This window comes from Bufo gargarizans, chromosome 5 (genome assembly GCF_014858855.1).
Source record: "Bufo gargarizans isolate SCDJY-AF-19 chromosome 5, ASM1485885v1, whole genome shotgun sequence".
Classification (NCBI taxonomy): Eukaryota; Metazoa; Chordata; class Amphibia; order Anura; family Bufonidae; genus Bufo; species Bufo gargarizans.
The window spans coordinates 62,066,468-62,138,556 of record NC_058084.1 but is presented as its reverse complement, the minus strand read 5'-3'; the positions used below and the strand labels follow the sequence as shown (position 1 = coordinate 62,138,556).

The following is a 72,089-nucleotide window of genomic DNA, read 5'->3' as shown; positions in this document are numbered from 1 at the left end:
GAACATTAGAGGGGTCCAACTACTGTACATTATTTCACCCCACACCAAAATCCTGGGAGAAAGACCTGTGTGATGTTCCCGTTAAGAAGGACTTTTCATGCTGTTGCCTACTTGGCCTCCAGACTGATATCCAGCCATCATTGCATCTAAGGTAAAAGTAGGACTCACTGCTGAAGAGGATGGATCTTCACTCCAGCCTTTATTGCCGTCTTGATGTGCACCATGATAATCTTTGAGAGCTGTGGCATAAGGTTAATGGAACACCTTTAGCTGGACGTCTGGCTTGAAGCCCAATGTCATGCAAATGCCTTCTCATAGCTTGTGTGGACACTGTTTGCCGCCCTGGGCTTGGGATCTAATGTCCAATTCAACTTGCAGTACAGAATAGAATTATGTGCCATTATTCTAATCAGGCAATTTGTCCGTGTAGAGGTTCACCTTTGTGCACCTCTTACTGTCATTCCAGCTTGTTGTTGTTCTCCCAATCATCTCAATAGCCCTGATATCTCAAACTAGGAGCGTAGTGATCTGCCACAGTGATAAACCAAGGTCTTTTAGTTCAAGGGTTCAGGCCCTCACTGTTTTTGATAAGTGGTGATAACTGGCACTTAACTGAGCAAGAGATATAACACAATCATCCCACATGATTTGATCCTATTTTTGAGGTTTCATGTGGCTAAAAAAAACTATGCTTTCAATCTGGCTTTCATGCCCCTCCCACATGGCACAGATTGGAGCTAGGTGCTTGAAAAATTGATCATACATTTCTTAGCGACACCTTCCTTGATATGCATAACCTTATGGCTTTACCATCTTGGTGTTGCTATTTCGATAATGAGGAATATATATCATTAGTCAAACATTATTGTTTCTCACTGTAAACCACAGAAACACCTAAGGACTTGTCCCTGCACACTGCTGCTCCACACATGAGCTTGTGTAGGCACTATAACAACTTATCAAACTTATAGTGAAACCTCTCTGAGGCGACCATTCTGAATTGCATCAAAAAGTGGTTTTCTAGTGTTGTGGTCTTCTCAGGTTATCATATACTAAAGTTTCACTCTAGTACATAATAACCTGAGTTGTGTATGCTATTTTATCCTGATTAAAGGTGCCCTTGCCTGGCCTTTTTTATTTATTTTGCTGCTGCCTAAGATAATAGCTGCATACATAATGATTGCATGATGCTCATCTTCACAACCTCTACCTTACCTAGATCCATGCTTCACGCATACCAAGTTTGGATTATGATTTTGTTTTTGCAGCTGTGGATTCCACTCTCTGTCATGGCAGCAGTCAGATGCCCAGAAATCTTCAGCCCAAACAAGTTATACACACCAGCTGTACTTTCTTACGAATCCTGGCTCTTCCTAATCCTCAGTAGTATGCACAGTGCTTCTAACTGAAGAAGCCGTCTTCTGATAGCTATCTATGTGTTTTTACCATAAATGGTTTACAGTTGTATTCTTGCTAGCATATAGGGTTTGTCTGATGCAGAAAATTAATTTTTAAATATCTTATTATTGAATTCTGAGTTAATATAGGTAGTCCCTTATTCAGAACTAGCCAGATTGGAGGATGTCTGTCTGCAAAGAGCATCTTTCTCTGTGGAGGACCCAACAGATTTATGCATAACATCGGCAGCCCTTTGAATTGAATGGGCCTAATGTAAAAAAAAAAAAAACACTCACTTATTGAACGTGAGCGTCCCATCCCTGTTCCTTCTGATCCTCGGCAGACCAGAAGAGTGAAATGCCATCCATAGCCACTACTGCAGCCATTCACTGGCCTCAGCAGGGATGTGCTTCAAAGCCGTACATGACCATTGAGCTTTTGCTTTCACATGCTTCTTGGGGACATATTCCACATTGCTATTCTTTCCAGTCAAATCTGCAGCCACTTCCTATGAAGGTTCTGATATTTTTTTTTATGATATTCTGCCTAGACCAAAGATGAATGAAAATAGCTCAATGCTGGACATGTGGCTTTTTGACCTTAAAGAGGGCCTGTTGGCATATCCGTTTCAGTAAATAATTGTATTTCAAATGAAATGACTAATCTGGAGCATCTATTCTTATCAGTCAATGTGGTGCAGTTTGTCTATTTATTGTTCCTGCAAGAAGTTTATAAATGAAGGTGTAAGTGGATGTTGAGGGTGTGCACCTTCACAGTCTGACACTCTGTCCAATACATTGTACAGTAAAATTGTGCATGGGGCACAGGGAGATTGTGGCGAAAGCCACTTCGCCACGGTGTTTTGGAGGGGGCTGTTTGCCCGCCTCCTGCCCCTGGATTACAGGCCCTCTCATCAGCCAGGCCTCCTTTGTTCACGAAGGGCTTGTACTAACTTGAACCCCTGGTCTAATTCGTGCCATTTTGGGATGTTAAATGTCTATGTGTATTGTAAAGGGTGGGACATTGTATACGTTGATTAGTGAGGTCTGTTCCTGTTTTACATTCAACATAGAGCCTCGTCTCATGTGTGTGGGGATTGCTATACGCTGAAGATTTGCTATACTCCCCTGGCTATAACTACTCCCTTTTGTAAGAGCTGTTCCTGGCTCCTGTGCAGTGGCGTCGCCAGGGGGGGGGCCAGAGGGGGCCACGGCCCCCCCTACATCATGCTCGGCCCCCCCATGTGCCCCCCCAACTAAAATGCGCCCCCCCCCCAAAGTGAGCCGCCGCCGCCGGGCACAGGGAGATGAGCGCTTCCATTGCGCTCATCTCCTTACTACTGCCTGTGACAGCGGCGGTGCAGGGGAGGGAGAGGTGTGTCCCTTCCCCTTGCTCTGATAGGCTGCCGGCACTAGGCCGGCAGCCTATCAGAGGCCGGCGCAGGCGGCGCGATGATGTCATCGCGCTGCCTGAGCCATACAGCGTGGGACACAGACCAGAAGAGGCCTGCATCGCATCGCTGCCACTGAGGTAAGTATAAGTGTTCTTTTTTTTTTCTTTTTTTTTTTTTTCTTACAATAGTGATACTGAAGGGGTGGGGGACTTAATAATGCCACATGATGGGGGGGACTTAATAATGCCACATGATGGGGGGGACTTAATAATGCCACATGATGGGGGGGACTTAATAATGCCACATGATGGGGGGGACTTAATAATGCCACATGATGGGGGGGACTTAATAATGCCACGTGATGGGGGGGACATAATAATGGCACATGATGGGGGGGACTTAATAATGGCACATGATGGGGGGGGACTTAATAATGGCACATGATGGGGGGGACTTAATAATGGCACATGATCGGGGGGACTTAATAATGGCACATGACGGAGGGGGGACTTAATAATGGCACATGACGGGGGGGGGACTTAATAATGGCACATGATGGGGGGGACTTAATAATGGCACATGATGGGGGGGGACTTAATAATGGCACATGATGGGGGGGAACTTAATAATGGCACATGATGGGGGGACTTAATAATGGCACATGATGGGGGGGGACTTAATAATGGCACATGATGGGGGGACTTAATAATGGCACATGATTACTGGCACGTAATGGGGGGCTTATTACTGACACGTAATGGGGGGCGACTTAATAATGGCACATGATTACTGGCACGTAATGGGGGGCTTATTACTGACACGTAATGGGGGGCGACTTAATAATGGCACATGATTACTGGCATGTAATGGGGGGCTTATTACTGGCACATGATGGGGGGGCTTATTACTGGCACATGATGGGGGGCTTATTACTGGCACATGATGGGGGGCTTATTACTGGCACATAATGGGGGGCTTATTACTGGCACGTAATGGGGGGCTTATTACTGGCACGTAATAAGGGGCTTATTACTGGCACATTATTGGTGGGCACTATAGGGGCATCTACTGAGGCAACACAAAGAAGGGGTGTTTTATATGGGGGGCTCTGTACAGTAGCATTTTATACTGGGACACATTATGGTGGGTACTATGGGGAAGGGGGGAGAGGAGTACTATGGAGTCATCTACGGGGGCACTAAGAAGGGGTAATTTATACTTGCAAAATTATGGGGGACACTGAGGGCATCTACTGGGGCATTTTATACTGGTACATTATGAGGGGCACTAGGAGGAAGGGGGAGAGGAGCACTATGGGGGCATTTACTGGGGGCACTATATAGGGGGTATTTTATACTGGCACATTATGGGGGACATTAGCTCAACTGGGGGCATAAGGGGGTATTTTTTGCATTGTCACATTATAAGGAGAATTATTTCTACTGGGGGGCATAATGGTGGGCTTTATTACTCCCCCATGGTATGACCCCCTAGTAGCAGCACCGGCCTCTCCCTGCTCTGCTGTCCCTCTGCCCCTTCTCCAAATCCTTATTATGAAATCTTTCTCATTAGGATAAAACACATCAGCTCCGCCAAGCCCCCGGCCAAAGTGTGGAAGTGGCGTCTGAGATCCCCAAGGGCCAAGCCAAGTAACTGTAAGTGTTCATGTGAAATATGTTTATGTTATACACATATAGCCTACACTGTGCCACACAATATACAGTATACCTCTACACTGTGCCACACAGTATACCTCTACACTGTGCCACACATTATACCTCTACACTGTGCCACACAGTATACCTCTACACTGTGCCACACAGTATACCTCTACACTGTGCCACACAGTATACCTCTACACTGTGCCACACAGTATACCTCTACACTGTGCCCCACGATATACAGTATACCTCTACACTGTGCCCCACGATATACAGTATACCGCTACACTGTGCCACACAGTATACAGCTACACTGTGCCCCACAATATACAGTATACCTCTACACTGTGCCACACAATATACAGTATACCTCTACACTGTGCCCCACAATATACAGTATACCTCTACACTGTGCCCCACGATATACAATATACCGCTACACTGTGCCACACAATATACAGTATACTGCTACACTGTGGAGTCTGTTCTATAAGCACCCTTGTTCTGTGGCGGCGGACAGAAAATAATCTGGAAGTCCCTCTCCCGAGACCAGGCTCTGGATCCGCCACTGGTCTGGACCGCTCACAGGAGTGTACATTTCTTCTAAACTGTAATCCGTATCCTCTGACCTGCAGAAATGAGCGCTCGCTCGATAACAACTAACAGGCAGTACCTGTAGGCTGTAGCCTGGCCCTGTTACCGAAGCTAGCCGAGAGGTGTAAGGTTAAGGTACTAGTAGAGATGTGCGGCTGCTGAATCCTGATTTAAAGTTAAAGTTACTGCAGGATATGGATTACGGTTTAGAAATGTCAAATGTACACTCCTGTGAGAGGCGGGGAGGGGGATCTGTGGATGACACTGTTATGGAGGGGGAAATGGGGATGACACTGTTATGGAGGCGGAAATGGGGATGACACTGTCATGGGGTGGATCTGTGGATGACACATATAGCATAAGATGCTATACCCGGTATGTGGCATCCACAGATCCCCCCCATAGCAGTGTCATCCACAGATCCCCCTCTCTATAAAAGTGTCATCCACAGACAGCTGGACTTTTCTTCCCTGTTGCGGTTTTAGGTATCGCAGCATTTCGAAGCGTACTTGTGTAAATGTATCGTTGTTATAGCTGCCCCCCCTACTTTTGTCCTGGCCCCCAGTGTGCCCCCCCAAATTTTGAAAGCTAGAGACGCCACTGCTCCTGTGGGGGTTTTGGTGCAGAGTGGAGTGCTTGGAGTCCTCGGTAAGCACTGGGAGCATCCATCAACAGAGGTACCCGGTCGGGGTGCTAGGAGATCCGTTACAGAGATGAACGCTTCCATTGTGGAAGCGTTCATCTCCATAGTCATCTGTATCGCCGTCCTCAGGACAGCGATACAGATGACTGTGCTGAGGCAGGGGAGGGAGAGGAGTGTCCCTTTCCCTTCCTCTGATAGGCTGCAGGCAGTAGGCCTGAGCCGTACAGCGCGGGACACAGGCCGGAAGAGGCCTGCATCGCATCGCTGCCAAAGAGGTAAGTATAAGTGTTTATTTTTTTTGGTGTACAAAACTGGTGGCTACTGGCACATAATTGGGGTCTCTGGATACTGGCACATAATGGTGGTCTCTGGCTACTGGCACATAATAGGGGTCTCTGGTTATTGGCACATAATGGGGGTCTCTGGCTCCTGGCACATAATGAGGGGCTCTGGCTACTGGCACATAATGGGGGTCTCTGGCTACTGGCACATAATGGGGGCCTGTCATTACTGGCACATAATGGGGGGGCTGTCATTACTGCAAAAACCAGCAAACTAAGCTGCAAAAACCAGTGTCAGGCAGCTGCTGCCAAGGCCAATAAGATAATGGGTTGCATCAGAAGGGGCATAGATGTCCGTCATAAGAACCTACCACTTTAAAAATCGCTAGTCAGACCACATATGGAGTACTGTGTACAGTTCTGGGCTCCTGTAAACAAGGCAGACATAGCAGAGCTGGAGAGGGTCCAGAGGAGGGCAACTAAAGTAATAACTGGAATGGGGCAACTACAGTACCCTGAAAGATTATAAAAATTAGGGTTATTCACTTTAGAAAAAAGACGACTGAGGGGAGATCTAATTAATATGTATACATATATCAGGGATCTCTCCCATCGTCTATTTATCCCCAGGACTGTGACTGTGATGAGGGGACATCCTCTGCGTCTGGAGGAAAGAAGGTTTGTACACAAACATAGAAAATAATTATTTATGGTAAGAGCAGTGAGACTATGGAACTCTCTGCCTGAGGAGGTGGTGATGGTGAGTACAATAAAGGAATTCAAGAGGGGCCTGGATGAATTTCTAGAGCGTAATAATATTACAGGCTATAGTTACTAGAGAGGGGTCGTTGATCCAGGGAGTTATTCTGATTGCCTGATTGGAGTCGGGAAGGAATTTTTTATTCCCTTAAAGTGGGGAAAATTGGCTTCTACCTCACCGTTTTTTTTTGCCTTCCTCTGGATCAATTTGCAGGGTAACAGGCCGAACTGGATGGACAAATGTCTTTTTTCGGCCTTATGTACTATGTTACTATGTTACATAATGGGGGGCTGTCATTACTGGCACATAATGGGGGGCTGTCATTACTGGCACATAATGGGGGGCTGTCATTACTGGCACATAATGGGGGGGCTATCATTACTGGCACATAATGGTGGGGGGCCTGTCATTACTGGCACATAATGGGGGTGCTGTCATTACTGGCACATAATGGGGGTCTGTCATTACTGGCACATAATGGGGGCGGTCATTACTGGCACAAGGGGGGGTTGTTATTACTGGCACATGATGTGGGGGCTATTATTACTGGCACATTATTGGGGGCACTATAGGGGCATCTACTGAGGCCACAAAGAAGGGATGTTTTATATGGGGGGCTCTGTACAGTAGAATTTTATATTGGGACACATTATGGTGGGTACTATGGGGAAGGGGGGAGAGGAGTACTATGGGGTCATCTACGGGGGGCACTAAGAAGGGGTATTTTATACTTGCAAATTATGGGGGACACTGAGGGCATCTACTGGGGCATTTTATACTGGTACATTATACTGGTACATAGAGGGCATTAGGAGGAGAGGGGAAAGGAGCACTATGGAGGCATTCACTGGGGGCACTATATAGGGGTATTTTATACTGGCACATTATGGGGGCACTATGGGGACATTAGCTCAACTGAGGGCATTACAAGGGGGTATTTTTTGCACTGTCACATTATAAGGAGAATTATTTCTACTGGGGGGGGGGGGGCATTATGGTGGGCTTTATTACTCCCCAATGGTATGACCCCCTAGTAGCAGCACTAGCCTCTCCCTGCTCTGCTATCCCTCTGCCCCTTCTCCAAATCCTTATGAAATCTTTCTCGTTAGGATAAAACACAACATCAGCTCCGCCGAGCCCCCCAGCCAAGTGTTGAAGTGGTGTCTGAGATCCCCAAGGGGCAAGCCAAGTAATTGTAAGTTATCATGTGAAATATGTTTGTTGTACACATATAGCCTACACTGTGCCACACAATATACAGTATACCGCTCACTGTGTAGTCTGTTCTATAAGCACCATTGTTTTGTGGCGGTGGACAGAAAATAATCTGGAAGTGCCCCTCCTGAGACCAGGCTCTGGATCCGCCACTGCACAGCTCATGCGTTATTATACTTTGTGATAATGAATATGCCCCTCCCCTTCATTACATTCTCAGAAACAAGCAGAGCATGGATGTCAATAAAATTATGCCCCCCCCCTGAAAAAATTTCTGCGGACGCCCATGAAATTCTGTGTGCTGCACAGGTTTCTAGTGTAAAATATGCATTTTGCATTATTGTTTGCTTCCTTGTGTCCCCCATGGTGCTAATCTTTGATGCTGGTGGCAGGCTCTGGCCAGAATCGTTCTCCTTTCCCTTTTGGCAATTTACATTATTGTCCATGTTCACTTCCATGGAGAAGGACTCTTACTTTCCTGAGAAACAGGCAGAGAGGAGAATATTTTAAGTCAGTTTTGCTTGAGTACTTTATGCCACATTTATCAATTATCGGATGTCGTTTGATAAATTTGTCACATTTTTGTCTAGGAAAGCTGCATCAGTTTTCTTGCTCCACCCTTCTACTGGAGTGAGATTGCAAATTTTTAGCAACTTTTTTAAAAAAAGTCTCAGTGATATGGAGGGAAACTCATTAACATAGCTAATCACTCCCACTTTCCCACCCAAACTTGAGTGAGTGAAAAAAATGCAAAAAGCCAGAATTCTGGAGTGAAGGTATAATAAGGTATGATAAATCAGGGCCTATTTCTATTAGCTGCTCTGCATTTAACAGAGGATCACTATGGAGAGACCTGGCTGTGGGGAGAGTGACTGAGCATGCGTGTCCAATGGGTGCGCACATTGATATACACTTCCAGCATTAGGTTGCCTCCATACTATATAACTAAATGTCATAATTCTTGTTAGCAGCAGAATATTCATTGAACTTTCCAGGGGAGCACCAGGTTATTAAAGAGGACCTCTCCTGACATGCCTATCTTTGTAACTACTTGCATTACCCACGTAATAACAATTCCGGAACCTATTTTCTTATTGCTCTATGTCGTGCCATGCCCCTTTTATTTCTACTAAAAGTTTATGAATTCATTGTCAGTAGCTTGCAGTAAAGGTACATATGGGTGTTACCATTTGGAGTGAAGTGTCTGCAGTCTGACACTGATTGGAATCAGACACACCTGCTACTGGTAACACCCAGCAGTGCCTTTGCTGCAGACCGCTGACAATTCATTTGTAAACTTCTAGCAGGAATAATACAGGACTGGCATAGCACAGAATCAGAAGAATAGAATAGACCTAGTGACCACAGTGACCATTACATGATTATATACATTTTTTAAAAGCCCTAAATAATCCAGATAAAATAAAAACATTATGAACACAATAGCTCCTTTTCTAATGACACATTCCCTTTAAGAGGTATTCTTTTTTCTAGAACTGTGGACATTGACATTTAGGGGATATGGGGTATTTTAGTGACATGATAAGGTAGGGTTTGGGGAATAATGAAAAAATAAGCCAATATGCATAGGATATAAGCAAATTTTAAGGAAATCTATCGCCTCTACAATCAGTTTCAGAGTAAGCATACCGCCATGTAGGGTCGGTACCCCGAAGAATAACCATGCTGTTCTTTCGAAAATCTGTGGGTGGGTGAAGCCAGTCTATTTGGTGCACCTGGCTTCCTCCATTTCATCGCTATCAGCTCTGAGGTCTCTGGGTATGTAAATCAAACCAATGGGGCAGGGCTAGGTGCTGTTATTGATTAATCAATAGTATGGTTATGTTTTGGGGCACCTACCCTACATGGCAGAATGCTTACTCAGAAAGCAATTTTAGAGGTGACAGAATCCCATTAACATACATGACAGAAAAATCTGGTCCAGATTGTATTTGGTCTTCACAAAGAGTTGGTCTTATGGATGAAAAAAACTAGGTTTCACAAGGTTCCAGTAATGTGTGCTTCCATCCGGTTTTCTTCAGGATGATTTAGCACCATCAGTTAAGTACATAAATACAATTTAAGACGTCATCATTTCCAAGCGCAGGAACTGCTTGTACTTGCTCAGTATAGTGATAACACTATATTCTTTTGTTTTAACAAATACCTTTCTATCAGATGACACTTCAACTGAGGCTAAAATAAAAACTAATTAAGAATCAAATTAAAATCAACTGATAACATTTGGTGTTTTCTCATAAATTTTAAATGTAACTGTTTGCATTTACAAGGGAAAAAATAATCCACCAAACAGATAGTAACATCTGCAATCAACTAAGACGATGGCCCCGTTCTGATGCCGCATCTCATCATCCTGACTCTATTCAGAAAGCCTGCCTTTAAATTACATAATGTACAATTCTAGTTCCAACTTTAGTGATCCATCTGCTTAACCCCTGGCTATTGTTCCATTCTCCTCTTAGAATACCAAAGTGCTGTGGGTCACAGCTGATAAGACACAGCATGTCATTCATCAATAGTGTCATGTGTAAAATATGCTTTTGGTTTCCAATTTGCTGAATGTGTAACATATTTAGGGCTCATGTCCCTAGTCACACTATGGATCCATAATGTATCGATCAATAGTAGAATGTACAATGGCCCGGCTTCACACGGGTATATTTTGACTGTTTCATTTAATGTTTATATTTCCCCCATTGCAGTGACCTCCAGAGTACCCCCCCCCCCCTTAAAAGTGACCTCCACAGTGCTCTGCCCCCTAACAGTGACCTCCACAGCGGCTTGCCCCCTTAATAGTGACTCACACAGCACCCACCTCCTTAACTGAACTCCATATTACCCCGCCCAGTTAAAATGTGACCTCTATAACACCCCTTAATGGTGACCTCCTTAGCGTCCCGTCACCTTAAAGGTGATGTATAGCAGTGAAGGAAAATGGCAGGGTTGCTATGGAAACCTAGGGTAATACTGTGTGTATGTCAAGACTGAAGAACCTGCAAGCCACCAATAAGGGCCATGTGACTGTGCGAATGGCAGTTAGGATATGAGTGAAAGACCTGTGAGCTTCTATTGGCTAATACAGATCATGTGATGTGTCATATTTGCATTTTTGGGGGAATATCTCAAGAACTGTATGTCCTAGAGAGCTGAGACCCAGTCTAAAACCTTTCCAGACACCCGATGTACCTATGTGCCAAATTTGGTGCAGATTTCATTTGTTTGGCCATGCATAAATAACAGACGGACTGACAGACAGACAGAACCTTTCTCAAGCAATCGACTTATACTTTTGCAATCGACTTTAAATACATACAGAGCGTGATGATTATTCATAAACACAAAGATTTGAAAGTTATCCCAACATTTTAAAAGGCAATCACGAGGCATATACAGTGTATGGTGTTTTTCAATGTCTATAAAATATTATGTGATCAATTAAGCAACATAGTGTAAGTCTCATAGACTTCAATGCTAATGCACTGGGGTCTATGAGAGAAGCAATCTGATAGTGTGAACTATAAAAAAGTGTCAAAAAAGTTTTTTAAAATATAAAAAATATAAAAATTAAAATCACCCACCTCCCTTTCCCCAAAATCAAAATAATTAAACAATAAAAAAATAAACATAGTGGGCATTGCTGCGTGCAAAAAAGCCTGTGCTATTAAAATATAAAAATATTTATCCCATATGGCAAACGACGAAAGTCAAAATGGCAGACACACCCTAAAAGTACAGATCATGGTGTCAGAATATGGTGATAAAAAGAAAAAAAATAATTCATCATGGTTTTGATTTATTTATTTTTCAATATTACGATTGTTGCCATAATCATACTGAGCTGGAAAATGAAAGTAAGAGGTCAGTTTTACTGCATAGCAAATTGATAAAACTGTGGTGGAATTGTGTTTTTTTTTCCTTTTTCACCCCATCTGGAATTTTTTCGTGCTCCCCACTATATATGCAGATTTAAGTGCAGAAATGAAAATAAATCTACTTGAAAATCTGCACAAAAAATCTTTTTGTAAACCTGCACCTGTGTGCAGGTAGCTTAAAGGTGTTATCCCATCTGCTCTCTTCACTAACCTTCCACCGCAAAAGTTCCTCTCTTCCAGTATCTACCGGGGATGGTACCATCAAGTTTGAATGGCAGTACAGGCAAGCCGCGCTCTGGTGACTTAATCGCGCCGCTTTTCTGTAGGGATGGAAGGCGAAGAAATTGATAATTAGATGAATAGGGTAAGGATTATTGTGGTATAAGGATTGAATGGAATGAAGGCAACTTCACAAGATGAGTTAGCCCCTCTAAGGGTACGGCCATTAGAGATGTTGAGAACATAAAATTTTCCGTTCGCGAACAGCGAACGCAAATTTACGTAAATGTTCGCGAATAGGTGAACCGGGCAAACCGCCATAGACTTCAATAGGCAGGCGAATTTTAAAACCCACAGGGACTCTTCGTCAATAGTTGACACACTCATGACATAAATTTTATTCCTCTATGCGTCAATCTTGATGTAGTGATGACTGTGCTCGTGCGCACGTTCGGGAGATTGCAGGCGATGGTGGTTTTTCAAAGCCTATGGTTGTGCTGAGGCAGTTCAGTGACAGTTAAGTGACCCAGAAAACAATGATTCTGCACTGTGGGCCCATTGTTGGCCTAGTAGGCTTTAATGATCAGCTGAGATGATCACAAAGAAAATTGATGTTTTTTCTATGAAAAATTATCCAGCCGATCGCTTTTGGTCTGTTCAGAATGAAGCAACGACCTTATCATCTGGGGTGTGCCAACATTGCCATTGCCAACACACTCATAGAGGTGGTTGTTTCATTGTGATACGCAAGCCCCTTCACCACAACAAGGTAACAATCACGAAGGGGAATTGACACATATATGTGCCTTTTTGTTTTGTTTTGTTTTTGCAGTCACAGTGCAGCTGTTGCAGCTGCTGCTGTAGCAGCGGACAGAAAAATTGATGTTTTCCAGGCAGAAAGTGTGTTAAAACATTGCGGCTTGAACCCTAGTTGGTGGCAAAGAAGTCACGCAAGTCATCCGGCATGCAGAGATTAAATACAGCAGCGTGGGGACCATTTTTAGCCAAAGGCTTCTCATCAGGCCTTTTTTAGTCAAATGCATCCCCCACTGTCAGTCCCTTCGGGATCCATGCCTCATTCATCTTAATAAAGGTGAGGTAATCTAGACTTTTTTGACCTAGGAGACTTCTCTTCTCAGTGACAATACCTCCTGCTGCACTGAAGGTCCTTTCTGACAGGACACTTGAAGCGGGGCAAGCCAGAAGTTCTATTGCAAATTGCGATAGCTCAGGCCACAGGTCAAGCCTGCACATCCAGTAGTCAAGGGGTTCATCGCTCCTCAGAGTGTCGATATCTGCAGTTAAGGCGAGGTAGTCTGCTATCTGTCGGTTGAGTCGTTCTCTGAGGGTGGACCCCGAGGGGCTGTGGCGATGCGTATCACTTAAAAAGCTCCACATGTCCTCCATCAATAACACGTCTGTAAAGCGCCCTTTCCTTGCCGGCATGGTCGTGGTAGGAGGAGAATTACTTTCACCTCTTCCCCTGTTAGATTCCTGTTGTGCTGTGACATCACCCTTATACGCTGTGTAAAGCATACTTTTTAACTTGTTTTGGAACTGCTGCATCCTTTCCGACTTCCGGTAATTTGGCAACATTTCAGCCACTTTCTGCTTATACCGGGGGTCTAGTAACGTGGCCACCCAGTACAAGTCGTTCTCCTTCAGCCTTTTTATACGAGGGTCCCTCAACAGGCATGACAGCATGAAAGACCCCATTTGCACAAGGTTGGATGCCGAGCTTCTAATGTCCCGTTCCTTGTCCTCACTGATCTCATTGAAGGTCTGTTGTGGCTGTATGGCTAGCTAGTATAGTCAGTGGCATATCCGTTTGGTGCATTTTTTCTGTGATTCACCTAGGATCAAGCCAACAGAAAAACACAAATAAATAAAGGAACAGACTTATCTGTATACGCATCAGTTGCAGCAACCAGCATGAGCACACTCCAGTAAGTTGTATAAACAGCAAAGTGATGCAGTATGGGAGGGGATTTAAAGGGATGCAATCAGTGCAACTAGATGACAGCTGAGAGAGGGAAACGAGATGACAAAACGAAAGCAAAACAAAAGAACCTCAAGCAGGAGGTTCTGAAGAACGTCTGTCAGAGCTTCTCAGATATCTGGCGGTGACAGTACCCCTCCTTCTACGAGTGGACTCCGGACACTCAGAGCCCACCTTCTCAGGATGGGACCTATGGAATGCCCTGATGAGACGAGTGGTCTTAATGTCAGTCACTGGGACCCACATCCTCTCCTCGGGACCATAACCCTCCCAATGAACGAGGTACTGGAGAGAACCGCGGACAATACGAGAGTCCACAATCCTAGAGACCTGAAATTCAAGATTACCATCAACCACAATTGGAGGAGGAGGCAAAGAGGAAGGTACAGTGGGTTGGACATAAGGTTTTAATAGGGACTTATGAAAAACATTATGGATCTTCCAAGTCTGAGAAATATCAAGACGGTAGGCAACGGGATTGATGACGGACAAGATTTTGTAAGGCCCAATAAACTTAGGAACCAACTTCCAGGAGGGAGCCTTTAATTTGATATTCTTAGTAGACAACCACACCAGATCACCAACATTCAGGTCCGGACCAGGCACACGTCTCTTATCTGCCACACGCTTATATCTCTCACTCATTCTCTTTAGATTATCCTGAATCTTTTGCCAAATACATGACAAAGACGAGGAGAATCTCTCCTCATCAGGTAAACCAGAAGCCCCCTCTCCAGAGAATGTCCCAAACTGCGGATGAAACCCATATGCACCAAAAAATGGTGACTTATCAGAGGACTCCTGACGACGGTTATTTAAAGCAAACTCAGCAAGGGACAAAAAAGAACACAAATCCTCCTGATTGTCCGCCACAAAAAAGCGCAGATATGTCTCCAGATTCTGATTGACACGCTCTGTCTGGCCATTCGACTGCGGGTGGAAAGCAGAAGAGAATGACAACCGAACCCCCAAGCGAGAACAGAAGGCCTTCCAAAATCTGGAAACAAACTGCGTGCCCCTATCAGAGACTATGTCTGAAGGAATACCATGCAGTTTGACAATGTGATCAATAAATGCCTGCGCCAGCGTTTTAGCATTGGGCAAGCCAGGAAAAGGAACAAAATGCGCCATTTTGCTAAAACGGTCCACCACCACCAGAATCACAGTCTTCCCCGAGGAACGAGGCAGGTCCGTAATGAAATCCATGGACAGATGTGTCCAAGGACGGGAAGGAATGGGTAACGGAAGGAGAGGACCAGATGGCCGTGACTGAGGGACTTTGGCACGAGCGCAGGTCTCGCAGGCTGCCACAAAACCCTCAAACGACTTACGAAGAGCCGGCCACCAGAATCTCCGAGCAATGAGATCCACTGTGGCTCTACCCCCCGGGTGCCCAGCAAGGACAGTATTGTGGTGCTCCTTAAAAACCTTGTGTCGTAAAGCGAGAGGCACAAACAACCTCCCAGGAGGACAAAGATTAGGAGCCTCTGCCTGGGCTGCCTGAACCTCTGCCTCCAATTCAGGATAAAGAGCAGACACAACCACCCCTTCAGCCAAAATGGGACCCGGGTCTTCAAAGTTCCCCCCTCCCGGAAAACAACGTGACAGGGCATCCGCCTTCAAATTCTTAACCCCAGGGTAGAAGGTGACAACAAAATTAAACCTTGAAAAGAACAAAGACCATCTTGCCTGTCTCGGGTTCAGACGCTTGGCTGACTCCAAGTAGGCCAGATTCTTATGGTCGGTAAACACGGTAATGGGGTGTCTGGCTCCCTCTAGCCAATGGCGCCATTCCTCAAAAGCTAACTTGATGGCCAACAACTCCCCATCTCCCACATCGTAATTTCTCTCTGCGGAGGAGAGTTTCTTCGAGAAAAAGGCACACTGTCGCCATTAGGCAGGAGAAGGACCCTATGACAAGACCGAACCCACACCCACCTCAGAAGCGTCCACCTCAACTATGAAGGGCAGAGAGATATCAGGTTGTACCAAGATGGGAGCGGAAGCAAAACTCTTTGATACTAGAAAAGGCCTTACGCGCCTCTACCGACCAGGAGGAAAAATCTACCCCCTTTCTAGTCATATCAGTGAGTGGCTTAACAGAGGAATAATTCAATCAAAATTAACTTCCTGTAATAATTGGCAAAACCCAAAAAGCGCATCAGCGCCTTCTGATTCTCAGGAAGCTCCCACTCAAGCACAGCGCGGACCTTCTCGGGGTCCATGCAAAAACCAGAAGTGGAGAGAAGAAACCCCAGAAATTGAATTTCTGGAACCGCAAACACACATTTTTCCAGTTTAGCGTACAATTTATTCTCCCGCAGAATGAGCAAGATCTGGTGTAGGTGGTGCTTATGAGTTTTGAAATCAGGAGAAAAAAACTAAATGTCATCTAGATACACTAGTACAAATTTCCCCATTAAATGATAAAAAATGCTGTTCACAAAATGATGGAAGACAGCTGGAGCATTCATCAAACCAAAAGGCATAACCAAATTCTCAAAATGGCCCTCAGGGGTATTGTAGGCCATCTTCCATTCGTCTCCTTCTCTCACCCTGACCAGGTTGTATGCCCCTCTTAAATCCAACTTGTAAAAAACTTTAGCCCCAACAATCTGGTTAAACAGGTCCGGGATCAGAGGAAGCTGATAAGGGTCACAAATTGTGATACTGTTCAGCTCCCTGAAATCCAGACATGGTCTTAAAGAACCATCTTTTTTCTTAACAAAAAAAAAAAACAGCGACAACAGGTGACTTTGAGGGTCGTATGTGTCCCTTTCTCAGGCTCTCAGAGATATAAGCACGCATAGCGACCCTTTCAGGTTGGGAGAGATTGTATAAATGAGATTTAGGCAGCTTGGCACCTGGGATGAGATTAATAGGGCAATCGTACTCCCTGTGAGGGGGCATCTCCTGAACACCACTCTCAGAAAACACATCCGAAAATTCAGAGAGAAAAGATGGTACAGTCTTAGTAGAAACCTCTGAAACAGATGTTGAGAGGCAATTCTCTCTGCAAAAGTCACTCCAACCATTTATTTGCCTCGCTTGCCAATCAATGGTGGGGTTATGTTTAGTGAGCCAGGGTAGCCCCAATACTAGAGGAGTAGGTAACCCGCTTAGGACGAAACACGACACATCCTCAACATGAGCATCACTCACAATCAAACGGATATTGTGAACTATGCCTTTTAACAATTTTTGTGAAAGTGGAGCGGGATCAATAGCAAAAACAGGTATGTCCTTTCCCAAAGTGCATACCTGGAAACCATGTGTCATAGCAAATTGATTATCAATGAGATTGACAGCTGCTCCACTATCTACAAAAATCTCACAAAGAATGTTCTTGCTCTCTAGCGCCACCCTGGCAGGTAGGACAAAACGGGAACTACAAGCAAACGGAAAACCTTCAATTTCCGCATCAACCTTGCCAATAGTAACAGATGGAAATTTTTAGAGGACTTTTTTATTTTTGTTTCTTTATTACTCAAAAAACTGCCTGAATCTCCTAGAGGGACAAACATTTGCCAAATGATTTATACCTCCACAACAAAAACAAACCCTCCTCAGAGAGCTGAATCCTCTGTTGTCAGAGGCAAGCAAACCCAGCTGCATGGGCTCCTGCTCAGAGAAGATTGAGAGAGACTGAGGCTCCTGCGCACTAAATGAGACCACCCCACTGTCTTTGGACTGAGTATGACAGGAAGGAGTGATATCTCCTTTCTCTCTAAGACGCCTGTCAATACGAACAGCCCGAGACATGGCAGACTACAAGGAGGTAGGTCTCTCATGAAAGGCAAATGCATCTTTCAATCCCTCTGAAAGACCATGGCAAAATTGACTTCGGAGCGCAGCATCATTCCAACCAGTATCAGCTGCCCATCTCTGAAATTCTGAACAGTATATCTCTGCGGACTGTTTACCCTGGCATAAAAGATGCAGTTTAGATTCCGCCAGAGAAATACGATCCGGATGATCACATATCTGACCCAGGGCTAAAAAAAATTCATCCACTGAACGAAGGGGCCGTGCCCCCACTGGCAGCGAAAAGGCCCAGGACTGAGCGTTATCCCTGAGTAGCGAGATGATGATCCCCACCCTCCGCTCATCACCAGAGGAATGGGGAAATAGGTGAAAATGGAGTTTGCAAGCCTCTCTAAAACGAACAACATTCTCACTACCCTCGAAGAACGTATCCGGAAGCGAGATTTTAGGCTCAGAACAAATTCCATGAACGCAAGCAGAAACGGTCACCTCAAACTGATAGACAGTTTTCTGGAGATCTGCTACCTCCAGTGAAAGACCCTGCATGCGGTCAATCAAGGTTAAAACCGGATTCATGCTTAAGACAGTTTTGGCGGTTTATAATGTCACAGATGGTGTTGCAGAAAACTAGAAGACAACAAATGAAGATCCGACTGACTTGATCCCAAACTAAGGAATATAAGGGTGAGCCCTGTAAAAGCCCTAGCACTCTCCCTGACTTCTCAGCCCATGCAAAGATCTCTATGATAGATAATTGCATGCCCTCGTGGCTCGACTGTATGACACCTGAACACCCTATAATAGTGAGGGGACACGACCACTGGCTCCCTACACTTAATACAGAGGGAGTCAGGGTCACCTAGGATCAAGCCAACAGGAAAACACAAATAAATAAAGGAACAGACTTATCTGTAGACGCATCAGTTGCAGCAACCAGCATGAGCACACTCCAGGAAGTTGTATAAACCGCAAAGTGATGCAGTATGGGAGGGGATTTAAAGGGATGCAGTCAGTGCAACTAGATGACAGCTGAGAGAGGGAAACAAGATGACAAAACGAAAGCAAAACAAAAGAACCTCAAGCAGGAGGTTCTGAAAAATGTCTGTCAGAGCTTCTCAGATATCTGGCGGTGACAGGAGGAGGATGGTGGCTTTGAGTTTGTGTGCTGCTTGTACTCATGTGTTGATCCCATAGGCGTTTGTGATGTGAGATCATTTGCCTTCGCAAAGCAGTTGTACCTAGGTGGGTGTTGGACTTCCCACGACTCAGTTTCTTTTGGCACAGGTTACAAATGGCATCGCTGTTATCAGAGGCAGACACACAAAAAAAAATGCCACACTGCTGAGCTTTGCAATGACTGCATTCTGGTGGTGGCAACAGCATGCGTTAATTGGCATGCTGTCTGGCTGACCCCGGGTGCCGATACATGCTGTCTGACTGTGCCACCAGCTCCTTGCAACGACCTCCCCCTGCTTCCAACTCGTCTCCTCCTCCTCTCTGTCTCCCCATCTGAACTTTCCCCCTGTTCTCCTCTTCGAGCGGACACCCACTTGACATCCACGGACACATCGTCATCATCAACCGCTTCACTTGTATTTGACAACTCAGCAAAGGAAGCAGCAGCGGGTACATCATCATCACACCGTACATCCATGTGTGTAATGCTGCCTGACTGAGACATATCCCTGTTATCTACAGCCTCTGGCAATAATGGTTGTGCATCACTCATTTCTTCCAACTGATGTGCAAATAACTCCTCTGACAGATCAGGTGAAGCGCCTGTGGTGCTAGTGTTGGTGGCGGCGGCAGGCGGGCGAGTGGCAACTTGAGAGGTGCCCGAAGCTGAGCTGGATGAGGATGGTGCGTCAAGGTTCCGAGCGGAAGCTGTAGAAGATTGGGTGTCCTGTGTAAGCCAGTCAACTATGTCCTCCGAATTTTTCGAGTTCAGGGTACGTGGTCTCTGAACATTGGGCATTATTCTAGGGCCAAAGGAAATCACAGCACCACGACCATGACGGCCCCTGTGGGGTGGCCTGCCTCTGCCTGTCATTTTTTTTTAGATTAGTGGTACAATGCGTGCAAGGTACTGTGCCACCTTATATGAGTGGTGGGCAGTGGGCACAGTACAGTCTGTGTGCCTTACACTCACTGGCAGGCAACTGCAATTATATTACAGAGGAAAAATTAAATTAATTTTTTAACAGCAAGGTGCTGTGCCACCATATGAGTACAGTCTGTGGGCCTGTGGCCTCTCACACATGAGCAGGCAAATGCAATATACAGTGTATATACAGATCCTTCTAAAAAAAATTAGCATATTGTGATAAAGTTCATTATTTTCTGTAATGTACTGATAAACATTAAACTTCCATATATTTTAGATTCATTACACACCAACTGAAGTAGTTCAAGCCTTTTATTGTTTTAATATTGATGATTTTGGCATACAGCTCATGAAAACACAAATTTCCTATCTAAAAAAATTAGCATATTTCATCCGACCAATAAAAGAAAAGTGTTTTTAATACAAAAAAAGTCAACCTTCAAATAATTATGTTCAGTTATGCACTCAATACTTGGTCGGGAATCCTTTTGCAGAAATGACTGCTTCAATGCGGCGTGGCATGGAGGCAATCAGCCTGTGGCACTGCTGAGGTGTTATGGAGGCCCAGGATGCTTCGATAGCGGCCTTAAGCTCACCCAGAGTGTTGGGTATTGCGTCTCTCAACTTTCTCTTCCCAATATCCCACAGATTCTCTATGGGGTTCAGGTCAGGAGAGTTGGCAGGCCAATTGAGCACAGTAATACCATGGTCAGTAAACCATTTACCAGTGGTTTTGGCACTGTGAGCAGGTGCCAGGTCGTGCTGAAAAATGAAATCTTCATCTCCATAAAGCTTTTCAGCAGATGGAAGCATGAAGTGCTCCAAAATCTCCTGATAGCTAGCTGCATTGACCCTGCCCTTGATAAAACACAGTGGACCAACACCAGCAGCTGACATGGCACCCCAGACCATCACTGACTGTGGGTACTTGACACTGGACTTCAGGCATTTTGGCATTTCCCTCTCCCCAGTCTTCCTCCAGACTCTGGCACCTTGATTTCCGAATGACATGCAAAATTTGCTTTCATCGAAAAAAGTACTTTGGACCACTGAGCAACAGTCCAGTGCTGCTTCTCTGTAGCCCAGGTCAGGCGCTTCTGCTGCTGTTTCTGGTTCAAAAGTGGCTTGACCTGGGGAATGCGGCACCTGTAGCCCATTTCCTGCACACGCTTGTACACTGTGGCTCTGTCCACTGCTTCTGCAGGTCCCCCAAGGTCTGGAATCAGTCCTTCTCCACAATCTTCCTCAGGGTCCGGTCACCTCTTCTCGTTGTGCAGCGTTTTCTGCCACACTTTTTCCTTCCCACAGACTTCCCACTGAGGTGCCTTGATACAGCACTCTGGGAACAGCCTATTCGTTCAGAAATTTCTTTCTGTGTCTTACCCTCTTGCCTGAGGGTGTCAATGATGGCCTTCTGGACAGCAGTCAGGTCGGCAGTCTTACCCATGATTGCAGTTTTGAGTAATGAACCAGGCTGGGAGTTTTTAAAAGCCTCAGGAATCTTTTGCAGGTGTTTAGAGTTAATTGGTTGATTCAGATGATTAGGTTAATAGCTCGTTCAGAGAACCTTTTCGTGATATGCTAATTTTTTTAGAAAGGAATTTTGGGTTTTCATGAGCTGTATGCCAAAATCATCAATATTAAAACAATAAAAGGCTTGAACTACTTCAGTTGGCGTGTAATGAATCTAAAATATATGAAAGTCTAATGTTTATCAGTACATTACAGAAAATAATGAACTTTATCACAATATGCTAATTTTTTTAGAAGGACCTGTATATAGAAAAAATTTAATAAAAGGAGACTGATGTACCAACCCTAAAAAGGGCTTTTTGGGGTGCTGTCAGGAGGCTGTCCTTACAGCAGATGAGTCTTTGAGGACTGGAGTCCTAGCTAACGCTTTCCCTATTAATTCAGCAGCAGCACTCTCCCTGCTCTAACACTGCAGCTTCAGAATGAACCTAAGAGGGCTGCCGTCCTTGAATTTTTAGAGGAGGTGGGAGGGTCTGGGACGGAGGGTATGCTGATTGGCTGGAATGTGTCTGCTGACTGTGAGGTACAGGGTCAAAGTTTGCTCAATGATGACATATAGGGGGCGGACCGAACATCGCATATGTTTCGCCCGCCGCGGCGAACGCGAACAAGCGATGTATGCCGGCGAATAGTTCGTGACATCTCTAACGGCCATATAGTTGGGTTTCTGCATGTAGATTTGTAAGCTATAATTAATCATGAGGGGATGATAAAAGGAGAGAAAGTACAATGGACAGATATGGATTCTCTTATTTTTTATTTGCGTCTGCATTTGGCTTCCAAAACTGCACCAGGAAACCTGACTGTGTAACCGAACCCTATAAGGTTACCTGCACACTAACAAGGGCTAGAGTTGCAGAAATTCTGTGCATTTCCACACCAAACGCATCAAAATGCACATGTGTTACTTATAGGATTTGTTGCGAATTTGATGAGATTTTGCTGCACATCTTACACTTCTGTTGAAAAGGATGAAATCCCCACCAGTGTCGATTGGACAGCAGGTCAATTTCCACATACAAGAAAAATACAATATGTACATGACATTTCTCTAATATCAATCATAGAGATAAGTTATATTGTATTAAGCATATCCCCCCCCCCCCCCTTCTTAGTGGGCCCTTTGGTGTTGAACCTTGGAATATTAATGAGGCTCTTAAACCTTTGAGCCTCAATTGAATTTTTGTTGATATTCCCAAATGAAATATATTCAATATCCTAATTTCTCCACCTGTAGTCGTTGTCCCTTTTGGGTCCATGCGCCAGTCTCTAGTGGCTGTTTGGATCCATGTGCCAATTTGTAAGTCCTAATGTCAGGCAATGAGGAAATCATTAAGCATAGCGAAATATTTATTTACTATAACTCTATTACTTGATCCCTGTCATTATTCATAATGGCAGTCTGTGAGCCGCTGTCCTCTGCACACTTCTGCCATCTCTCCATGAGCTCTCTTCTTGATGTATTTATATTAAGGTAATATTTCAGTAATCTCAATAATGTTCCTTTATTATTCCCCAGAGAAACCCTTAGGCTATTGCTCATGACAAGAGATGCAGATCCTGAATCTATTGCAATGTTTTTTGGCCCTTAAAGGGAGTCTGTCACCTCCATATGGCCATATGCAGTGCTTACATGGCTCTGTAGCACACCTATACAGGATTGTAACAGTACCTTTTGTTTTTGTCTTTAGACTTGCACCAGCAGGAAAAACTGAGTTTAATTAATATGCAAATGAGCGCTTGCAAGTGCCCAGGGGTGGCGTTCAGTGTGTAGGTGCCCAGGCTGCTCTGCCTTCTTTTTACTTTACTCCTCCCTAGCCTCTGCCTTTGCCCGCCCTCAAGTCCGGACCTATCGATGTGGCAATAGACTTGGAGGGCGGGCAAAGGCAGAGACTGGGGAGGAGTAAAGTGAAAAGAAGGCAGAGCAGCCTCGGCACTTACACACTGAACTCCTCCCTGGGCACTTGTGAGTGCTCATTTGCATATGAATTAAACTCCGCTTTTCCTGCTGGTGCAAGTCTAAAGACAATGACAAAGGTACTGTTACAATCCTGTATAGGTGTGCTACAGAGCCATGTAAGCACTATATATGGCCATATATGGCCATATGGAGGTGACAGACTCCCTTTAAGGTGTTCTCTGGCCAATAGCAGATAGGTCATCAATACTAGGTTAGTGTAGTGTGTAGTGGTCATTTTGGCATACTGTTATTCACCTCCCATTCACTTTATTGAAACCCAACACAGTCACTGCACACTAGATGGAGACTTCTGTTTCAGATGCCAGTAGTACATAGGTTAAGAAATAACAAGCTCAGAGTCTTGTCTACAAATGCTTGCAGTTTAGGAAATAAGATCAATGAACTTGAGTCTATAATGGAATCTGAGAATATAGATTTAGTGGATGTTACTGAGACATGGTTCAATGGGAGTAATGACTGGGATATAACAATACCAGGGTTCTCTATATATAGAAAGACAGAGAAGGCAAGAAAGGGGGAGGGGTGGCACTTTATGTGAAAGATAGCATACTATCTCATTTAATACAAGTTAGCAAGACCAATTTAGAGTCAGTTTTGGTTACCTTGCAGCTTGATAATCATAAGGTAACTCGTGTAGGTGCGATTTATAGACCACCTAGCCAAGTCAAAGAATTAGATGATCTACTAGTTGAGAAATAGTTAAAATGACATTGAAAGGGAAAGTTATCATTATGGGAGACTTTATTCTTCCTGATGTAAACTGGAAAACAAAAATAGCTAGTTCTGCCAGGAGTACAGATATTCGAAATTCCCTACTGGGATTATCTCTACAGCAAGTAGTTGAGAAGCCTACCCAGAAGGAGGCCATTTTAGATTTAGTATTCACAAATGGGAATTTGGTATCTGATATTACTGTAGGGGAAAGCTTGGGATCTAGTGATCACCAGGCAGTGTGGTTTACTATAAGTCACACCACGCAAAAACAAAAGTTTTAGATTTTAGAAAAACTGACTTTTCTAAAATTAGATTAGTGGTATACGAGTCCCTATCAGATTGGAACAGTTTCAATGGAGTCCAGGATAAATGTGACTACTTTAAAAGTGGCACTATTGAAGGCAACAGATAATTGCAGTAGGCTTGTCAGTAAAAGCAAAAAAAGGAGGAGACCACTGTGGTACTCAACAGAAGTGGCCAAAATCATTAAAAACAAAAAGATAGCATTTAGTAATTATAAAAAAAAAAAAAAATGAGGATGACAGGCAAATTTATAAGAATAGGCAGAGAGAGGCCAAACAAGTTATAAGAGCTTCTAAAGCACAGGCAGAAGAGAAATTTGCTCAGTCAGTGAAAAAAGGCGATAAGACATTCTTAAGACACGTAAATGAAAAAAGGAAACTAAAACAAGGAATTACCAAATTAAAAACAAAAGAAGGAAGGTATATGGAAGAAGTTAAAGAACTAGCTGACTGCCTCAATGAATACTTCTGTTCAGTTTTTACAAAGGAAAATGAAGGAGAGGGACCTCAGTTAGGAAGGAAGACTAATTTATCTTTTGATGTATTTGTCTTTACAGAGGAAGAGGTTCTAAGTCAGCTGTCAAAAATTAATACAAATAAATCACAGGGACCTGATGGGATACACCCAAAGCTATTAAAAGAGCTTAGCGATGAACTAGCAAAACCATTTACAGATTTATTTAACCAATCACTGGTAACAGGAGTCGTCCCAGAAGATTGGAAATTAGCAAATGTTGTGCCCATTCACAAGAAAGGTAGTAGGGAGGAATCGGGCAACTATAGGCCAGTAAGCCTGACATCAATAGTGGGGAACTTAATGGAAACCATACTTAAAGAGAGGATTGTGGAACATCTAAAATCCCATGGATTGAAAGATGAAAAACAGCATGGGGTTACTTCAGGGAGATCATGTCAAACTAATCTTATTGATTTTTTTGATTGAGTGACCAAGATAATAGATGGCGGAGGTGCAGTAGACATCGCTTATCTAGACTTTAGTAAGGCTTTTGATACTGTCCCACATAGAAGGCTTAGCAATAAATTGCAGTCTTTGTGCTTGGACTCCCATATTGTTGAATGGATTAGGCAGTGGCTGCGGGACAGACAACAGAGGGTTGTAGTCAATGGAGTAAATTCAGACCAAGGTCTTGTTACCAGTGGGGTAACTCAGGGATCTGTTCTGGGACCCATATTGTTTAATATCTTTATCAGAAGGCCTCGATAGTAAGGTGTGTCTTTTTGCTGATGACACAAAGATTAGTAACAGGGTTGATGTTCCTGGAGGGATACACCAAATGGAAAAGGATTTAGGAAAACTAGAGGAATGGTCAAAAATCTGGCAACTAAAATTTTATGTTGATAAGTGCAAGATAATGCACCTGGGACGTAAAAACCCAATAGCAGAATATAAAATTAGTGATACTGTTCTAACCTCAGTATCTGAGGAAAGGGATTTAGGGTCATTATTTTAGAAGAGTTAAAGGTAGGCAGACAATGTCATAGAGCAGCAGGAAATGCTAGAAGAATGCTTGGGTGTATAGGGAGAGGCATTACCAGTAGAAGGAGGGAGGTGCTCATGCCGCTCTACAGAGCACTAGTGAGACCTCATTTGGAGTATTGTGCTCAGTACTGGAGACCATATGTCCAGAAGGATATTGATACTTTGGAGATAGTTCAGAGAAAAGCTACTAAACTAGTACATGGATTGTAGGATAAAACTTACCAGGAAAGATTAAAGGACCTTAACATGTATAGCTTGGAAGAAAGACGAGATAGAGGGGATATGATAGAAACCTTTAAATACATAAAGGGAATCAACAAGGTAAAAGAGGAGAGAATATTTAAAAGAAGAAAAACTGCTACAAGAGGACATAGTTTTCGATTAGAGGGGCAAAGGTTTTAAAGTAATATCAGGAAGTATTACTTTACTGAGAGAGTAGTGGATGCATGGAATAGCCTTCCTGCAGAAGTAGTAGCTGCAAATACAGTGAAGGAGTTTAAGCATGCATGGGATAGGCATAAGGCCATCCTTCATATAAGATAGGGCCAGGGGCTATTCATAGTATTCAGTATATTGGGCAGACTAGATGGGCCAAATGGTTCTTATCTGCCGACACATTCTATGTTTCTATGAGCGAATCGAAGCTGACGAAGTGGAATTCATTTAGAATTTCAGGAAAAATTTGATTCACAACGAATGCAAATTTCCTCACGCTTTGTGGTAATGAATCGCAATTTTCCTAAAATTGTGGCTACACATATGAAGTCATGGGGCATGGAACTCTGAGAAGGTGGGATCATCCAGATTGACATGCCTGCATGCAGCCAATCAGCAGCCAGCCAGACCTGTGATGTCACAGCCCTATAAATACAGCTGTCATTTTAGATTCTGCCATTTTCCAGCGTTCAGCGTGCAGGGACAGAAGTGTGAAGGCGCTAGGGACAGCTATTGGAAAAACCTCTATGTTTAAAAAAAAAAAAAAAAAAAGGATTTATAAGTGCAGGGAAATATAGGGAGGTATCATTTCACAGCATCTTAGTGCAGGGAGAGACTTCAGAAGGCACTAGAGACATTGGTAGGAAAGTGATTTACAAGTGCAGGGAACGATTTTTTGGGGATATAAATAGTCATTAGACAGCTCTGTTATTCCAGCTTTTTGTTATTGGCTTATATCTTAAGGGTACTTTCACACTTGCATTGTTGGATTCCGGCAGGCAGTTCTGTTGCATTCCAGCAGCAAGCAGCGTTCAGTTGTGTCCACCTGCTGAGCGGAGCGGAGGACAGACGGTGCCAGACTGACGCATTCTGAGCGGATCCGCATCCAATCAGAATGCATTAGGGCTGGACCTTCAAACGGAACTCACAAGCGGAGCCCCGAACGCTAGTGTGAAAGTAGCCTTACAGAGTTCCTGGTTTATAACTTAAGCACATGTTTGATTGTGAAACTTAAGATAAATCATTAGGTGTTTTAGAACATTTGTCCTACAGGGTTGCACAAGTTCCTGTACGTACATAGCGGTGTATCATAAAAGAACTGCTTTTGAGCCCAGTTCCAGACAAACACAATGACCAGTTCTGCCTTCATAGGCTCATCCGTAAGTGAATGTTTTGCATTTGTAAGAAACCTGCCTCCTAACACGGGAATGAACTCATACGTTGTAGTTCCCATGCTCTGTTTTCGGTCTTTCCTTGAGTTGCGTAAATATGTTGGCAGCTTCTGTCTTTTGGAGTAAGTTCAAACCCAGGGACTTTTAATGTGCAATGTTTTACTTTGAGTTATGAGATAAGCCTGTTAAATGAAGTCAATGGTAATATATGCCTGTTAGTATACAGGTTTCACTATAGAAGGAGAATACATTTATATAGGAGGTAAAAGAAACAAAATGAGCACAGAAAACAAGCATTAAGTTTGTCTAGTGTTCATGTTCTTCTGTGTAAAAAAGAAAAACCCCAATAGTACAACTAAATGTTTCTTGGCTGATTCTGCTGTTCTCTATCTCAGCATAGCCGGGAACAGGGATTTGTGGCCTCATTCTTGGCTATGGTGACATAGGACAGATTCCCCACCTGACTAACTATTCAGATTTGTTTCAATGATGAGTGATAAATAAATGGAACAGCTCCTTTTTCTGACAGAACAATTAAAGCGATCTTAATAATGACACGCAGGGCTATAAAGAACTTAAAGGGTTGTCTGCCTTTGTAGAATTGATGACCTATCATCAAATGTGTATTTGCATTGGCTGTATTTTGGTATAAACATAACAGAAATTTATTTTGTAAAATATTTTGTTCTATTTATCTTCTGTAGCTTGCATGCATGTTCATACATCGCAGGCTGCTCTATCCGACTCTGTGAAAACAAGAGTGCTAACCACTGAGCCACCATGTTGCTAAATACTTTGGCTTTCCTATCTATGACTCCATCTGCAATAACGGCAGTGCCTTATACCCCTGTAATGAGCTCAGCACTCTCACTTGAGTTTTCTGAGTATGACCACAGAACCTCTACTGGGGGGAAAGGGAATGGCAGACCCATTCCAACTATCCCACTATTCCTACAAAAAAATGAAAGCTCAGAAAAGGGACATCAAAGTCTAAGCAAGCTAAGTCCTCATTTACACAGCAGTATTTTGGTCAGTACTTGGGAAAACCAGGAGTGGAATCTACAGACAGAAAGTATAATGGAAAGATTTGCACCTCTTCCATCTTTTTGGACCCACTTTTGCCTTGCAAATATTAATACAAAATACTGATTAGAAAAACGCTGTGTGAATGAGGCCTACGTCTGGTGAGCAAACCCACCGTTCCTGGACTTTTTATCTCCCCTAGCTTAGAAATCTGGGTGATATATACTCTTTATCTAGTATTTCTCCTACTGTGTGCTCACAACAAAAAAAATTTACACCAAAAGTGTTGACCGTTTTAAAAGTATTCCTGTTATTTGGTAAGAATGGAAACAGTATTAAATACAATAAAAAAAAATCTATTCAATTATAAATGTACAAATATATGTGACTTATACAAGCTGCAAAATGAAAAATGTGTTACAAATTACATCTGGGACATAAAAAGCTATTGGAAGATTAGTAAATTTATAATAATGACCTAATGAGGTCACCTCTGATGTGATTGGTAAACCATGGAAGCTGCTAGTCTTCACTTTCAACTTGCTTATTGTCTGTGGCAGCTGAACAGAAAAGCAAGGGTTAACAAGAGAGAGCTAACCATCTAATGCATATTGTTACTAGCAGGAAGGGGGGGGGGGGGGTAGGATAAATGCACTTCCAACCTGATCTACATGCTTTAGAGTTGTATTGCCCAGTGTTTTGGGAACCATATGTGGCTCTTGGCCCCCTGAGCAGCTCTTGATACTTCTGTGCACTAATGTCACCGGGGGTTCATAGCATTATAATAACTTGATATCAGACTTGAAACCAGATGGTAGTTAAAACTAGAGTAAATGCCATATCTCTAATAGGCCTTTTCGATTCCAATATTTCTTATGGTTCACTGCCACCTATTGGAAATTAGCTCCCGATCTACAAAAGTTTGAGAACTTCTGCCCTAGAGTAACCAGAACTGCATGTTTTGCCATTGTTTTTCATGGCAGTGTTCATAGTGCTCAGTGCAAAGTCAGGTACCAGAACCAAGGAAAAGATAAGCCTACAACCTTGATTGTTCACTTGATCTTCTCTCAACACTGATTTGTCTTTAATCACATGTTTTATGAAGATTTACTATATTGTCAATTGGTGCTTGTCATGGGCAGTTCACCTGCCTTCGTAAAAAGGACCCCAATACATTGATTAAAAGGGTTATCCAATACTTAAAAAGACCACAGAGAGTGGACAATCCATGGTGGGGTTTATACTTACCTGCTTCCCACCGCTGAGTTATGGCTCCATTGTATCCCAGTAGTGTTGAGCGCGAATATTCAAATCACAAATTTTAATCATGAATATAGCCATTTTGAGAATTTGCGAAGATTTAAAATTTAGTGCTAAATATTCGTATTCGCAAATTTTCTAGATTTTTTTTTTTAACCCATGACCCCTCCCTGCTTCTCGCGAGATGACGCTCACAGCCGGCCCGCGCATGCGCATCGCGGGCCGGCAAAAGTTAGAGGAGTATTACATCATCAGCCTGCCAGCCAATGATCGTGTCACAATCACAAGCCATCACAATCACAAGCCATATAACGCCTTATATTTATAAATATAATGTGTTAAATGGCTTCCCTGCTCCTCAGCTGGTCCTTTTCGTTGGTTGGTTCCAGCAGAGGAGCAGACATCACAGTGAGTACACACCAAACACCACACATAGCCCCAGATCACCCCCCATCACCCCAATTAACCCCTTTATCGCCCCTGTCAATCACCTAGTAAAAGGGAAAAAAGTGATCAGTGTAAACTGTCCCTTTTTTTTTCCCACTGATATTGACTGATAGGTTTTAGGATAGTTTAGGCCCCTTGGTTAGGTAGTTAGCGATCGTTTAGCGCCCAGCCCACCGCACAGCAGTCACTGGTTTGCTGATTAGCGTATCGCTAATCAGCATTGGTACTTTTATAGTATCTGTAAGTGATCAAAACTGATCACAGTCAGATCTATAATAGTATTAGTGTCACCTTAGTTCGCCCTCCACCCAAAACGCAGTGTTTGCCCGATCAGGCCTGATCAGTTGCCCACATGTGCGTTCACCCACGCCCGCCCCGCCGCAGTGACAAAAAATATATATATTTTTTATCACTGCACAATCACTTCACAAGCGCTGCGGCGATAAAAAAAATCTATTTTTATATTTTTTATCAATCGCAGCGACTTCCGGTACTTTGCTAGCCTCCCATTTGTAAGACAGGCTTGCTTTTTTTCTTGGGTAGTCTCAGGAAATACCCCCTAAATTTAGTAGTCTTAATGTCAAATAAGGGGTATTCTTCTGAAGAGGCCTACAAGCTTCTGACCCAGTCGGATGAGGAATGGGAACCCTCATCTGACGAATCCAGCGGGTCAGAATATGAACCTGTAGAAAGCAGTGGCAGTCTGACCCAAAGTTCTACACCACAGGTTGCGCAGGATCCGCTTCAAGGGCAGCAGAGTGGGGCTGGCACTGTCGGATTACGTGGTGAGGCATACACCAGCAGCGCAGCCTACCCTGGACCTAGTACCAGCACTGCCATACAACATGGTGAAGTGGCGAGCACCAGAAGGGCAGTTGAAGCTGGTACGGTGGCACGTGCAGTAGTTACCCCATCACAGCCATCGCACAGAGAGGCCCATAGAGCCCCTAGAGTCCCTGAGGTGCTGGCAAACCCTGATTGGCAGTCCCCAACTTCAGCCGCACCAATAGGTCCACCTTTCACCGCCCAGTCTGGAGTTCGGGTTGAGACAGCTCAGATCGGTTCAGCACTGGGATTTTTTGAGCTGTTCTTGACTGCGGAGCTCTTGGACATAGTCGTGGCAGAAACAAATCGGTATGCCACTCAATTTATAGCCGCCAACCCGGGAAGCTACTGTATTATGCCCAGCCTTTCTGGTGGAAACCCATCCAAGTTTTCGAATTAAATTTTTTTCTGGGCCTTCTCCTCAACATGGGTCTAACCAAAAAGCATGAATTGCGGTCATATTGGTCCACAAACCCAATTCATCACATGCCTATGTTCTCTGCTGCCATGTCCAGGGCACGATTTGAGGCCATCCTGCGTTTCCTGCACTTTAGCGACAACACCACCTCCTGTCCCAGAGGCCACCCAGCTTTTGACCGGCTCCACAAAATTCGGCGCCACATAGACCACTTCAACAACAAATTTGCAGATTTGTATACCCCTGAGCAAAACATCTGCGTAGACGAGTCCCTTATACATTTTACCGGGCGCCTTGGCTTCAAACAATACATCCCAAGCAACCGCGCCCGGTATGGGGTCAAATTGTATAAGCTCTGTGAAAGGGCCACAGGCTATACCCACAAATTTCGGATCTATAAGGGTAAAGATCAGACCCTGGAGCTGGTCGGTTGCCCTGACTACCTGGGGAGCAGTAGGAAGACAGTCTGGGACTTGGTGTCACCCTTATTTGGCAAGGTGTACCATCTTTATGTGGACAATTTCTACACAAGTGTGCCCCTCTTTAGGCATTTGTTTCTAGAACAGATTGGCTGCTGTGGCACTGTGCGACCTAGTCGCAAGGCGGGAGAGGGCTGCCTGGTGCAACGAAGAACTGCTCGCGCTGAAATGGAGAGACAAGTGTGACATTTACATGCTCTCCTCCATTCACGCAGACACAACAATACAAATAGAACGAGCAACCAGTGTCATTGAAAAGCCCCTCTGTGTCCACGACTATAATTCGCTCATGGGAGGGGTGGACTTCAATGACCAGATGTTGGTTCCTTATTTAGTTTCCTGACGCACCAGACGCTGGTATAAGAAGGTGTCTGTATATTTGATTCAATTGGCTGTATATAATAGTTTTGTTCTCTACAGTAAGGCTGGGAGAACAGAATCCTTCCTCAAATTTCAGGAAGAGATCATCGAAAACTTCCTGTATCCAGGAGGTTCCGTGGCCCCAACCACCAGTGTAGTGAGGCGTCAACACGAGCGTCATTTCCCCAATGTCGTTGCTGGTACCTCAACCTAACCGTCACCCCGAAAAAGATGTTGTGTCTGTAGCAGGAGTGGAATAAGGCGTGACACCCGCTATTTCTGTCCTGACTGCCCTGACCACCCTGCCCTATGCTTAGGGGAGTGTTTCCGGAAGTACCACACACAGGTACACTTAGCATAAGGATTGCATCTCACAGGACAGGCACACAGGGCTATTAGGGCCCATTCACCCAGAGCTGTTGCAAACCTCTCCTTTCACCTGGGACAAAGTGCATAATGTACTTCGCTACATCTCTGGGCGATTTGCGCTTTGCACATTGTCCCATGGGGAAGGAGAGGTTTGTCCTATAAAGGTAAAAAAATAAAAATTAAAAATAAATCACCGGTAAGCAAAAAAGTTAACGTTCTGTTCAAAAAGTTTAATCAAGTTTATATGTTCCGTTCAAATGTTATTATAAAGTTAATAAATTTATTGCATTGCGGCCTGGTTTTTTCTTTTTTGTTTTGTTTTTTTACCTTCCAGCATTGCGCTGCTGTCAGATTACACAAAAGTCGGTGTATGCGGCGCTGCAAGACGAGATTTCTCCTCTGCAGTAAAAGATAAGTTTGCCGAGGCATATGAGCTGAGGGGGCGGCGGTGTTCATATGCTTTGGCAAACACTTTGTATATAAAAAAAAAATTAAAAAAAATCCTGGCAATGATTTATTCATCCACATCGATTGATGTGAATGGAGAAATCAGGTTTGCCAGGGCATACGAGCTAAGTGGGTATGGATGTTGGGCGGAGCTCCTGTGTCCTGGCAGACGCCTTTCCCCTCCTTTTTTTTTTGACAGAGATTTTTTCATCCACATTGATCGATGCGAATGAAGAAATCTGTGCCGCTCAATGTAAGGAGAATAGCAGAAACTCCAAATGCTGGCCATACATGTAATGATTGTGGAGACCCTCAAATGCCAGGGCAGTACAAACACCCCACAAATGGCCCCATTTTGGAAAGAAGACACCCCAAGGTATTCAGTGAGGGGCATATTATGTCTACGAAAGATTAACATTTTTGTCCCAAGTTAGCGGAAAGGGAGACTTTGTGAGAAAAAAACAAAAAGAAAAAAATTTCCGATAACTTGTGCCAATTATTTTTTTCTATGACCTCACCATGCCCCTCATTGAATACCTTGGGGTGTCTTCTTTACAAAATGGGGTCACATGTGGGGTATTTATACTGCTCTGGCATTTTAGGGGCCCTAAAGCATGAGAAGAAGTCTGGGATCGAAATGTCTAAAAATGCCCTCCTAAAAGGAATTTGGGCCCCTTTGCGCATCTAGGCTGCAAAAAAGTGTCACACATGTGGTATCGTCGTACTCAGGAGAAGTTGGGCAATGTGTTTTGGGGTGTCATTTTACATATACCCATGCTGGGTGAGATAAATATCTTGGTCAAATGCCAACTTTGTATTAAAAAAAAGGGAAAAGTTGTCTTTTGCCGAGATATTTCTCTTACCCAGCATGGGTATATGTTAAAAGACACCCCAAAACACATTGCCCTACTTCTTCTGAGTACGGCAATACCATATGTGTGACACTTTTTTGCAGCCTAGATGGGCAAAGAGCACCTTTAGGATTTCACAGGGAATTTTTTACACATTTTGATTTCAAACTACTTCTCACGCATTAGGGCCCCTAAAATGCCAGGGCAGTATAACTACCCCACAAGTGACCCCATTTTGGAAAGAAGACACCCCAAGGTATTCCATGAGGGGCATGGCGAGTTCCTAGAATTTTTTATTTTTTGTCACAAGTTAGCGGAAAATGATGATTTTTTTTTTCTTACAAAGTCTCATATTCCACTAACTTGTGACAAAAAATAAAAACTTCCATGAACTCACTATGCCCATCACGAAATACCTTGGGGTGTCTTCTTTCCAAAATGGGGTCATTTGTGGGTTAGTTATACTGCCCTGGCATTTTAGGGGCCCTAATGCGTGAGAAGTAGTTTGAAATCAAAATGTGTAAAAAATGCCCTGTGAAATCCTAAAGGTGCTCTTTGGAATGTGGGCCCCTTTGCCCACCTAGGCTGCAAAAAAGTGTCACACGTGTGGTATCGCCGTACTCAGAAGTTGGGCAATGTGTTTTGGGGTGTCATTTTACATATACCCATGCTGGGTGAGATAAATATCTTGGTCAAATGCCAACTTTTCCAATTTTTTTATACAAAGTTGGCATTTGACCGAGATATTTATCTCACCCAGCATGGGTATATGTAAAATGACACCCCAAAACACATTGCCCAACTTCTCCTGAGTACGGCAATACCACATGTGTGACACTTTTTTGCAGCCTAGGTGGGCAAAGGGGCCCACATTCCAAAGAGCACCTTTAGGATTTCACAGGGCATTTTTTACACATTTTGATTTCAAACTACTTCTCACACATTAGGGCCCCTAAAATGCCAGGGCAGTATAACTACCCCACAAGTGACACCCCAAGGTATTTCGTGATGGGCATAGTGAGTTCATGGAAGTTTTTATTTTTTGTCACAAGTTAGTGGAATATGAGACTTTGTAAGGAAAAAAATAAAATATAAATAAATTATCATTTTCTGCTAACTTGTGACAAAAAATAAAAAGTTCTATGAACTCACTATGCCCATCAGCGAATACCTTAGGGTGTCTACTTTCCGAAATGGGGTCATTTGTGGGGTTTTTCTATTGTCTGGGCATTGTACAACCTCAGGAAACATGACAGGTGCTCAGAAAGTCAGAGCTGCTTCAAAAAGCGGAAATTCACATTTTTGTACCATAGTTTGTAAACGTTATAACTTTTACCCAAACCATTTTTTTTTTTTACCCAAACATTTTTTTTTTTAACCCAAATTTTTTTTTTTTTATCAAAGACATGTAGAACAATAAATTTAGAGAAAAATTTATATATAGATGTATTTTTTTTTTGAAAAATTTTACAACTGAAAGTGAAAAATGTCATTTTTTTGCAAACATTTCAGTAAATTTCGATTAATAACAAAAAAGTAAAAATGTCAGCAGCAATTAAATACCACCAAATGAAAGCTCTATTAGTGAGAAGAAAAGGAGGTCAAATTTATTTGGGTGGTAAGTTGCATGACCAAGCAATAAACCGTGAAAGTAGTGTAGTGCAGAATTGTAAAAAGTGGTCTGGTCATTAGGGGGTTTAAGCTAGGGGAGCTGAGGTGGTTAATGTACTGTAATTCAACTGTAAAATGGTGCTCAGATATGGATTTTACCTTTAATTTGACAATTTAACATCTTAGATGCACAACTTTCGCAGTTGCAAAGTACTAAAGTCTGCCCAGCAACAATGCAATGGAAATTCATGTGTAATTTAAATCTGATGAGGCTGATATGAATTACAATGTAAAGATGAAAAGTAGAATATTAGGACATAAAAAATATAGTTTTGGGACTAGCAGAAATAGTATGACTTTAGAATATAAATCTCTAACATATCGGTTAGTTTTGTTATAAATTAGTTTAATCTATACATTGCAATTTAGGACTCCTTTCACCAGAAATGTTGTGCCAAAAATGTTCAAAGCCGTTTTTGTGCAAATATTTTTGACTTTCTGCAATTTTACATTCTCTTGCTACTTTTGAAAATTAGGTGGGAAAGTTTCCATGATTCACTAGGTTAATTAGGTGCAGGTCAAATTTTCAATGGTGACTTTTTAAAAGGTTTTTCTTCCTCCAGTATGGAGGTGTAAAAATGACAATAATAGCTTTAGGCAAGTGTGTCATTTTGAAGGGGTATTCTGGTAGATAAAAGTTATCCCCTATCCTACTGCTGGGACCCCCCCATCATAAAAACAAAGGCCCCATATCCCCTGCAGGCCCCCTGCCCCTCCCCTGAGATGACCGTAGTGGCTGGTTGCACATGTGCTTGGCTACTCCCTTCATTCTATAGAAATTCCGGAGATAGCAGATTAGAGCATTTCGGCTATACAACTCCCATATACTGTCGATAGGATATAGCTTTTACCTACTGGAATACCCCTTTAAAGATGTGCCAAATGTATCAATGTGCAACGTTTGATACATTTGGTGCACATTACTTAATTCAGACTCAACAAAAAATGTATTTAAAAATGCCCCTTCTGATAGTATTTAGTTAGTAAAGTCTATTTGGTCTAGAATAGGCGTACAGCTTTGTACGCCATGTAGTGGCTGTTCCAGGGTACTGCAGTTCAGTTCCCATTTCCAGATGCAGAAAACTACACAATGTATGAAGCCTTCTGCTTATGCTCCATATTCTGTTAATTTCCAACAGCCCAAAACAGCTGATGGTGGGGGAGCTAAGTGTTAGTCTACCACCGATCTGAAATTAGTGTCTATACTCTAAATTGCCAGGCTATATACTGTAGCTTCCATTGAGATGAGTGTCAAGTACACTGAAAGATATTCTACACTAAAAATCCTTAAAGTATACTGTAGGTCAATATCTGATTGATGGGGATCTGACTCCCAACACTCCAACAGATCAGCTGTTTGAAGAAGAGGCATAGTAATAGAGTTTATAACGCTGAAAAAAGACATCTGTCCATTCAGTTCAGCCTGTTATCCTGCAAGTGGATCCACAGGACAGCAAAAAAAAAAAAAAAACTGTGAGGTAGAAGCCAATTTCCCTCACTTTAGAGGAAAAAAATCCTTCCCGACTCCAATCTGGCAATCATAATAACTCCCTGGATCAACGACCCCTCTCTAGTAGTTAAAGGCCTGTAATATTATTACACTACAGAAATGCATCCTGGAGCCTCTTGAACTCTTTTAGTGAATTCACCATCACCACCTCCTCAGGCAGAGACTTCCATAATCTCACTGCTCTTACCGTAAAGAATCCTCTTCTATGTTTGGCAGCTACTTCTTCTTCAAGATTACACTGCACATCGTCTTGCTTTCAGTGGTTGCGTTGTTTAATTAAAGCTGCTTGTTGGAGTAAAGTGAATTACGTTGCGCAACTGAGACTTCCGAGACGATGAAAAGTCTACTCTTGAAGAAGAAGTGGCACTCGTACAAAGGATAGGTCATCCATATGTACTGGCTGCACGACCCCTTCAAGAAGTGTTGCTGTTCTAAAACTTTAACAGATGCACGTGCCACCTAGTGGTTGCAGCTATAAAGTATGTCAAGGATGACGTCTCAAGTTCAATTCCAGAAACAAAATGACAAATGACTAAGAAGAAAACCACAGCCATTAATGAAACTGCTTTGGCACATTTTATTTGAGTATTCTTTTCATCTGGCAAGCTTTGGCTTGTGTATAGTTGTATAATTGTAGGGAACCCCTCTGTCCAAGTAACACTGAAATTGCAGAGGACCACAAGGGAGAAAAAACCATGGCCAGGTAATTTGCATTCTATTCTAATTAATATGTTATTTGGATTGTTTTTACCACCCCCATGACATGATGCCACCCAATCATTGTACTGTACTGTGGACTCCTCCTCTGAAAGCCCTGCTTTCTGCAACAGGCTCTGGCTTTAGAGTCCAGGCTGTAACATATAAAAAGCTGTTATCACTTACAAAATCCTGCAGCCAGAAGTTCCTAGCAAGCAGAGGTTGGCTTTCTCTGAATTTATGACAGGATACATCCCCCTTACAAGGCTACACACTTTACAACACAGCATAGGGCAGTTGACTTTTGCAAGATTGACATTCTGTTGAAAGGTAAGACTGTGGTCTCAAGTATTTTCTTTCAGAACCAAGACTAAAGTGATTACTTTTTTAATCTTACTAAACCTTGTGCCTGCCAAATTCATCTTACTTTTATACATAAATGGTAACAGCTAAACATAGCGACTCCAGTTGTATTATTTTAAGGCTCAGTGTGCATAAATCATGTTGTTATCTATTTTATTATTAGAAATTACTAATTTTACATCATGTTTCTTTAGCTTTTTTTTTTTTTTTTTGCATTTGTTTTTACAGATTTGAAGAAAACCGTCTACTTTAAGGGCAAAGCCAGGTGCTTTGAGTTCACAACATGATAGAAATCTGTTGTGTGGCTGCTGCTTTCATATTTTCGCTCTTCTGTGAAACATGTGGTTTAGTAGTACCTCATTCCACAGAGTTATCATCATCAGCCAATAACTCCACCATCATAAAGCCTGATCTGAGCGCCCAGCTGGATTCTGCAAATATTACCAAGGCCAGAAGAAAGCGTTATATTTCCCAAAATGACATGATTGCTATTCTAGACTACCATAACCAAGTCAGAAGTAAAGTCTTCCCACCTGCAGCAAACATGGAATATATGGTGAGTGAGCCAAGACCAACTAAATGCAAACTGTTAAATATTAAATGCTTAATAATGTTATATATATATATATATATATATATATATATATATACTGTGTATAACATACTGTGTTTGTAAATATATATATATATATATATCTTATCATGATCTAATTTATCAGTATACAGTGTGAAGTTTTAGCCCTCTTGAGTAACCACTTAATCAATGTATTCCGTTATATCTTATGTGTTTGGGTATAGACACATCCTGCCTTAGATCACTTATTTATTCCGTTATATCTTATGTGTTTGGGTATAGACACATCCTGCCTTAGATCACTTATTTATTCCGTTATATCTTATGTGTTTGGGTATAGACACATCCTGCCTTAGATCACTCATCTCTGTTTTAGATGCTCCATAACATTGTATTAAAATATCTTTGTATAACTTATTTTGAGAGTTGACCATTAGCATTGACGTTGGCAGATTCTGCCATTTTCAGTGAGATCCTCTGACAGTGTACTGGCATTGTGGCTACATTCACACAATAGTGAAATGAAATGGCTGTTGGCTATTTTGCACCCGTGTGCCCATTTACTTTTTGGCCACTATCTTAAACGCCCATAAAAAAAAAAAGATGTAGTTAATTGGCTTTTTTGAAAACCCAACCCCTGCAGTGCCCTCAGTATACATAATGCCCCTGGACATCCAATGCTCCCCCTATAAGTGCAGGTGCACTGCTGTCTAAACAGCGCCATTTTGCGCAGATTTGTGAATGCAGCCTTAGACAATGTCAAGAAATGAATGTCTCCGCTCAGCTTAGACAAATCTTTCATCCCCTCTGGTAGTTTCTGACCTTAGTGATGACAGCTGCTCATTAATTGCTGTATTGATTATAGTGCTGCCCCCTAAATTCTTCTGCACTAGCCACCCGTCCTTGGGTACCTAATGGTAAAACCAGCCTTGGGAGCATGCCAATATTGAATTGATTCAGAATTTGACAGGAATAAGACCCATATATCTTATTAAGAAAATGTAAGCATTTGGAGGTACAGTATTTTGTATTTCAGAGGTTGCATGAAGTCACAATACGGTTGTATGCAGTAGCCCTTACAATATGGTTTCTACAATGTAAGGGCTTGTGAAACCCGTCAGTCCGCAATACACGGGCACCGTCTGTGGGGCAGCCGCATGGGGATCGTGGACCCATTCACTTGAATGAATCCCTCCAAAAAGATAGAGCATGTTTTATCTTTTTGCAGTGCGGAGGCACGGAACGGAACCCCAGGAAGCACTCCGTAGTGCTTCCGTAGTGTGGCGTTCCATGCTTCAGTTCCGCATCTCTGGATTTGCGGACCCATTGAAGTGAATGGGTCCGCATCCGTGATGCAGAATGCACACGGAACTAGTGCCCGTGTATTGCGGATCCACAAGCCACGAGCCCTAACTGCTAGTAACCCTTATGGTATCTCCATGGCGCATCTTCCCTCACACATGTGAATGTATCAGGTATATTAATTACCTTTTGCTTCACAGGCCTTAGTTAGTAGGTGCAGACCATACTGTAGAAATTTTTTAAAAAGTCCAAGGTATCTGTTGGTAGACAGTAAAAAAAAAACAGGCAATCTTAATAGCTTCTCATACCATGGCCGTAACCGTAGCAAACCTCAAAATGAAATAATGCACAATGATTGGCTGAAGCAACCAGGTTTTGCATTCTCAAATGATGAATGGTTTGAGTAGCTGTCAAGTAAAGGATGCCAGGATTAATACATTCCAGAAGCTCCTCTGCTTTTTCCACTGTAAGCAAAACTGGCAGCAGTACCCCTTACAACCTATAGGAGTGCTGTTGGAAACAATGTCAGCAACCTAAAAAGCATCAACTCAGTTACAGTAAGTACTGTGCTAAGTAGATCTGGACTGGGGAGTCATTATTTTTTAAATAGGGCATGTTAATGGATAAACATAACTTTAATGGCAGTGTAGTATTTTCTCTTATCTTACAAACTCTTCAGTTTATTTTCTAACTATAATGACTTTATCAATTGAATATAATTGAATTGACAACTGTAGATATTCCTTTTTTCAGTACAGAGAAATGTTGCTAACTAACATGTAATACTGATAGTACTTTGCTTTTAAATACCGATATTATGACATGCACCTACCGTATACAAGTATATTCTTTACCTATGCAGTAAGTCAGTGACTGACTCTACTTTGAATGATTTGTTTGGCCAATAAGTTGGACCTTCTCGGACGACCCTGTGTGCTATGACCTGTTGTTTTCCTTGGCATGAGCTTTTCAAACATGACTCGTTTCCTGGACTACATGAAAAGTTGTTTGTAGCCCCATTGAAAAAACACTTTGGAAACATGTTCTCCAGAGATGTTTCACATTCTTACCTGTCTAGAAATACTTAAAAACTCCTCCAAGATCTTTACAATGTTTGCAATAGCAGTGGCAGCTCCAGTGACAACAGCTGGTTACCATGTTCTTGAAACTGCAGACCACCAACAAGCCCTGTACAATGCAGATGGTACATAATTGATGGCCACATTCTCTGACTTCCTCTAGGTTGGTTGATAGGCTTTGATGTTTTCTGTACGGTCCAGGTCAGTGGTAACCATACAAGTTTAATGAAGTGGTAGTGAAGTTTTGAAAGAAAAACATCTGCACACCAAGAATAACAAAAAAATGCTTAAGTGTAGTCTATCTATCTATCATGGCAATCTAGTTGCTCTCTAAAAATATTATATACTATACACTTTTTGTAGTAAGCATAGTATGTTCATGGGATATACGTGCAGCCCCCATGGTTTGATTCAGATTCCATGCAATGTTTTTGTTTTCATGTTTGCCCTTTTGTGACATATCATGGTAATATTGCCCTATTTCAGGGGTTGTCAACAACTTTCTGTAAAAGTCAACTTGAGTCTGCCATCAGCGGAAGGTTCAAGCTAAATAAAAAATACCCAGGCCAGAGTGTGGCTTGACTAGGAGGACATTGCTTGGTCTAAGGGCCTGTTCACATCACCTTAGAGTCTTTCAACAGACAGATACATTTGGAATATCCCGACGTACAGTATACCTCTGACAAAGGGCTCTAATGCATGCTACTTTATAGATATAGAATGGTATGTGTCTTCCATAGTCCCCCATGCTAAAAATATATATTCTGCACTGTATGTTTTTGTGGGATGCCTCTGTGAATGTTGACACTGCTTGCTACTGCCTATCTCATCAGCTCCTCATGTCTCCTCTCCTATTCATTGCGCTTCACATATCCAGTGTCTTCCCCTTCCAGTCCATTATTTGCATCTTTCCACCTGGAACTTCGTATTCAATGCCCCCTTTTTGCATCTTCTGCTCTCCTGGATCACAGTACTGCAGGTCTCCTCATGCTTCGCTTGCTCTGTATCACTGCTCCCTCTCACATCTCTAATTACCTTCTATATTACCCCCCCTGCATCACCAGTCCCATCCTGCATTACAAGTTTCCTTCTGCATTGTCCACTCTTCATAGATGGTCCCCTCCAGCATCACCTTTTTCTATTTTCCATTCTTAATATTTCAGATGTGCAAAGTAATGGTGAGGATAACTGGTATCCCTGGTTTGGATTCGGACCGTTTTCAACCAGTACGGTACCTGTGCTCTATTAGAGCATATGCAGATCATAGAAAGTGGAACCCACCATGTACCCCCTCCATTATCCAGAGCAGAGAACAACTGCAAAAATGGCCGCTGTGTAGTTCCAAACAGACTGTACAGTCCTAAGGCCGGTCCTGACTATGATCTGTAAACTGGCACAACACGGAGCCCACAGGACTATATGAGCCCACCTCGGCTCAATTCTAATGGTTTATCATTTGCTATGATTTCATCATATGATTTTAGGAGATGTATATGCTACAGATGGGACACGAAAAATAGAACCTTGTTTCCCTTTGTTCAGGATAATGCTTATGAGACCTCGTTCATCAAAACTGTCTTACAGTAAAACTCTTTGTTGCACTTAGCAACCAATCAGAACTCAGCTTTCATTTTAGCGGGACAGTGTGTGGCAAGCCCCTGAGGAGCGAGGATGGGTGTAGATAGTGGCTCTGGCTGCAGAAAATCTATCAAAGTGGCTTTCCTCACACTGTTGCTCCCTAGGGCAAGTGCAGTGAAAGGAGGGCACTTTTTGCAGGGCACTCCCTGGTGTTAGGGCTCCTGCGTGATGGTAGTTTGAGGTGCTCTTGGTGTCAACGTTTGTATGGGTGCAAGGCAGGACGTGTAAGGAGTGCAATGGCCGGAGTATGGTGCAAGAGTCAGTAACCAGGCCAGATTTAACAGAATAAACGTCTCTCTTTACTGTAGTGCAAAATGGGAGTTGTATTATTTAACAGTCTAAGAACATGGTTCCAAAAATGTACAGGGCAAATCTTCCCCCAGAGGGTTTCGTGTGGGTGTAGGCTAGCTTTACATTCTCCCTCTGCAGAATCTGGGGCTGACAATAATGTTTTTGGTAAGATAGCAGTAATATGCTACTGCAGTATACAGAATTAGGGAAAAGTCCAACCAGGTCGCACCAGTATTCCAGTAGATGGTGTCTTAGCAGTATTCCACTCACAGCAGCCATGTCTAAAGCTTTTGATAGTGGTTTACCTTACTGACTCCGTTTTCTCAGCTGTTACAGATTCTGGCATTTCTCTCTCTCTCTCTCTTTCACTCCAGGAGTATTCAAACGTAAAGATAGTCCTCTTTTGGTAGATCATGCAGAGATGGTCAGTCTCTGTAGCTTGAGGCCCAGTACTAAGGAGCGGAGCACAAGGACTTTTTCTCCTCTATCCTTCCCTGCTAACATTACACTCTCCCAGACTAACACTGGTTCTAAATCTACACCAGCTTCCTAGCTGGCTTAAATTTAGACCATTTACTCCTAAAACAGGAGTGGAAACTGATAAATCAGACGAGCCCTCCGGCCCATCCCCTTACCCGCCCATGCCTCGCCCCATTTTTTAGACCTGGAGTGAGCAAGGAAAAGTCGCAGGTTGTGGCGCAAATAACCTTTTTGCCACAATCTGCACCAGAAATATGCCAAAATCAGGCGATTTCTGTTAGTAAATGACTCCCTATGTCTTTATATAGGATTTCCACTTGCCAGCCAGTACATTTCCATTACGGCAGTTCTAAAATAATTGTAAATTACTTTTTTATCTTAAAAAATAAAAGGTACAAAAAGTTATCTTGAATAAGCTCCTATCAGTGGACCTTAAAAATGCTCAATGCCTATTGATACTTGGTATGACCATTTATTGAATGTCAGGTATTTGCCTTACGTTATATAGACATAACACAAAACAGATGTTAAATGACAAGCTGAATTCCACTAATTGAAGTCAATTATTTTAATGAATGACATTCTTGCAGTAGCATAATGTTCTTCGGTGGGCAATGTGCCAAAGTAAGGCCTTTCATGTCCTATTAATATTTCATTTAAATATGGATGTAATTGTAAGTTGGAGCTTTCATCATACACCTTGTCTAGTCGGTTCTCGTATTTCTCAAGGTTGATTACATATCAGCGCATGACACAGTGTATAAATTATGTTAACACAGTAGTCAGCAGCATAGCAAAGCCTGTCCATGTCCACCGAGTCCAGCATAGCGTAATAAAGATAGCATAGCATATCTTCCTCTGGAAGTGTAGAAATTCTGGACTGTGGAGAGGGAATGTCAAGAATGATCATCTGTTTCCTTGACATGGACCATCAGTAAGCCAAATGTGTGCAGAGATAAATACACTCCTCAACATTTAAATTGCAACACCACGAAGGAAAAGTTGTGGAATTATGGAAATCACAGAATTAATAGACAAGTTAATAATATTAATAATAATACTATGCAAATTATAAAAAATAGAAACCTAATAATCTTGATTTATTCAGTATCCAGTATGAGCGCAACTCACAGAAATGCACATTTTTATGCCTCAGTATGCTATCAAAGAGGTTATTAATGGTTTTCTGAGGAATGTTCTGCCACGCTGAATGCCCTTGGGCACACAAAGCATCAAGATCCAGTGTTGGAAGCTGCCTTTGCAATTGCTGACCAATCATGTCTCAGATGTGCTCAATGGGAGACAACTCCAGAGATGCTGTAGGTCATGATAGCTTGTTTAGGCCATGCAGACTGCTCATAGTAGCTTGAGCAACATATGGCCTGGCATTGATTTGTTGGAAAATGGCTCCTGGGACATTTTGAAGAAATGGCATTACCGCTGGTCCATGACCAAATCAATGTCATGCCAAGCTTTTAGTGTATCTGAAATGAAGACTAGAGGGGTCCAGCTACCATACATTATGCCACCCACACCATAATCCTGGGAGTAGGAACAGTATGATGTTCCCTTGTGAAGGCCACTTAATTGCATTGTCTCCAGACCAATCACCAGCTATCATTGCATCAGAGACAAAAAATGGGACTCATCGATGAAGAGGATAAACCTCCATTCCAGCTTCCATTGCTGTCTTTCTGTGCACCATGATAGACTTTAAGAGCGGTGGCGTGACATCATTGGAACACCTGAAGCTAGAAGTCTCGGTGGTAGACTAATATCTTGCAAATAGTTTCTGATGGTTTATGTAGACACTGTTTGCTGCCCTAAGCTTGGGATGTGATGTCTAATTTCACTTGCAGTACAGAATGGATCACTACACGCCATTCTTCGAATCAGATGATTGGTCCGTGCAAAGGGTTCACATCTGTGCCCCTGTTGCTGTCATTCTAGTTTGTCATTCTCCCAACCACCAGGACATTCAATGTTGAACAGTGTGGACATCTCAGCCTAGACATGTAGGAATCTGCTGGAGTGATACACCAAGGTCTCTCAGTTCAAGGATTCTGTCCCTCTCAGTTTGTGACAAGTGGTGATAACTGGCATGTCAGTGAACAGGAGGCATCACACAATCATGCCACATGACTTGGTTTGATTTTTGAAGTTTCATTTGGCTTTCAATCTGTTTTTTATGCCCTTCCCACCTGCTACAGATTGGCATTAGCGGGCTAGGTGCTAGAAAATTTTATAATTTACAGATACCTCTCCTGCCTCGATTTGAATAACGTTATGACTTGTCCTATATATACACACTGTATAATTAAATTAGTAGAAGCATAAAATAACAGCACGGTGGCTCAGTGATGAGCACTGGTTAGTAATTACAGTATACTGATTCCTTGTGATCAGGGCTGTCTTTAACGCAGGGCAAAAGAGGCAGCTGCCCTGGGCCCAGTTGCTCCTGGGAGGCCCAAGGCAGCTGCTTCTTGAGCCCTGCTGCGGCCCTGGTTACAGGTGGGGGGCGGCGGCAGGGCACAGGGAGATAAGCGGTTCCATTGTGGAAGCACTCATCTCCATAGTCATCTGTATCGTCTTCCTCAGGACAGCAATACAGATAGATGTGCTGCTGCGGGGCAGGGGAGGGAGAGGCGTCTCCCTTATCTGTTTTTCTGATAGGCTGTAGGCGGCGAGATAACATATTCGCGCCGGCTGAGCCGTACAGTGCGGGACACAGGCCAGAAGAGGCCTGCATCGCATCACTTCCAGCCAGATGGAGGTAAATATAAGTGTTTCTTTTTTAATATCGTACTACTTACTAGCATATGATTGGGGGGCATCTATGGGGGCACTTGTTGCTGTCGCATGATTGGGGGGCGTCTATGGGGGCACCTGTTACTTGCACATGATTGGGGGGCATTTATGGGGGCACTTGTTACTGGTTCATGATTGGGGGCATCTATGGGGGCACTTGTTACTGGCACATTATTGGGGGCATCTATGGGGGCACATCTTACTGGCACATTATTGGGGGGCACTGTGGGGGCATCTATGGGGGAACATCTTACTGGCACATTATTGGGGGCACATTTTACTGGCACATTATTGGGTGGCACTATGTGGGCATCTATGGGGGCACTTCCTAATGGCACTTTATTGGGGGCATCTACTGAAGCCACAAAGAAGGGGTATTTTATATGTGGGAAGAGGGAAGAGAAACACTATGAGGGCTTCTACTGTGGCCACAAAGAAGGCTATTTTATATGGGGGGCTCTGTATAGGGGCATTTTATACTGGGGAACATTATGGTGGGTACTATGGAGAAGGGGAGCACTATGGGCTCATCTATGGGGGCAATAAGAAGGGGTATTTTACACTTGCAAATTATGAGGGGCACTGAGGACATCTACTGGAGCACTATATATGGGGAATTTTATACTGGTACATTATGGGGGGCACTAGGAATAATGGGGGGATAGAAGCACTATGGGGGCATTTACTGGGGGCTCTATATAGGGGTATTTTATAATGGCACATTATGGGGGCCCTATGGGGACATTAGCTCAACTGGGGGCATTAAAAGTGGAATTTTTTGCACTGGCACATTATAAGGAGAATTATTACTACTAGGGGCCATTATGATAGGCTTTATTACTACTGGGGGGTCTATGGAGAACATGATTACTATTATGGGCACTATGGGAGCATTATTACTTCTGGGGCACAGTGGGGACATGTTGGGGGCACTGTAGGAGCACTATTACTACCATATGTGCCCTAGCAGAGAATTATTCCTATTGATGGGACTTTTGGGAGCACTATTACATAATTATTTTTTGTAGGACGTTATGTTTACACTATTAGTGTCAGGGGCACTATTTGCTGGGTGCAGTTATTTTAGGGCACTGTGTGCCAATAATTATTGAAGGGCACTATCTGCATGGTACTAGTATTATCAAGGGGTTTATCTGTTTCTGCAGTATAGTATTGGGGAGCACAGTGGCACAGTATTGGGGTGGTAGGATGATTTGTCCAGAAGATGGGAGGATGATGGAAAAGTAGTAAACTAAGATTTTGTTTGTCAAACTGCAGAGATAAGAAATGGCTGAAAAATGGTGGTCTGGTCTGAAGGTCTGAAAGAGAAGATGAGGAAGGAGAACATCTACATCAAAGAGACAATCACTGGATGTAAGAGGCATGGGGCACTGTATTAAACAAACGGAACTGCTTTTTTGTGAACAGAAAAAAACATACGGCCATTTGAATGAGTCCTTAGACGGCTAAGGAGAGTGATTGGCTACAGTGGACACATGCCATATACTGGCACACCTCCACGGCCGTCTGAATGAGCCCTTAGACTGCTGAGGACAGTGATTGGCTACAGTGGACACATGCCATATACTGGCACACCTCCGCGGTCATCTGAATGAGCCCTTAGACTGCTGAGGACAGTGATTGGATGCAGTGGACACATGCCATATACTGGCACACCTCTGCAGCCGTCTGTAACCAAGCAGCGTCAGGAGGACCGGACCAGCGCTACAGAGAATAGTGCTGGAGAAAAAGGTGCATGGAAGATGATTTGTTATTTTAGGCTATTACATGGCTTGTCTGAGATTTTTAATTATCCCGGACAACCCTTTAATTATTTGTAGAATCATTAAAGACAGGGGAATACTGTTTCACTTTCTGACACAGAAAATAGGCAGTCAGAAAATCCCTGTCCCTGGTGAGGCCTAGCTGGACCTGTTGGCAATTCCTATTTTATCTGATCCATACATTGGGACAAGAAACAACAGAGTTAACACTTTAATTGCTAAGTGTGTACCCTTGTGGGAAAGGTGGATAAGGCTATACACTGTACCGTGCTGTTACGGAACAAACACTAAATGACTGGCATTACTGTATAAGTACTACTTGTTGACTAGCCCTACTGTGACTGACACTACATTTTGATACTGCTGTATAGCGATCTGGTTCCTACTTTGGCTGACATTCAGGTAGTTATATTACTGTAAGGCTGGGAATGTAGAAAATCTGTTTCTGTATGCTATTGTATTTGTCCAATGCTTCTTGAGGTAGGTTTTCTGCCATTACAACTTTGTCCTCCAGAGGTCAATGCTGGTTGCATGGTCACCAGAAATTGGTGCTGGAGTGGAAACTAACCCTTGGTCTTTATAAGAACCTTTCCTATGGGGTTTGGGCTGTACTTCGTGTGACTCAGAGGTTACAGCCCTTACAGCTGCCCTTCTTCAGGATCCACATGAATCTCAAAATGTAAATAGATTTAAGTCAGAAGGTCTAGACCAGATAACGAGAAAGAAATCTGGAAATGTACAACCACAGTCATCAAAATTTAATAAAAGCTAAATAAATAAGAAGTCAAATTGATTCAAATGTAAATGATAGAAAGCTGATGCTGTCCACATGTGTTACCGATCAACATCTCCTTTATTGTAAGCAGGTGTATTTTCAGAACGAGCTTAGGTTCTAGTTACATTGGAAGAGGAAGCATTTGTCTATTTTGGAATGTCACTATTTGGATTGTATTTAATCTATTGTTTCTGTTTTGCTAATGTTATATAACCTTCATTCACCTCTGAGCTTGGCCCAGTGTAGAGTAGAGGCTGTCTTGCTACATTTTACATATTTTTCACAATTAAAAAGGCCAATTGCATTATGGAAATTCTGGCTTGTCTAAGATGGTATTCAATAATACATCTCAGTCTATTTGTTTGGTCTGCATTTAGTACTGAACCAATATGAAGTGATCCATTGTTACAAAGCTACTGGGAGCTGGAATGTATCATGTTTATACAGGTGTTGCCTTTCATTCATTATAGTGCAAACTAATAAACTGGAGAAGACTAAAGGAGCATTTACATACACAACGACTGAGCATGCAATTATCAAAAAGGGACTGTTCCTTCCCCATAACTGCCTGCTCATCAGTGGAGGAAAGCGCTGGATTTACATGCAGCAATCACCTTCACTATATAGGGATGGGCAATGGTTATTGCTAGTGTTGAGCGAAGAGAGCTTTAGATGCTTCATCCAAAGTCGTTTCGTTCAAAACTTTGGATTAATACTGTACAAAGATCTGTACAGTTTGAAGATGTATGGGCTCCGATGAGCTGGAGGTAGTTATTCACGTGTGACTTCATTGAATAACTTCTGTAGTTGATTTTTAAAGAAGAAAACCACTTTAAAACTTGAAGCCGAACTTTGGTTTGAATTAGTGCCTCGAATCCAAAGCCGAGTTTGGTTTAAAGTTTGAAACTAACTTTGGCTCATCGGAGCCTATACATTCTAATACTGTACGGAGACGGATCTCTGTACAGATCTCTGTAAGTTTTGAATGAAGCAACTTCAGATGTTGGCTCCAAAGCTCACTTCGCTCAACACTGGTTACTGCAATCGCTCATCTTCATACAGATTCATTGTTTCTAGACAGCAGATTGCTGCTCACACAGCATGATCTACTGCCTATGAACAATGATTTAGGTGTCTGCATAAGCAATGATTTCACCCAATGAATGTGCTTCTTGCCCATTCAATGGGTGATCTGCGGAGCCTTTACATGGGCCAATTAATGAGAACAAGGGTTTGTATTAACTTTTGTTCCTGATAATTGCCCCTTGTAAATCCAGCTTAAAGGGGTTGTCTCAGTTCAGCAAATGGCATTTATCATGTAGAGAAAGTTAAGACACTTACTAATGTATTGTGATTGTCCATATTTATGGTTTTCATTACATTATACATTACTCATATACAGGGGTTACAACCACCATGTAATCCAGCATTGGTGGCCGTACTTGCACATTATTGGAAAAGGATCCGGCCTCTACACTATACTTTGTTGAAACCAATACTGCTCTAAGGATTCTTTTTATCTCACCAAACTGAAGACATTGGGTGAAATATACACCCTTCCAGCACTTTCCCACACACATTGTTACACTGGGTACAAAAAGATGTGCCTTAAGATAAAAATTAGAAGTCTACCAGTCTAGAGCAGGCATGCTCAACCTGTGGCCCTGTAGCTGTTGTAAAACTACAACTCCCACAATGCCCTGCTGTAGGCTGATAGCTGTAGGCTGTTTGGGTATGCTGGGAGTTGTAGTTTTGCAACAGCTGGAGCGCCGCAGGTTGAGCATGCCTGGTCTAGAGCATCTCATCTGTAGAAGCTGTCTGATGTTATTTCTAGTGTTCAGCGAATCGAAGTCCATAAAGTGGACTTTGATCAGAATTTCAGGGAAAATTTGATTTGCCGCGAAGCCGAATTTCCTTGTGCTTTGTGGCAACAAATCAATTTCCTGAAATGGCTATACATTAATTTTTTTATTTATTATACTTACCACATCCATTTGAGAGTGAAGAGCTGTCCACCCCCATCTTGATAAAAAAAAAATCCATTGCGTGGTGACGTCATCACGGGCCGCGCAAGATTTCCCGCTGGATCTTTAATCAAGATGGCGGAGGTTGGCTCTTCGAGATCAAATGAATAAGGTAAGTATGACTTAATTTATTTATTTTTATTTTACACTTTAATATTAATGTCAGATGCAGCGATCAGCGATGAACGTGGCATCTGAGTTCAATGACGGGGCACGGTGGAATCGCGGTTTCCTGTCATTGCACCCACTACTTACATAGAAATGTTCTTTGTGACAAAGTAATTAGTCATGAAGTGAATTATTTTGTAAAATTTGGCGAAGCAGCCAAATCAAATTTTACAATACTTCGCTCATCTCTAGTTATTGTTTTTTTTTTACTTTTTTGTATACAATTTAGGTAGTTGCATACACTTTTTGACATTTTCCCTTATTTTAGGGTTTAATATATATCTTACCTTTGTGTTGCACTACCTCTTTGTATTGCTACCTTGCGATTTAACACTAACAAGACAACTTCTGGGGCAATTAATATACTTTTTTTTGTGTGGCAGCCCCACCTGATCACTTATCTTCCCTTCCACCTCCAGAATTTTATTACAAGCCTCCATTTATATATATCTGTGTTAGGCCCCTTTCACAGGGGCGAGATTTCCGCGTAAGTGCGGATGCGGTGCGAATTTCACGCATGGTTGCTAAGATGACCGTTTATTCACTGTATTATTTTCCCTTATAACATGGTTATAAGAGAAAATAATAGCATTCTTTAATACAGAATGCTTAGTAGAAGGTCAATAGAGGGTTAAAAAATAAAAAAAATTAACTCATCTCCTTCTCTTGATCGTGTAGTTGCCGATCTCTTCTTACTTCTTTAATCATGAGCTGCCGGCTAAAGGACCTGTGGTGACGTCACATCACATGGTCCAATCACATGGGCCATCACCGTGGTGATGTACCATGTGATTGGACCATGTGATGAGCTCAGTGACGTCAACACAGGTCCTTTGACAGGTCCTGAAGAAAGAACAGGAGACCGGCAGCTACACGATCAATTTTGAGGAGATGAGTTAATTTTATTTTTATTTTTTAACACTCAATTGACTTTGTACTAAGCATTCTGTATTACAGAATGCTATTATTTTTCCTTATATCCATGTTATAAGGGAAAATAATTACATCTGCACAACCTTGAACCCAAACCTGAACTTCTGTGAAGAAGCTCGGGTCTGAGTACCACATTCAGTTTTTTATCGCACGCGTGCAAAACGCATTGCACCCGCGCAATAAAAACTGAACAACGAAATGCAATCGCAGTCAAAACTGACTTCAATTGAGTACCTACTCGCTCGGGTTTGCCGCAACGCACCCGCAACGCATCCGGACCTTATCCGAACACATTCGTCTACAAGGGGCCTTATTCTATTCCTCAGTATGATGTAGTTTTGATGTAGTTTTGTGTCTTTTGTCATATTTATGTATTTATTAAAATTACTGATTATTTTAGCCTGTTTAGTCTAAGTTTGCTTTTTTAGGATTACTTCATGATGCTGAGCTGGCTTCTTTAGGGTCAGACAATTTTGCCCAACATTTATGTGGGTTTTTCTTGTGTATTTTAACCTGTGCATGCTAGAGAATGGGTCAAGCAGAGGCCATGTTGTTCATGCGCCCACACCAGGGAGCACTCTGAACTGTAGTACTGTGGTGAAGAAGAAAGTCCTGGCAGGACAGTACCTAGATGCTTTCTATTTAAATTCTGCAGAAAGCAATGAAGTAAACAGAACCTGATTTTAAACAACATAGGACATAGTTTCTAGCAGCTGGACTATTTTATTTTAGTTTGTTGTAAAGTATATAGTACCAGATTATGTTACAGGAAAGAAACCCCTTTATTTGGGATCTACACATGCCATTATTTAAATTTGCTTTATAGAAAGCACACAAGGGGAGGCAAAATCAGAATTTGACTACAATTAGGTCAGCCATTTCTTGAAAACAAATCCATGTTCTGTTTTTTACAACAAAGGCAATCTGATCATTTTTGCATGGAGAACAGATACATTGGCACACAATGAGTTGGTTTTGGACTCTTTAAGAATAAGTCCCTATATCCAGTATTAAGATAATAAATTGCTGAGTGCAAGCCTGAGGTCTCCAAATTCTTGGAATGTTGGAAAGGTTTCATGTCTCAACAGGGGGTGTTTGTGGTTTTCTTTTTTTCTTTTTTTTTGTAAGCAGTTTTAAGATTTTTTGAGTCTTGGTCACTGGTAGAATTTAGTCTTAGATAGCAATGTAATACATAATAAGGTAAATTTATTAAGGCTGGCGTTTTTCTGGACAATCTTAGGCAAAAGTGCAATGTGCACGTGAGTAAAATTTGCCAAAATGATTAAGAGGTGCATCTTGGACTGTCCTTAAAAAACAAAATGAATTTATGGGGAGGGGGGTTGCAAGGGAAGCTTATGAAGGCTGGCATTTCATACACTTGGTTTAGTTTGCTCTACAGTGAGATGTGCCTAATTTATTAAGATATGTAGGCCTCTTAAAAAACTCTGTGTCCTACGCAGGCCTCTTAATAAATTAGGAAAATCTCCATGTGGCATAGAGGGAATAGATTTAAGCAATAATTTGCGCCAGTTTCTTGGATGCATTATAGTCAATTTGCCATACCACAAGAGACCACGCCCTCTGAGCCCCACCGTCATCACAACCCACTTCCTAGATTATTCTCATCCATACTTTTCACCACTTTTCAAGTGGAGAGAAAAATCATAAATTTTAGCGCAAATATAGCGTGGAATTATTACAAGTTTTTATGCCAAAGTAATTATGTAAATCCCTAGATACATTCATTTCAAAAAGTCCACAGAGAAACTTATTACAGATGATAATCAACCTGATGAAAAGGTAGTAAACCTGGAGCCTGTGTGTGTGTGTTGGTATTGCGTGTGTGGTGTGTGTGATTTGTGTGGGGGGGGGGGGGAGTTTTTCTGTTGCATGTAACTAGACCAATAGTATAAATAATGTGTGTGAGTTGAAGGGGTTGTTTAAAATTTTTTGCATTGTGTCCCAAAGGCCTGAAGTGACACCTTGCTCACGTGACTTTTCCAGTCTTTTACAGTGTACATCCAATCTTGACTTTCCAAAATGAGTTCTGGTTGTTTCCTACCCCTTCACACGCTCTCCACTTTAGACAAAACCTACTTTTTAGAAGGGTGGTTTGGCAATAAGCTGATCACAATGATTTGGGAATCCTAGATTGTAACAGCAGTATAAACTAAGAGTTACAGGACAGGACAGGTCCTCCAGAGTGAGAGAGAGACTTTTTATAACACTTCTTTAGGGTAGGTTGACATCACCATTTTGCTTTCTGTTTTTCTGATATTTTTGATGGGAGAAAAAGCCCTCCAAGAAAGACTTTTTCCCCCCTTCTTAAATAACGGATTGCAGACGGAACTGACTAAAATGGATGCCAAAAAAGTACAATGGATTGTCAAAATAAAGGATCAATTTTTTTCTGATCTTCTGCTAGATCAGTAGAATGGAAAGAAAAATGGTGATGTGAAACATATTGTTATGGTCAATAAATGAAGAAGTGCTCCCTCTATTAACCCAGATGTCCCTAATAGGGTATATGAAAATTAGTTTTCTAAACTGAAAAACCTCTTTAGAGATGAGATGCGAGTACTGGAATAATATTTTTCAAATGCTTTTTTTTCATACTCTGCTCATTGTGCCACACGACTTGTCAATATAATAGTCTACTTAGCTTAGGTCGCCCAGACAGCAGAGGCTAGAGAATTTAGATGAAGCTTGTAAGAATTAGAAATGGAGCAATTATTACCAGCTTCTCTATAATCACAATGCTGTGTGCCACATCACATTGGGCATTTCATGGTGTTAATGACCTCATGTAGTGATTTTTACTTTAACACCAGAGTAAAGTTATTTATTATATTATACTGTAGGCAACAAATTGCTGTGCATTCTAATCTATTTCCTTTATCGTATACTGACAAACTTTTCATCATGTGAAACATTATTACTAAAAGCTATTTTTTTATACAGGTGTGGGATGAAACCTTGGCAAAGTCAGCTGAAGCCTGGGCTGCCACATGCATTTGGGACCACGGACCGCCCTACCTAATGAGATTCCTTGGTCAAAACCTCTCTGTGAGAACAGGAAGGTATGGAGTTGATTCACATGATTATTTTTGACATTATGCTTTAGTATACTGTACAATGTACAAACCGGATTCCAAAAAAGTTGGGACACTATACAAATCGTGAATAAAAACTGAATGCAATGATGTGGAGATGGCAAATGTCAATATTTTATTTGTAATACAACGTAGATGACAGATCAAGCGTTTAATCCGAGTAAATGTATCATTTTAAAGGAACAATACGTTGATTCAAAATTTCACGGTGTCAACAAATCCCAAAAAAGTTGGGACAAGTAGCAATAAGAGGCTTGAAAAAGTAAATTTGAGCATAACGAAGAGCTGGAAGACCAATTAACACTAATTAGGTCAATTGGCAACATGATTGGGTATAAAAAGAGCTTCTCAGAGTGGCAGTGTCTCTCAGAAGCCAAGATGGGTAGAGGATCACCAATTCCCACAATGTTGCGCAGAAAGATAGTGGAGCAATATCAGAAAGGTGTTACCCAGCGAAAAATTGCAAAGACTTTGCATCTATCATCATCAACTGTGCATAACATCATCCGAAGATTCAGAGAATCTGGAACAATCTCTGTGCGTAAGGGTCAAGGCCGTAAAACCATACTGGATGCCCGTGATCTCCGGGCCCTTAAACGACACTGGACCACAAACAGGAATGCTACTGTAAAGGAAATCACAGAATGGGCTCAGGAATACTTCCAGAAACCATTGTCAGTAAACACAATCCACCGTGCCATCCGACGTTGCCAGCTGAAACTCTACAGTGCAAAGAAGAAGCCATTTCTAAGCAAGATCCACAAGCTCAGGCGTTTTCACTGGGCCAGGGATCATTTGAAATGGAGTGTGGCAAAATGGAAGACTGTTCTGTGGTCAGACGAGTCACGATTCGAAGTTCATTTTGGAAATCTGGGACGCCATGTCATCCGGACCAAAGAGGACAAGGACAACTCAAGTTGTTATCAACGCTCAGTTCAGAAGCCTGCATCTCTGATGGTATGGGGTTGCATGAGTGCGTGTGGCATGGGCAGCTTGCATGTCTGGAAAGGCCCCATCAATGCAGAAAAATATATTCAGGTTCTAGAACAACATATGCTCCCATCCAGACGTCATCTCTTTCAGGGAAGACCCTGCATTTTTCAACAAGATAATGCCAGACTACATTCTGCATCAATCACAACATCATGGCTGCGTAGAAGGATCCGGGTACTGAAATGGCCAGTCTGCAGTCCAGATCTTTCACCTATAGAGAACATTTGGCGCATCATAAAGAGGAAGGTGCAACAAAGAAGGCCCAAGATGATTGAACAGTTAGAGGCCTGTATTAGACAAGAATGGGAGAGCATTCCTATTTCTAAACTTGAGAAACTGGTCTCCTCGGTCCCCAGACGTCTGTTAAGTGTTGTAAGAAGAAGGGGAGATGCCACACAGTGGTGAAAATGGCAGTGGTGAAAATGGTACATTTTCTCAGTTTAAACTGTTGTTCCGTGATTTATGTTCTATTCTGAATAAAATATTAGAAGTTGGCACCTCCACATCATTGCATTCAGTATTTATCCACGATTTGTATAGTGTCCCAACTTTTTGGGAATCCGGTTTGTATGTTAAGCTTTCTAAAACAATAAGACCACAAATGACACCAGTGTCTTCTGATGGCCTCTCAATCACATGTCACATAGGCAAGAATATGGGAGTCAGGCAACCCTTTCCCTAAGGGTATGGCTACACGGCGACACTGGTGTAGAGGTGATCCCATAGAAATGGGTTGCAGTGTGATTCTCAAGTGTGCTGTGACTGCGATCTTTGAATCCATAAAAAATCCAACTCTGCTGGACCCTATTCATTTATAAGGGATCACTGCTACATTGTGATGCCCCTGTGATTCTGGCCATGACCAATGTCACCGTGAAGCCGTACCCTTAAGGTAGACTCAAGAGGGATATTCTCAAGAAAGCCATCTAAAAGAGAAGCTTCCTTTGTTGCCAATAGCAACCACTCACAGAACAGCTTTCATTTGTTTTAGTGCTCTTGGAAAAAAGATAGCAGGGCTGTCACTGAGTACTTAAAGGGGTTGTCCAGGTTCAGAGCTGAACCTGGACATACCTCCATTTTCCCCCCGCCAGCCCCCCTGACATGAGCATCGGAGCAGTTCATGCTCCGATGCTCTCCTTTGCCCTGCGCTAAATCGCGCAGGGCAAAGGCATTTTTCTGAGTTCCGGTGACGTACCGGGCTCTCTATGGGGCTGACAGGCAGCCCGGTGACGTCACCGGCACTGATGGGCGGGATTTGGCTCTGCCCTAGCCAGTAAAACGGCTAGGGCAGAGCTAAAGCCCGCCCCTCAGAGCCGGTGACGTCACCGAACACACTGCTGGGCGGAAGTTACCGCCCGGCAGTGTGTTATTGAAAACAAAAGAGCCCGTGCCCTGCGCGATCTAGCGCAGGGCACTGGAGCGCATCGGAGCATGAGATGCTCCGATGCCAGGCTCAGGAGGGCTGCCGGGGTGAAAATAAGGGTATGTCCGGGTTCAGCTCTGAACCCGGACAACCCCTTTAACATCAATTAAACGGCAGAAATTATGACGCTTAAGTCCCACCCCTTGGACTACCCAACAGTGGCGTAGGGATCGCCATAGCAACCATAGTAGTGGCTATGGGGCCCTACGCCACTGGGGGCCCGCCCGGGCCTGTTGATTATTATATTTTTTTACATCCACTTGCCAGCCCGTCTGTGGGCTCGGGCCTGGCTGGGGATGGGGAGAAGGAGTCAGGAGAGAGCAGGGCAGTGAGGGCACGACGGGGCCGGGCAGCAGATGAGAGAGGCCGCGGTAGATGGGGTCGGGCCGCGGTCACAGGGGTGTGTACTATACCTGGTCCTGGAGTCTAGAAGGGAGTGGACTCGATTCCTGAGAGTGTCAGTCTCACTGCTGCCAGCCTGTGCCTCAGCTCAGCCTGCCTGCACTGTGGTGGGACCGCTGACCGGTCCGAGTCTGACCCTTCTCCAGTCTGCTCCCTCCTCCTCAACTGGTCAGTGGTCTCCACTCCGGCATCCACTCCACTGTCTTCAGTCCTGCCTCTGTGCCTGCGGCTGCCAAGTGCCTGCTGTAACAGCTGCCCTGCTTCTGTTCTGACTGTGCCAGTGTGCCTCAGTCTAAAAGTAAGTGATTAAGTAAAAAAGAATTGTGAGAACTTAGAACTAAGGTTCAGAAGATTATGATGATCAGTACAGTATCGTGATGATGTTGAACTTGATAATGATCTGAATTATGAAGTTAAAAAGAGCTGCCTGCAGACCTGAAGTGAAGGAAGGTGTGGGGGCCCCTGCCCCCTTCCTTCTCTTGGGGCCCCCAAGAGAAGCAAGGGGGCAGGGGCCCCCGCGCCCTCCTTATCATTGCAGGTATGCAGGCAGCTCTTTTTAACTTCAGATCATCAGACTCTCACTTATTACAAATTTACAGCACACACACCCCTGTAGTGTCCACCATCAGACAGGGGAGGGAAGAAACCCCAGAACTAGTGTGTGCCGCCCAACTGTTTTTTTTTCCCCTCCCCTGTCTGATGGTGTACACTACAGGGGTGTGTGCTGTAATTAGTAAGTGAGAGTCTGATGATCTGAAGTTAAAAAGAGATGCCAGCAGTGATAAGGAGGGCACCCCTTCCTTCTTTTGGGGGGGCACACTCTAGTTCTGGGGTTTTCCCCCCCTTCTTATATGACAGAATAAGGGTACTTTTACACTTGCGGCAGGACGGATCCGGCAGGCTGTTTAGCCTGTCGGATCCGTCCTGCTGCTATTTCGCTGGACCGCTGCTCCGTCCCCATTGACTATAATAGGGATGGGGCGGAGCTCCGGCGCAGCTCATGGCGGTGGGAGATCTAGGATGGGTGTTCAGGTGGGAGCTCTGGAAGGGGTGGTGGGAGGCCCGATAGATATGTGGGGGTGGGAGATGGGGGGGCCCATGACATTTTTTTGCTATGGGGCCCATGCATTTCTAACTACGCCCCTGCTACCCAACATCTCTCAAGTGGCCCATAATGCCCACAAAACACCCACTTTAGGGCCAGACTTACACAAGCCCCTTTTATGACCTAATTTATGCGATTTATGTGGTTGATTTCGACACAAAAAGTACACCGTAATTATTGTGGAAAAATGCATCAAATCTGTCTCCCAATGTTTTTAATGGGAGACAGTGACTGGCGCTTCTTCTTTCAGTGTGGTGAAAAAAGAAGAGTACTGACCTATCTTGCAGTGGTTTCCATGTGGGAAGCAGCTCTGAGACCACAGCTGGTGGCTACAAATTGATCAGCTCCACTGAATGTCACTTATCAATTTGCAGACCCTCCACAGAACCCATGGCAGAAACTCAAGGCTCAGCTTTCTGATGCAGGTTCCATAGGCAAAATACTCATACTTTTACCCATGTGACTTCATAAATCTCACCCAATGTGTGCCTAAAAACTGGTGCACGTGCCTTGCACTAGATTTATTATGTGTTGCAGACACATTTTCCACCTCACAATATCTGGAAAAGGCATATGGTATTTTTTGGGGATTGGATGCGGACCTATTCACTTTAACAGGTCTTCAAAAATGTGGACATCACTGTGTGCTGTTTGCATCCAGACAACCATTCCATGGCACCCACAAAAATATAGAACATGTCTTATTCTTGCCCGCATTATGGACAAGGGTAGGACAGTTCTATTATGAGCTGGACGTACCGTAATGCCCCCATCCGGTATCCATGTTTTGCAGATCTGCAATTTACTGTCTGCAAAAATTGAAATGTTTGTATGAATGAGCCCTTAGCAAAAGGAGTGTGGCTTACCAGAAATCAGCATGGTTTAAAAATAATGTATTTACCTAAAGTAAGTCAACCAAGAGTTGGAATAAGCAAAGCAAAAGTGCTTAAAGCTCGTCTGTTGTTGTACTACTTGTGTGGTGTTTGTAATTTGATTCTGCAGTTATGTTCTCACACATGATTTTTTGTTGTATGGTTGTTTTAGTTTGGTTTTCTTACTTTATAATCAGTAATATGTATTAGCTTTCTAAGTATAGAAAACCTATATTCTCAATATGGTAAGTAGTGTATATGATGTACACAGCTTAGCCCTCAGCATGTTGATGTCTAGCCATTCCAATCAATGGGAGGGCGAGTATACAGCACACAGCAGTGTTACAAAAGAAATGCTCCAAGAATTCAGCCCTGCCCCTGGTGCTCCAATGTGCTAACTTGCATATGAATAAAATTGCAGATATCTGTGCAGCTGTTTGTCAAACAGACAAAATAAATTTATCATTTTATTCAGCATGATCAACTGTAACAGGCAGCATGCCTGGTGGTTTAATAGGGTTGATCATGCTGACAGGGGCTCTTTAAAGTGTAACTGTACTTTCAAAATTATTATAGGTTTTGTTTGAGACCCTACTCCCCTACCAATTGCTAAATCAAGGAGTTGAGCACTGTCTCTTCTCGCTGTTAACAGCAGGCTTAGTAGAAAGTTTATTATCCTGTCTCCAGTCCACCTTCAGCAGCAGGGAGAGACTGATTCTATCTCCCCGTTTTTGCAAAGGTGAAGGAAGGGAGGGGGACTGGGTTAAGCACTTAGATCCCACAATTTAAAACCTTTGATATGCCACTATCACATATCTAAAGTTTGAAAGCGCAATTACACTTTTAGATAGAAATAATAAGTCTGCCATAAAGTGTACCGATGTACAATACCTCATGTGCTGACCATCCCACTGACCAATCCAAAAAATAGAAAAATATGATAGCACTCCAATATAAGTTATATACTGCTGAACTCAATCTTCATTAATAATGCATGTTGCGCCAAACACTGCTGATAAACACTGCTGCCACATAGATAATAATGTGTCAGTTTGGGTAATGAACCCTTCATTAACTTTAGGCTACATTCACACGACCGTATGTGTTTTGCGATTCGCAACTTGCGGATCCGCAAAAAAATAACAATGACGTCCGTATGGCATCTGTTTTTTTTTTTTTTTGCAGATCAATTGTAACAATTCCTATCCTTATCCTCAAAACAGACAAGAATAGGACATGTTCTATTTTTTTTGCAGGCTACAGAATGGACATACGGATGCGGATAGCACACGTGTGCTGTCCGCATTTTTTGGGGACCTATTGAAATAATTGGGTTCTCATGCAATCCGATAAAAAAATGTAACAGACACGGAAACAAAATACGCTTGTGTGAATGTAGCCTTAGAGAAGGATGCGTGGTGAGAGCAGTTAGCAATCATGAGACATTGCTTGTGTATTACAGACACTCTACTACTGTAAGCATTGCCAGGGTAGTAATATAATATCCGATATCCCAAGTATCTCTGTAAAAAAAATATTTCTTTGTTTAGATATCAATCTATTTTACAACTAGTAAAACCATGGTATGATGAAGTAAAGGACTATGCATTTCCATATCCTCAAGACTGCAACCCCAGATGTCCTTTAAGATGCTTTGGACCAATGTGTACACATTATACCCAGGTAACATCCCCGCTTTATACTGTGTTTTTTTTTGGCCCTATTTCTGTGTTCTGGCAACAAACCATTACTTTATATCTTTCCAAAAAGATGGTTTGGGCAACAACGAACAGGGTAGGCTGTGCGATCAACACTTGTCACAACATGAACGTCTGGGGTGCCGTATGGAGAAGAGCTGTCTACTTAGTCTGCAACTATTCACCCAAGTAAATGCATCTATCTATCTATCTATCTATCTAACTGTATATCTACCCTTCTAGCATGTAATTATCATTTTCTGTTTTAGGGGAAACTGGATTGGAGAAGCACCATATAAAGTTGGGGTTCCATGTTCTGCATGCCCACCCAGTTATGGAGGCTCTTGTACAGATAACCAATGCTTTCCAGGAGTAACTTCAAACTACTTATATTGGTTTAAGTGAACTGATCCAATTCAGGATATTATTTTCTTTGAATGAAAATTTTAGAATGCTGTAAATGTTTACAGTAGCAAATGGGAAATGTAGCGTGTTAGCTAATTGTAATATCAGTGATCAAGCTTATCCAGATACAATCACTGATCAGCACATTGTCACTAATATATTAAAATCCAGTGCATTACAGCTATATATTCTGTCAACTTAAAAATATGGGACCTAATTCAGATGCAGCACGGCTGTGGCAGAACAGACAAGAAGCACAACTTTACATACGTTGTGCCATTTCTACTGCCTTGCTACCGCTGGAACTCAGTGATAGGGCAGGCGTATTACAAGCCTACTGCTCTAATCTAAACCAAATGCATATCACTATACCGTTCTATGGATTTCAATTCTTGCACACAAAAATACTTGTGTGCGATTTGTGTCAAATGTTATGTTTATTACATATCAGTTTTGGAGAGAAAACTACGGCCGGCCTAAGGTGCCTTGTGCATACCTTCTGTCATATTCAAACCATGAAACCATATAACCATACCAATCAGTGTGTAATTATGAGCACCATACTGTATGGAACTAAAAAAAAGTGCCATATATTGTCCAAATAATAATGCCATACTGTTCCCCAAACAGCAGTGCTACACAGTGCTGCCCCTTCCATACACAGCAAAAATGATGTACTATACAGTAGTGCATAAAAAGTGAATAGCACCATATAGTAGGCAAATAATTCCATCATGTAGTGATCAAATAATAGCTTCTTATAGACAGTAAAAATACTGTACAGTACAATGTCTGAAAAAAAAATTGGCTATACAATTAATATTAGGATTAGTGATCGTTACAAGCCTCAGGTCAGACTGCACAGGTCACACTCACCAGAGGTCAGCCCCGGGTAAAACTACTTGGCCAAGAAAATACATAAAGGGGCAAATTTATGAAAACTGGGGTAAAGGAAAACTGGCATAGTTGACCATAGCAACCAATCAGATTCCACCTTTCATATTTCAGAGCTCCTTTGGAAAATGAAAGGTGGAATCTGATTGGTTGCTATGGGCAAAAAAGCCAGTTTTGCTTCACACCAGTTTTTTATATATCTCCCCCTAAGACCTAAGAATTTTAGACACATGGGGGGTCATTTATCAAACTGGTGTAAAGTAGAACTGGCTTAGTTGCTTATAGCAACCAATCAGATTCCTCCTTTCATTGTCCAAAGGAGCTGTCCAAAATGTAAGGTGGAATTTGATTGGTTGCTATGGGCAACTAAGCCAGTTCTACTTTACAGCAGTTTGATAAATGACCCCCTTGTTTTTTACTTCTTATAGTATGAATATCTATAGCTGAATAGAACATACTCTTTAGTCCTCAGTAATTCCATCAGTTGTAAGTGTTTAATATTAGAGGACCTGCGGTGCTTTACTAAGTTAATTACTGTCCCCCCAGCCAATCAGCTGTTTGAAGGGGTCATGGTGCTGGTGGAAGCACTGCGTCCTCCTCATTGTCTACTTAGAAATCGCAGTGCAGGATATTGCAGCTTTGTTCCTTTCACTTGAACCTGAAACATCCCCTCCATATTTCATTTTCCATATGTAGGTTTTACGTATGTCTATGTATTTTACTGTTCAAAGTGTTATGTTACATAACCGCTTTCATTCAGGTTTTTTATTTGATTAAATTACATTAGGTGCTGAACATTCCTTTTGGTGCTATGTGCGTAATCCTGTAGGATCAGGAATTTATGTTATATTTAAAATGTAAATGCACAAATGCGAGTGATTCAGAATTAATTCTTCATTGTCCAGATGTTCACATTTGCATTTTTCCGCTTTCCGTTAGGAATTCTCATACTTTTCATGGCATAACTAGTTTAGTTTATAGCTCTATTAAAGGGGTTTTAAGGACTTTAATATTGATGGCCTATCCTTAGGATTGGGTATCCATATCAGATATTGATCAGCCAACGATCACCCGACGATCTCCCCAATCAGCTGTTTTGATCAGCTGCCAGCCCTAGTAACTATATAGTGGATGGTAGGTTCCATTCACTGTGTAGTTTCCAGAGCCTGCGTACTGCATTCACTTAAATAGGAGCTGAACTGCAGTATTCTGCACAATCCCTATACAGTGGGCAGAACCTTCGGTTTCCAATTCCATCTACTGTCTCTGGTGTCCCGAAACGGCTGCTTGGTGTTGGTATTAATTAATAACTGAGTACCAGAAAACCCCTTGTTCAGTCATACTCACCAGCCTTATTTCATATTGATGACGCCCAGTAGGTATCTAACACAGATCCTACTCCAATTAAGGAGATCCATGTATAATACTCACTGGGCAATGGATGTTTGCCTTGGCAACTGTTCCACCCAGTGTGCCGTTGCGCCTTTTCATGCCCAATGTCAGATCGGGTGTCTCCGACTCATTCCAATGAGTCCTGATATTCATGAGATCCCAGCTCTCCCCATCCTCTGCTGCTCATTGACAGTTTCTTCCCAACTGAAATCATTAGCAGCTGGGTAGGGAGAGCCGAGAGATCATGAATATAGGGACTCATTGGCATGTTCTGGGGCTGTTCAATAAAAGATTTTTGCGAAACAGCTAAACAAAGTTACCCTGTGTTTTCCTAAGGGGATCTTTCACTAATTTATGTAACTCTCTGTTAGGACACCATAAAATTAGCAACAGATTCCCTTTAAATGGGCTTTTAGCATATTGTATGTTTGGCTGGAATACACTGCTTACCTATTCTATATGTATTATAAAGTATAGGTGACCATACTTTACGAATTTACGAATTTACAAATGAAGATGTGCCAGAAATCAGGTCCAAGTTGAGCCAGGATTCTGACGCTCATGCTTTTCACATTTACAGTATTAAGTATCTTAGGTACTTTAAAGCTTAGTGGGAAGGGGTGGCTTAGTGGGAAAGGATCCTGCTTTATGGAAAAAGGGCCTAACTTTAGATATAAAAATGTGCTCCAAAATTCTGGTCCAAAGTATGCCAACTAGCAGTTGGTTTAAACATAGACTTGACGAGCTAAAGGTGTTCCAGATTTCTCACTCAGTGTCAGCCATTATGATAAATCTGATGCATCTTTGGACTTTCTAAGTCAAGGATGTCAAACTCTTGGCCCTCCAGCAGTTGCAAATCTACAACTTCCCTCATGCCCTGACAGCCCACAGGGCATGCTGGGAGTTGTAGTTTTGCAACAGTTGGAGGGCCACGGGTTATCCCTGGTCTAAATGATGGGCAATATTGGTAAACCTGGCCCGCTGTGCTGTAAAGTACATGCTTTTATTCAACAGAAGTTGCGGGCAGACGTATGAAGCTCTATAGGTGGGTATATGGCAGCATACCACGTGTGAGCCACAAACATGAGGTGAAAAGAGCCTGAAATGGAATATAACAGTTATGTGCTGACTACTATTTGCATTAGTCAAATTTAGAGATTTTAACTACTTATCTCATTCTAAGATTATTTTAAAGGAAGTGCAGATAATTCCTCCAATTGTAGAAATAATTGCAATTAGAATGGACCGCTAGTAAACCCATTTCTGTTTACATATGCATTGTGGGCATTATTCAGTTATTTATAATTTTTATGATAGCAATTGCGGTACTTTTTTTTTATTTGAAAGGAATTTTTTTAAGGGCAGATAGCATGGTCTGATATCTTTATCTATAAATCTATAATCTATACATCATCCTGCACAATCAAATGCCTAACTGCTTAGATATGAATATCTTTCATGTTACAGCAGAGGCTATGTGATTTATCTTTTCCTCCACTACAATGCTCCAACTATGTCTGGTGACATCCCAGTTGCCCATTACAGTTGCGGTTTGCTAGACCCCAGGTTATAGACAGTTATGCTGCAGTAAATGATAATTGCAACTATTTCACAAGTAATGCCCTCTCAATAAAAAGTTGTAGTCATTTTGTAGTTTTAAAGGGCAAATCCAATCAATCAAATTTTTTCATATATCAAAGATACATGTGAGAAGTTCACATTGGTGAAGTCTGTAATCTCACCATTGACTACAGACAGTGCTAATACCAGTCTACTAAAAGTTTACCACTGTTTAGGGATTTCAGTCACCGTACTGGAAATTTGGCATGCCATTCTAAGCAAAAGCTCATTCAAATCAATGGCATTTTGAGTAATAGAAATATGTGAGTGGTGCTAAGTAAATGTAGGCACACTATGGAAATCTTAGGTGGTGATCCAGGGTCATCTTTTAACATGTGTCTACTGCAGGACAGATCAGATCATTTTATGTAGATTTTAATTTTAGGCTGTCAGAGAATCTTGATCTACATTTATATTTACTGTACATGGAATATATTCCATATAGAAATAAAACCATGGTATGAATTAAAGAGGACCTGCCACCTCTTCTGCCTTTAGTAAATACATATATTCCACATGAAAAAACAATACTGGAGAATTTTTACCTACAACTCTGCATTGTGCCGTTCCTCTGTGATTCCACTTTAAAATGTATGAATAAATTCACAACTGGGTATTAAAAGTTAAAAATAGTCACACCCAGTTAAATTCTTGGAGGGATAAAAAAAGGAATGGCACAATGTAAAAAAGCGGCTCTAGAATTGTAATTTAATGAGGAATATTCAAGCTAAATGCTAAAACAGACATGTTAGGGATGGTGACAGACCTACGTTAAGTACTCTTACCCTTTATTTGCCCTTAGCCTAGTGCCATGTCCTCCTTGACGTGAAGATCTGAGTAAAACATGATGATTGTTAGGAACCTGCTACCATATTCCACAAATGAAAAGCTGTAATTGTTAGGAATCATATTGTTTAAAGTTTGTGGTGGAAAAATGTTGGTGCATTGGGACAGATTTCTGTCTCAGAGAAAGAATTTTGGCTCAGCAATATGACAGATTAGCAGGGCATGTGGACACATTTTCGACAAAGGCCAAGTCAACTAATAGAGGGTATAAACTAGACAGTGTGAAGATGCACCAGATTTATCATCCAGCATCAGACACTGTGATAAATTTGGCACAATTTTCAGACTTTCTACATTTACTGTGTCTACAAATTAAACAGGATTATCAAATGTGAGCCACTGTGTCAAATAATTTGTCTGTTCAGCTCTCAAGCTGGGTTCATGTTGTGCTGACAGCAGAGATGGAGATTGTGATTTCACTATCATTACTATATATGATTGTCTTATTGTCTGCTATGCATTCAGGGTTGCCAACCTTCCATAATTTTCTGGACAGTTTGTAAAAATAGAAGACTTTATTCCTGTGTCTGTGAAAAAAAATTGACGTGTCTGTGATTTTTTTTAAACTGGTGGTACTTGACTGGATTATTTTGGAGGTAATTCTCATTATTTTACAGCTCACAGTAAAGGCTGGAAATTAGTTCTTATCACTATATTGAGCTATAAACATGTATCACTTATAATCTTTATCATTCATTATGAATTTCCAGTTTGTTCGTAGAACATGTTGGCTGTCTGTGATTTTGGGATAAGTTGGCCAGAAAAAGAAAAATTCTGGTTGGCAACCCTGGTTTCATTATGTATACAATTCTAAAGCACTTTTAAAGTTAAAACTTTATTTTTTATTGTAGGATTTAATTTATAGTAAAATGGGCTATCCCGTGAACAGCATTTGTGAGCTATGCACAGAATAGACTAGAAATGAGAGAACCGATTCCAATGAATTGATTGCTTTCATTCTCTGTGTAGTATTGGGGCATGCGCTCATTTTATATTACAATTTGAAGCATGTGCAAACAAAGGCTGTACAATTTTTTTTGTACTATTTTTTTCTCTTTCTAAAATAGCATTACAAGAAACTAGATAGAAGAGAAGTTTTTCTTAATGGCATATTAGGAGGCATATTATAATTAAAGAGATTTTCTGGACTACTATGGGCATTCATAGCAGGAGCTAGGGCTCTTACAGGGGAATAGACTTCAGTAGAAGCTGTTTTCCCACGGAAGACTCTATATTGGATACCGGATTATATACATTGTATTAAATTGCTATTCGTCAATTTGGCAAATATATCTTACGTCAGCAAATCTTTACATGGATTGCCCATAACTGAGCCCTTCATATTAGTTACATTGTATGTGAGGAAGCTTTTAAGGAGGGTCTGTATTGCATGAATCCAGCATCCCACCCTATGGGTGCTTTTCTGTTGTAAAAACTTTAAATGTAGTGACCTAAATAATACTCTGCAAACTCTCTGAAGCTCTCTAGAAAAGAGTCTGAAATATAATAATATGTAGAGACTGATAAATATAAATCAAATTAAAATATTGGATATTGCAGTATGTATTTATGCAAGAACCATGTATTGTTATATATTAAATGATGCAGATATTTATTAGTATTAGGTTTGTTTCACTTAGACCTTATATGCTATATATTAAAGCTTATCTCCAGCTATAATACAATTAAACTGTTTCATGGCACTTAACAATTATAGAAACCTTTGGGGTTATTTTTTGTCTTTGCATTGTACTCATTTAAGCTCAAATATATTTTTTTCAATTAGTCTATATAAAAATATTTCACTTTTTTCCAATACATTTTTCACTGTTGGCGTATCTGCAGACTATCAGTGAATCCATCAGAGAGTCTGACAGTTTAATCTGCAGTCCTTATCTCTGAACTCCTGACAGCTTATAATCACTCATTTACGCTAAATTCTCATCAAACTGATAAGAATTTAACTATGATACATGTTTATTAACTGCTAGGAAACTAAAGGAAAGGGCTACAGCAAGCAAACAGAACAGCTCATTGATGGAATTCAGTGAGAAGCAGAAGCAACAATCTGTAGATGCGCTGAAAGCAAAAGCTTTGGAGGCAAAACTGCTGAAAATTCTTAATAAAGAACAAAAGACGAAAACTTAAGCCCAAAATGAATAGAATGCAATGACAAAAATTGCCCTAATACTCAAAAATTAGTAGAATTCAATGATAAATATTGCGCCAAATACGTACCTACAGAAGGTACGGATGTAGTAGAGTTAACACACATGCTTTATGAGACGTGTTATCTAAACTAAATCCGTTAAGCAAACTCCTTCAATTGCTTTTCAATGGCTTTCGTTTCAAGATAACGCGATAAGTTAAGAAATTTAAGTTGACTTTGTGTGTTAACCCTGCTACATCTGTAGTTTGCAGTATGCATCATTACAGGTTCATGCCTTGTATAGGTAATGATCAGTACTGAAAACACCCACAGTTTCCTCCTTGAACATAGATTTGAGGGCAAGTCTATCTCCTTGGTGCAAATACCCATCAAAGGTCTCAGCTGCTAAGTTCCTAGAAGAGACTGAGACATCTAGTGGATATGGAAGCCAAGGGGACATGGCTCATCGCCTACTGGATAACACCAGTACAGAGAAATGGAGACATAGCTCTTTAGGCTACTTTCACACTAGCGTTCGAGGCTCCGCTTGTGAGTTCCGTTTCAAGACTCTCACAAGCGGCCCTGAACGCATCCGTCCAGCCCTAATGCATTCTGAGTGGACGCGGATCCGCTCAGAATGCATCAGTCTGGCACCGTTTGTCCTCCGCTCCGCTCAGCAGGTGGACACTTGAACGCTGCTTGCAGCGTTCGGGTGTCCGCCTGGCCGTGCGGAGGCAAACGGATTCGTCCAGACTTACAATGTAGTCAATGGGGACGGATCCGTTTGAAATTGACACAATATGGCTCAATTTTCAAACGGATCCGTCCCCCATTGACTTTCAATGTAAGTCAAAACGGATCCGTTTGCATTATCATGAACAAAAAAACTATTATTTTTTGTTCATGGTAATGCAAACGGATCCGTTCTGAACGGATCTAAGCGTTTGCATTATAGGTGCGGATCCGTCTGTGCAGATACCAGACGGATCCGCACCTAAACGCAGGTGTGAAAGTAGCCTTAATGGAGTATATTGCAAAGAGGCTTCAAGTAGTATGCAGAATAACACTGTAAAAGTTACCTGCAGCTGGAGGTCTGCTTTAAACATTAAATTCATGTATATTTATTTTATACGTTTTTTTAAGGTTTTTAAATTGTAAAAACATATCTACATATATTATACTTTGCTTTATGTATAAATGAAATAATGCAACCCGTATCAGTAAAGACATAAAGTACATTTACACTTACTGTATTTATTGACAGTGTATTCATTCCATATCATATGTAGACAACAGACAGACTACATTAGGGTAGAACCCACCATTATAGTGCAAGCACCTACCAATTCTGGCAATTGTGATGTAATGCACCAAAATAAACTGAATGTAAAATGAGCAAACTATGAGTCTTTTGTGATACTTATATAATACTTACATGAAGATATTACATAAAAATGCTGATTTTGATAAAAACCTAAAACTAAATTATTTATTTAGGGGCTGTCTCAAAATTTTCTGTTGAGGCTCATGCAAAGGAATAATAGAATATACTGAAAGTTTCTGTCACTTTAAATAATCAGCTTTGATGTTTTTCTTAATAAAGTATAAATTAGGAAAACCTAACAATCTGCCACAGTCAATATTTAAAGGGGTGTTTTGTCCATATAGATTAATGATGTATCTGTAGGACATGTCATAAATGTTTGATAGCTGTGGGACCCCTTCCTCTCTGGAGATTAGTCTTCTCTAACCCACTGTTTGGTGATCCAATATTTTGACAGTGATGCCCAATAAACATAAGAAGAAACAGGTCAAGCATGTGTACTGATCCCTCATACATTTATGACTTTATCTACAGTACGCATATGCCATAAATTGTACAATTGGTATAAGCGTTAAAATAGGTAAACATGGAAATAAAAATCAATGTCTAATCGTTGGAGGAAGACTACTGAGTCCTACAAATTGTTTCTTTTTTTAGTGAAAGCTGTAACATATAGAAGAAATACTGTAGCTCACAAACTCGATCATTTTCATAAAATTCACCACTTTTCACCATACCTACTTATGAATATCATTACCTACAATGGCAACTACTGTACATCACTGCACAATTAACCAATATGATTGCTACTGAGATTGCTAGTTTAGTCCATTGTTTTTTTAAACAAGTTTTCACTTATCAATATGGACTCAATACGACATAATAAGAAAATGAAAACAGAATTTTAGAATATTTAGCAAATTTAGCAAATTTATTAAAAAGGAAAATGTATTCAGACCCTTTGCTATGACACTTGAAATGTAGCTCTGCGGGGCTTCCATTTGTCTTGATAATCTTTGAGATGTACACCTTGATTGGAGTCCACCTGTGGTAAATTCAGCTGATTGGAAATGATTTGGTAAGACGCACCCCTGTCTGTATATGGTCTCACAGCAAGTCAAAGCTAAAACCAAGCCATGAGGAGATAAGAACTGCATGTAGAGCACAGACAGGATTGTGTGGAGGCACAGATCTAGAGAAAAAGGTTCCAAGAGCACAGTGGCTTCCATAATCATTAAATGGAAGATGTTTGGAATAACCAGGACTCTTCCTAGAACTGCCCGCCCCACGAAGCTAAGAAATCAGGGGAGAAAGGCCTTGGTAAAAGAGGTGATTAATAACCCAATGGTCACACTGGCCTCCAAAGATCCTGTGTGCAGATAGAATAAACATCCAAAAGGTCAACCATCACTGCAGCTCTCCACCAATCTGGACTTTATGGCATAGCCTCTCCTTGGAGTTTGCAAAAAGATCACCTAAAAGTGATCTATGGTCTAATAAAAGATTTAACTTTTTGGCCTCATTTATAAGGGTCATGTCTGGGGAAAACTAAGCATTAGTGATGGACGAACATCGGCTGGGACGGTTCGCGAATGCGAACGCATGTTTGCGATCAAATGTGTTCGCGGCGGGCCCCATTGACTTGAATGGCAGGCGAACCTGAAAACCCTTCAGGTCAAATTTGCAGCCACCAAATACCTACTAGAAGTGCACAAA

At 42.1% G+C, this 72,089-nt stretch overlaps 1 protein-coding gene across 1 annotated transcript; it reads left to right on the top strand.

Annotated features, from left to right (window-relative positions):
- The first annotated feature begins 38,118 nt into the window (after nucleotides 1-38,118).
- PI15 (peptidase inhibitor 15) lies at nucleotides 38,119-63,104 on the top strand. Its single transcript, XM_044294844.1, has 6 exons — nucleotides 38,119-38,249; nucleotides 38,511-38,838; nucleotides 55,100-55,218; nucleotides 61,597-61,729; nucleotides 61,817-61,932; nucleotides 62,013-63,104. The coding sequence occupies exons 2-6, from the start codon at nucleotides 38,566-38,568 to the stop codon at nucleotides 62,146-62,148; spliced, it is 777 nt and encodes a 258-aa protein (XP_044150779.1). The 5' UTR covers nucleotides 38,119-38,249; nucleotides 38,511-38,565; the 3' UTR covers nucleotides 62,149-63,104.
- Nucleotides 63,105-72,089: the final 8,985 nt, after the last annotated feature.

Coding starts and splice junctions, on each gene's coding strand:
- PI15 (XM_044294844.1), top strand. CDS start 38,566: ATGATAGAAATCTGTTGTGTGGCTGCTGCTTTCATATTTTCGCTCTTC. Junction 55,219..61,596: donor CTCTCTGTGAGAACAGGAAG/GTATGGAGTTGA, acceptor TTCTTTGTTTAG/ATATCAATCTATTTTACAAC. Junction 61,933..62,012: donor GTCTGCAACTATTCACCCAA/GTAAATGCATCT, acceptor TTTCTGTTTTAG/GGGAAACTGGATTGGAGAAG.